We start from the raw sequence: 71,589 nt of genomic DNA, 5'->3' as shown, positions 1-71,589 counted from the left end.
AAATAAAATGATCACCACAGGGGGTGAAATCTTACTCATGAATCTCATTGCTAGTTTCAGATGCTGCTTTGGGAACTTGTGAACAGCTTAGCACACTTCACACAGAGATGATCTCACTGCAGAGTCTTTATCCTTGGACATTAATGTGTCTGACTGAACACTTGCTAAAAGCTGGTAATTCCCAGCATTATACACTTGTACACACACACAAAATCTAGAGGTGCAGATTTAACCTGTGAGACAGAAAAACTGGTTATGACTCTTACCCACTTTTCACTCTAACCTGAGTCCTGTATTGATGCTCCTGAAAAATGAACAGCTACAAATGGTAGGGCTTAATAGATGACAGCCAATGAGAAAATAACAAAAGCATTAGTTCAAAGATCACTTTCCAAAATTTCCCAATTGCTGCAGGAATTTGCCTTGATGGCAAAATGTTTAGCACCTGCTAAACATTCAGATGTTTACTGCAGAAATACGGATCTGCTGTCACCTCTCTCTCTGCACCAGAAGGTATTAAAGTTCTTGAACAGACACACCATTTTTCAAATTGTTTTTCTGACAAGGAAAAGCTGTTCAACATGGTGGAGCAGGTTTTAATGTGTTCTACTGTGTTTATGAAATTACATAGGACGTTCCTTAATGGTTTTACAAATAAGCATTGCTATACTGTCTCACATGAAGCATGAAGAAATAGGGAGAAGACAGACAGTGCTCTGGTAGCTTGGAAACTCAAGCTGCAGCATCAGACTACTTGCTAATTTTAGTAGATGAATTGGCTGGACAAGAGAGCAATCCATGTTCTCCTCCACTCCAGCATCATGTCCTGAGCCAGGAATTCAACTACCGTTCTTATCTTTGACAACTCTAGTATAACAAAAAAAACAGTGGGAAAGAGGTGATCCAGGGGAGTTAATTTTGTTTTGTTTTTCCTGTTCACACATTTCCCCCCCACCTTTTTTTTTTTAATCTTCCATCTTTGCACATGGCTCCTTGGGTATGACGCCAGTGCTCGTTAGAGCTGCCGCAGTGAAGCAGTCCCTGCGGCTCGGCCCCGGCGGGCCTCGGCGGCGCCATTCCCGCCTCAGCGGCCGCACGTGACAGCAGCGGGGCTCGCCCGCGCCGCCCATTGGCCGTCGGGCGCGATACGTCACGTGGCGGCAGCGGCACATGTGGCCGTATTGCGGGCTGTCGGCGTCAGTCGCCATCTTCGCTCGGCGCGCTGTGCTGGCACGGGAGGTAGGAGGGTGGCTGCGCGCTGCCCTGAGGGAAGCGGGGTGCTCTTCTGCGGCAGGACCCTCACCTCCTCCGTCCCCACCGGGGCAGAGCCCGGCCCGGGCGTGCTCAGCCCCGCCCGCAGGCAGCGGCGGCGTGCCGTGTCGGCGAGCCTCGGCGCGGGGCGCCATTTTCTGTTATTTCGCGGTGCGCTCCGAAGCCTGGCGGGAGGCGGCCGCTGATGTGTCTGTCTCCTGAAAGCAGGTCTGGCAGGGCGCAGCATGATGGAAGAAGACTGGAATGCGGAGATAGGCGACGAGGCGTTACTCCCATCCCTTGAGAAGGTATGAGTGGGAGGGGCAGCTATGGCGATGGAATATCTTTGTGTCTTTTCTCTTTCCTTCATCCAACCCGTGTCCCTGCAGCTTGCGTGGCTGCTGGCCGGTGGTGTTCCCTGTTCTCGTGATGTTTGGAAATGCGTTAGGCAGCCATAGGAGTTCACTGTTACTGAAGAGTTTTCTTAGCACTAGCAATTTACTTGGTGGTGTTTTGTTCAGATACTAGTGATTGTTGTCTGCTTAAGTGGGCTTGACATGTCAGCTGTGTGTATTGTGATTTTTGGTAATATTCAGATGTGGCCAGTGTGCCATTTAGCATGAAATACATTTTTCGGAAGATTCAGAAGGTAGCTTTTTTCAAAAAAAAAGTAGCTGTGTTTGTATTTAAATGCTTTGTTAGGCCTAAAGTTGTTGTGTTGTTGTGCATTTTTTCTTTCTGCAGGTTAGCTTGCTTGAGAGACCAAATGATGCCTCATCTGTCTTTACTTCAAGTGTAGACTCATTTGGTATGTGAAGGGTACTTTTGGTTTTGCTGATGTTTGGAAGAGTTGGTCCCTTGAGCATTGTACAAAATTAAAGGAAAATACAATATTGTGATATTTTAATGGGGCCCCTATAGAATAATGGCATCAATTTATATAGAGAACATAATGAATAGACTTTCTGACTGTCAGAGCTTCCTTGTTTACTGCAATTATATAGTAACATGTAGCTGCTAACGAGGCAAAGATAGCTTTGAATTTTAACTTAATTATTTTTTTTTTCATTATAGGTACTGATGAATTTGTGAACTCGCAACATCAGCCAGTGACTAGTTCTGGTAGAAAAAGGAATTTTGCGGCCAAAGGTAAATTCCAGTAGTGGTTGTATTTCTAATGGCTAGTTGTGTATGATACATTAAATTTTGCCATTCACTTTCAATCAACAGGCAGGTTCAGCTCCATGAAAGTACAGCTCCCTCATGCATGACCATGTTTTGGGGAGTCAAACACCAGAGTCAAGTGCCCTCCTCTTCCTCCTTCTTTCCCTGGATTTATATCCTAAGCTTGATGAGATGTGGGATGGGATCAGCTTTCCTGGCTCTGTCCCATCCTGTCTTGTGCTCCCTCATCTCTTCTTGTGGTGTGGTGCTGGTGGGTGAGGAGCAGAAAAGGCCCCAGTTCAGTGTGAACACTGCTCAGCACTAACTAAATCCATCTCTTTATTATCAGTACTGTTTCTAACAAATCTAAGGCACAGGCCAGTGCTAGCTGCTGTGGAGTAAATTGACTATCCCAGTCAAAAACAGCAACAGTTGATTATTTGGAAAAGTACTATACCATTTCTGTATCCTTTTCCTTGAACCCTGTTACAGTGGTTGAATGCTAGGCTTATTTGGTGCAGGACACTAATGTCAAGCAGTTTTGTTGTAGACTCTCTGGCAGGAATTACGAAGTAACTTGCAAGCTGTATTTAAGGTCTGTTGTATTGATACATAGGATGCTGTCATTTGTATGTCAGCCCTTAAGATAAAATTTTTATGTCTATAACAGATGTGGAAAAAACAAACTGACTGATATACTTGTATACACACCAGGCTTTGGTGGTGAAGGAGCCATAGATGCTCTGCTAGGAGAACTTTGTGGTGTCCTGTTCCTGATGATGCTCGTTGTCATTGCTATATGATAAAACAGGTGTTCAGCTGAAAAATAAGGACTCAGGAGTAAATTATGATCTAAGCTGGCTCTTTTGATAACTCCAGAAACTTCAGTCTAAATTGAGGAATACCTTGATTATGCATATGACTTATGTTTTTATATATCTTTATTTCCTTTCTCTTCCTCTCAGAAGAGTGACTAAGGATAAGCATTAGAAATAAAAATACACTACATACTTACTGTCAATTGAATAAGCAATTCTGAGTAATAAAAAAATAGAATTTTGTAGATCTGAGAGACGTGTTTTCTAGTCCTCACTTCATAGCAGGCAACAACTGACATTGCCAGTTAAGAAAAGTATGAGGGGCAAATGCTGTTAGTTGCCCTAGAACCAGAAGTCTTAATTGATCTGTGTCCTTCCTGAAGAGTTGAAGTTAGTGGTTTGATGAGCATATACACATATAAAAACAAATACTTAAGGACGCAACGTTTGATTTACTTCTTGAAATTGTACAGGAGAGCAGTACTGTTTTCTGTCAGACTTCTTGGCAAGATGTACTTCCCATCTTTATTTTTTCATATGTTTAGGCGAAGCACTCAATTGTATATTGAAGTTCTTGTGAAATCATTAAACGGACTGAGAACAGCAGTTAACTAGATATAAGGTGGTTGACGTGCACATCAGAATGAGGCAAACTTGAGTAATTGTGTGCTATGCTGTACTGCAGGTTTTCAAGAAGGAATTGAAGAAGATGCCCCTACACAAAGCAGAGGGTTTAAGGGGGTTGGGCGAGGTAAGTGTAAGTTTTCTGTATTGGCTGGTTTGTATGATGGCAGCATACACTGGTCACTCTTCCTGACTTTTCTCGTTCCCTGAAAATGAGCTGTGAAGAGTGAAAGTGTTGAAATGACTTCTTCATCCAGATAAAAGGTACTTTTATGTGCTGATGCAGAAGTGGGCAAAGTGAGTTACTGTGTGCAATGCTGTATTATTGCAGGTTTTCAGGAGCGAAACGCTGTAGATGGCGCTAGTACACAAAACCGAGGGTTTAAAGGATATTGTGGTGGCTTTGGACAAGGTGAGAGTAAGACTGTTGGTTTGGTCTTTTTTTCATACTGAGTGCTTTGTATGGGCACAGTGTATAGTTGGTGATCTTCCTGGGTTGTTTTGCTCCCTGAGAACTACCATGAAGAATTGAGAACTGCTACTACTAATTTTGTTCTTCAGCTGTGTTGTGGAATATGAATTGTGTCTTTAAAAAATGAGTATTACTGGTTATAATACAGTATAGGTTGGCGTTAATGAAGAAGTTCTTGGGATTGTTGCTCTTCAGATTTGTTGGAGCAAATAGCTGGCTTTAGTTTTTGAATTCCATTATTCTTATGTATATGATGATTTACCAGAGTTGATCAAGTAGCTTCCACCCCACCTTTCCTCCCCCGTGCCAGCCATTCAGGGGAGTGAAGGACATTTGCACATGTTTTAAAATGCCCTAGGAGCACTAGTGACTGGGAGTGGGCAAACTGGGGTCAGGTCCCTCAGTGTGGGTGTGGTATGGCAAATAGCAGGTGGGGAAATGGGCATGGTAGAGCAGTGAGGGTGTGGTGCAGCAGGGACCTGTGGTAAGTTGGTAAGTCAGTTTATGTGGCAGTCAGCACTGGCATCCTCCTGATGATGTGTTGTCTGGTAGATTGGTATTTTGGCTGTGTTTTTTTTTTTTGTTGCCATTTCTCTCACCCCCTTTTACTAGATCCAGTACTTATTTACAAATGGTCAAAAGCTCTTGCTGTTGCTACTTCCTGCAAGGGTTTGCTAACTAGACAGAACTCCCCCAAGAAGGAGGCAAGTGTCCAGACCACTGGCTGCAGGGTGTGTCTAAGCCTAGTGTTAGCACCAGGGGATGGAATAAAACAAAACCCCAATAAACAAAACAAAACAAAACAACAAAAAAAAAACCCCACAAAAACAAACACCCCAAAAAAACCAAAAAAAAAAAACCTGCCTATGGTGTAACCAGATGAGTGATTTGCTCTGTCTGGGGGCATAGCCTAAAGAAGAGGTGGAAGGGTCTAAGAAGTATTAGAGGAAGCGAAAGAGAAATCACCTGGGGGAGTAACACCCTTCCAACTGCAAGAGAAACTCAGAAGGTGTCAGAGGAGCTCTGCCCCTCTTGCTGCCAGGCAGATGGAGGAGACCTAGTAGATGGGGGGAATAAAGAGGTCCCTCCCCAACCCCCATTGCCTTCCCAGGTGCCCTTACAGAATTAGGTGTGACACTCTGGATCCAGAGGGTCAGGCAGATGATACTAAAGGAAAAAATGTGTCTGGAGTGTCTTCCAGTTGTACTTATTCTGTCAAATGGATCACAGCCTGAGGCCTTAAGAGTAAAGGAAGGGTGGTTGTAGTAGGTGACTCCTTTATAAGGGGAGCTGAGTATGTTGACTGGACCCACCCCCACAGGGGAAGTCTGCTGTCTCCCTGGGGCCCAGCTACAGGATATCACCAGGAGACTCCCTGAACTAATTCAGGTGATTGATTACCTACTTACTATTACCCAGATGTCTGATTATTACCCACTGTTCAAGTCTGCAGTGATGAGGTTGACAGCACCAGTGCAATTCAAAAGGTCTTTAAGGCTCTGGTTCAGTTGCTTCATGGGACAGGAGCACAGGTGATGTTTTGCCCTCTTTCGCCAATAGCACAGATGAATGATGAAAAGAACAGGAGACCCCATATTACCAGTAGCTGGCTTAAGGGCTGGTGCCATCAACTAATTTTGGTTTTTCTGATCATGGGGCAATTTTCACAGCAGCAGGCCTGTTTTGAGTCAGGTAGGCTTCATCTGTCTTAACAAAGATTCTAGGCCAGAGTTGGCAGGGCTGATTGATAGGGCTTTAAAATAGGTTTGAAGGGGGAAGGAGATGAAACCAGGCTTTCTAGAGAGGAGGCTGAGGGTGGTAGGCCAGAGTCAGCAGTGAAATCAGTCCAGCTGAAGTGCATGCACACAGATGCTTGTAGCGTGGGTAACAAGAGGAGCTGGAAGCTGTTGTACTGAAGGAAAACTGATGTAGTAGCTGTCACGGTAATGTGGTGGGATGACTTATGCGACTGGAGTGCTGCAATGGATGTCTGCTTGCTCTTCGGAAGGACTGGCAAGGGAGAAGAGGTGGAGGGGTCCCTTTGTATTTGAGAGAGGGTCTCGACACTACAGAGTGTATGATTAATAATAATAAGGTTGCGTGTCTATGGGCAAGGATCAGCAAAGGGCCAGCAAAGCTGACATCCTGGTGGGTGTCTTACAGACCATCTAACCAGGATGAAGAGATGGATGAATTATTGTGTAAGCAGGTGGAGGATGTTTCAAGATCTTTAGGCCCTTGTTCATGTAGCAGAGTTTAACCTACCAAATAATCTGCTGGGAACTCAACACAGTGGAGAAGATGCAGTCTAGGAGCTTCTTGGAATGTATGGAGGACAGCTTTGTGTTACATCTGGGGAACTACAGGCCTGTTAGCCTGCCCTTCGTGCCCAGCAAAATTATGGAACAGATCATCTTGAGTGTGATCACATGGCACATACAGGATGGCCAAGGGATCAGACCCAGCCAACGTGGATTTTGGAGTGGCCATGTCCTGCTTAACTAATGTGATACCCTTTTGTGACCAAGTGACCCATCTAGTGGATGAGGGGAATGCTCTGGATGTTGTCTACCTGGACTTCAGCAAAGCCTTTGACATCACCTCCCAAAGCATATACCTGCTGTCAGCTTATGGCTTGCTGGGTTAAGAACTGACTAGACAGCTGGGCCCAGAGAGTTGTGAATGGTGCTGCATCCAGTTGGTGAGCAGTAACTTGGTAGTGTCCCTCAGGGATCTATATTTGGCCCAGCTCTGTTTAATATCTTTGCTGATGATCTGGACAATGGGATTAATCTACCATTAGCAAATTTGCAGATGATACTAAATTGGGTGTGTGTTTTGATCTGCTGGAGTGCAGGAAGGCTCTGCAGAGGGACCCAGACAGGCTGGATTGATGGGCTGAATCCAGTGATATGCTACACAAGTCCAAGTGCTGGGTACTGCCATCGGGTCACAACAGTGCCCTGCAGCACTACAGGATGAGGCAAAGTGTCTGGACAGCAGACAGGCAGGAATTGAGCTAGGGGTACTGAACAGCCAGCTAAATATCAACCAATGTGGTCAAGAAGGTCGGTGGCATCCTGACTTGGATCAGCAATAGTGTGGCCAGGACAGTGACTGTCCCTTGTACTTGGCACTGGTTAGGCTGTACCTTGAGTACTGTGTCCAGTTCTGGGCCCCTCAGTTTAGGAAGGACCTTGAGATGCTGGAGCAAGTCCAAAGAAGGACAACAGGGCTGATGAAAGGTCTGGAGCACAGGGCCCTGTAGGGAGCAGTGAAGGGAGTTGCATGTGTTTAGTTGGAGAAAAGGAGGCTTAGGGGGAAACCATATCAGTCTCTACAACTGAAAGGAGGTTGTAGGCAGGTGAGGATCAGCCTTTTTTTCCCAGGCAGCTAGTGACTAGAGAAGAGGAAATAGTCTTAAGCTGCACCAGAGGAGGTTTAGGCTGGACATAATGAACATTAGCTTGACTGGGACTTTGAGCAGCATGATCTAGTGGGTGGCAACCCTGCCCGTAAGAAGGGAGGTTGTAACTAGGTGACCTTAGAGGTCTCTTCCAACCCAAACCGTTCTATCATTACTATGCATTTTCGGAAGTGTTCCTTGATATCTGAAGAACAATTGATTTGACTATATTTGGTTCAAATAATGATTTTTTTTTTTTAGTAAGTGTTGCATAGGCATCATGGTAATACTCATTGAGTGCATAAACATCATCCTTAATACATGATAGCAATTAATTTCTGTTAAAAAACAAGTAGCTTTTTTACAAAACCAGCACAGTTTCTATTCTTTCAAAAAAATTAAGACCATTTTCCCACCTTTTGGACTGAATCTTATTATGTTAGGGAAATGTTAGGCTTGTTTGAGTAAGCAAGAAAGCAGCATTTGGGTGCAGGGTATTGATGGCAAGCAGTTTTGCTGTAGACTCTCTGGCAGCAATTATGAAGTAACTTGCAAGCTGTATTTAAGGTCTGTTGTTTTTATGGATACTTAGGATACTGTCTTTTTTGTGTCAGCCTTTAAGATGTAGTTTTTATTTGTTGATGTGGAAAAACTGAACTGACTGACATATTGGTGTACACCAGGCATTGGTGGAGAAGAACCCACAGGTGCTGTACTAGGAGAACTTCATGGTGTCCTGTACCAGCTGATTCTCTTTATTTTCATGGTATGATAGAACAGCTAAATGCTTTCTGGCAAAAAAGTATCTCTTGTCTTCATTTTTTTTTATATATTTAGGAAAATCACTTTGTTATATTGTACTTTTTATAGGAATAAAATGAGTGAGAAAAACACTTACCAGATATAAGGTGGTTGACGTGCACATCAGAATGAGGCAAACTTGAGTAATTGTGTGCTATGCTGTACTGCAGGTTTTCAAGAAGGAATTGAAGAAGATGCCCCTACACAAAGCAGAGGGTTTAAGGGGGTTGGACGAGGTAAGTGTAAGTTTTCTGTATTGGCTGGTTTGTATGATGGCAGCATACACTGGTCACTCTTCCTGACTTTTCTCGTTCCCTGAAAATGAGCTGTGAAGAGTGAAAGTGTTGAAATGACTTCTTCATCCAGATAAAAGGTACTTTTATGTGCTGATGCAGAAGTGGGCAAAGTGAGTTACTGTGTGCAATGCTGTATTATTGCAGGTTTTCAGGAGCGAAACGCTGTAGATGGCGCTAGTACACAAAACCGAGGGTTTAAAGGATATTGTGGTGGCTTTGGACAAGGTGAGAGTAAGACTGTTGGTTTGGTCTTTTTTTCATACTGAGTGCTTTGTATGGGCACAGTGTATAGTTGGTGATCTTCCTGGGTTGTTTTGCTCCCTGAGAACTACCATGAAGAATTGAGAACTGCTACTACTAATTTTGTTCTTCAGCTGTGTTGTGGAATATGAATTGTGTCTTTAAAAAATGAGTATTACTGGTTATAATACAATACAGGTTGGAGTTGCTGGGATTGTTGCTCTTCAGATTTTTTGGAGTAAATAGTACTGGCTTAAATTTTAATATTTCATGATACTAATTTTATATCCTCTGTGTGCTATTGTCTGTTACTTACAGGTGGTAGAGGTAGGCAGATACCTCAGTCTGGAACTCCTGAGTCTAGAGAAAGGGGAATACTCACAGACGGTGCAGGTAAGGCTTTTTAGTGGCAGGGGTGAACTGTACGGGTTTCCTCTTTGGTGATCAGTGACAAAGCAGTTCCTTCTTAATTCTGTCAAATACTGTCATTAATTTTTCTCCCTGTTAAGAACCTACTGCAAATGCTATATATCTTAGTTGTATGCCTGGAAAATACATGTTTGTAACTAATTTGAATTTTAGTTACTGGCTTTTCAAAGCTGTAGTGTTACATAACCTTTCCTCTTGGTCATGCTGAGGCTGGTTCAGTTAATGCACAGTGAAGCAGAGGTGCTTGCCCCAAAAGTGAGAGTAAGCCTTTAAGAACTTAGTATATTTTGAAAGAGTTGATCTAGATTTTTACCCTTCTGCTCTCTGTAAGAGAAAATATTTTATTGTTAGTGCTGACAAGTAAGTTGTATAGCTCTCACAGGCCACTTCTAATTTTAACTTTGTTTTCATTTTGGTGCTTTTTTTTTGTTTTTTGCTAACAATTTTCCTCCCATAGTTCTGCTGTATTCTTCTGCCACTGTTGCTACTGTACCTGCCTATGTATATGTTGTCCTACCTAGAGTATAGTAATATATTATTTACAGGAGTACCGTAATTCAAATTAGGAATGGAATTAAACCAGGGTCATGGTCAGTGGATGGCTGATATTCTCCATGTAAGAACATTTTGTGTGATAATAATGAAAAATTTCATTGTAGAAAAGATGGCTAAATGGCTCTTTGCTTAGAGGGTGAGTTGCAGTGAAGCATTGCAGTTGACCTAGAAAGCTTGTGGATGCCTCATCGCTGGAAGTGTTCAAGGGCACACACATTGTTGGGCTTTGAGCAATGTGTTCTAGTGGAAGATGTCTGTCCTGCGGCATGGGGGTTGGAAATAGATCATCTTCAAGGTTTCTTCCTACTCAAACCCTTCTGTGATCCAGTGATTACTATACGTGTTCAGAAACGATATTTAATGTTTGAAGTAAAATTGATTTGCCTCTGTTTGACTCAGTTCAACTATTTTTAAAATATTTTTAGTTCAAATAGTGATTTTTAGGAATTGAAGTTCTTATAGAGGCAATATGCTAGTGCTTATAGTGGGCATAGCTGCATCCTTAACACAGAATAGTAATTCTTTTTTCATTGCTATAGTGTGAAGTATTAGTGTTTTAAAAACTGTTCTGGATACTGGTATGCAACAGTTGCATCTATCTGTATGGAATCTTACGTGGTAAGAGAGGTCTTCAGAAAGAGTAATTTGTTGAGTGGGAAGCTTGTCCTTCCTTGTATCATAAGAGCATGTATCTGTCTGGGTGATGAAGATTTAATTTAATTACATAAATAATCTAATTTAATTTTTGTGATACCTCTCGAAAGTGGGGTCCTTGAATGAATGTGAGACATGAATGCTTTATGAGTCTGACTTCATATGGAGGTAAATTTTAAGTCTTGTAGTATAAAATTAAGTTGTGATAGAAGGAATGTATGGAATTTTAATGCCTTCCTGAAAAAATGGAGGGAAAGCTACATGACATCTCACTGAACTGAACTTCCATAGCTTCATACTTAAAATAGTTTTAACTTCTCCTTATATTGTTTGTGAGCCTAAGTGGTTGTCTTCTTAAGGTCCAAAGGTGACTTACGTGCCCCCTCCTCCACCTGATGATGAGCAAGCCATATTTGCACGTTATCAGACAGGAATGAATTTTGACAAGTATGATGAAAACATTGTTCAGGTGTCAGGACTGGACCCTCCAGCAGCATTAATGGTTAGTAAACTGTTTATTCTCACAGTTTATATGAAGCATAATTTATGACTATTGTAGTGGGTTCAGTATTTGCAGCTAATGAAAATACTAATTAAAAATATCAAATATTGCGGATAATGTGGTGTTGGAAGGAGGTGCTCCCCATTTGAATGATAAAAATTTGAATTCACAGTAACTAACAAACTAGAAGTGGTCCAGAGAAAGTAATACTGGATATATAGGAAGAATAGCAATTAAATTGTGGAAGAATACCAGTTTAGATATTGAAAGAAAGAGGTCTTTGGCAGCAGTTTGGTAGGCTGGTATAATTTCCTTATTGAAGTCAATTACTGGGGAGTCTTCAAAAATGTAAATGAACACCTGTTTGGGTAGTATTCATTTAGACAGAGGGGTGTTTTAAAGTAATTCTGTTCTCTGTGGTTGCAGTTCATTGTTTAATATATAACTTAGTTCTTTATCTATAATGGGTGGCCAGTGTTTAAAAAGCAAAAAGCTCTTTTTAGGGAAAAGAATGAGGAGAGAAGTGGAGAGGGGTTAGTGGTACCTGTCTTGCAAGAGATCATGCAGAGGTGAAAGTGTTCTCACTGAAGTTAAACTGATTTTTGTCACCTGTTGGTTCTGGCTGGGAATGTTGTTTTAGCTCCCCTTACTGGTTTTAGCACAGAGATCATGTGTAGCTCCTACATTAAATGAAAAAACAGAGTTTCAGGTTTTTTTTCATAGCATGTGAATTTACTTGCTTGAATCCAGGTACAGGACTTCTGAGCCATTCTCTCTTAAAACTAGTAAGACCAGCTGAAAGCATTCACAGCGTTCACTGTCCTGCAGACAATGTTTATTGAATGGCATGAGCAGATTTTAGAGACCTTTGGGGCTTTTACCTTTAGGAGCTTTGGTAACCTCAGTGACTGGTGAAACTACCTCTAAAGTTAACACTCTTTAGTATTTGGTTGTGTCTATCCTACAGTAAGCATTTTGGGTTTTAAACTTATACCTTCGGTGATTGTGTAATAACTTAATAATTTTTTCTGTTACAGAGTTTTGCAGACACCAACATGTGTGATACTTTAACTATGAACATTTCTAAAGCTGGATACTGTAAGCCTACTCCAGTGCAGAAGTACAGCATTCCTATTATACTGGCAGGACGGGATTTAATGGCATGTGCCCAGACAGGATCAGGAAAAACTGTGAGCATTTTGTGCAGTATTTATTCTACAGAAAGTATTCAACTATGAGCTTTCTGGGGAGTGCCTCACTCTTCCACATGTCACATGCTTGACTATTTGTTGTCCAGCATTTTACTTGCACAGCAATGACAGGTATCAGGGACAAATACAAATGACTATGATAGGGTTGTCAAATTTTGGGCTTTATTTCAGTAAGCTACTATCTTGGTACAGCAGGCCAGCCTTCAGAGATACAGCAGTGGATTCAGAAGTATAGGCAGGCAGTCCTAGAAACTGCTGATGATTGCACTCAGCAGTTGAAAATAAGGACTTCTGTGCTGTGTGGAATTTTGTTTTATTTAGTGGGGTTTCTGTGTGTGTTTGGTTTTGTTTGTTTGTTGGCGTTAATTTTTGTGGTTGTGTGGTTTTTTTGTCTTTTTTTTTTTTGTGTGTGTGTGTATGTTTGTTTCTTTATTTTTTATTGTATGTGTATGAGTTTTTTGTGAGTTTTGGTTTTGGGTTTCTTCAAACATACGCCAGCCAGAGTGTAGCTGAGCTGGTTTGTCATACTTGGTTAATGAAATCTGACGTGCACCTGTCTTGATTTTAGGTGATTTGCTTTTAATCATGGAACAGTATTGAGAGTTGATACTAAGCTGAAAGTTGTCTCTAATTTTTTTAAACTAATGTACCCAAAGCTAATGACTGACAGCTGGTGGATATGGATATTTGGTTATGAAGTGTAGCATTTTGCTGTTTAGTGTGGAATTGTAGTTTTGTTTTAAGGTAGATTGCTAGTTCTTTCAAAAGACCTCTTGTTTGCAGAAAGGGAAACATCCAAAGTCTGTGCTCTAAATACTCTGAATGCTTTTGGAACTACTATACAGATGCAGGTTTGTGGGTGTCTAGTCTTATGTGGAAGTAAGTGTGCTGGTGTGGTGCAGCTGTGTTGCAAACTGATCTGCCATTCTGGTAGGTTATGGTCTTGGGTGACTTAATTATCAGGGTATGTCATCAGTGTATGCAACTGTATGGAAAGTTAGCCTCTGCATGATTGTGTTCCTGTGTTACTAGCCTGTTAAGATCCAGAGATACGCTTTCATACTGGGTTAACAAGGAGAAATAAGCTTAAATGTTCTCTTGTGCATTCAGGTAAATTCTTCTGCAGTCTGATGTCCTTGGTCATTGTGTATACAATCATTCAAGCTTTAAGATCAATATACATATTTTAATGGGACTGATGAAAATTTTTACGATTAAACAGCTCAAATACTGCTGTGGTTTTTTTTCCCCCAGGCAGCGTTTCTTGTACCAGTTGTGGCCCAAATGATGAGGGATGGCGTAACTGCCAGTGCATTTAAAGAGCAGCAAGAACCAGAATGTATTATTACTGCCCCAACTAGAGAACTGATAAATCAGATTTTCCTAGAAGCAAGAAAATTTGTGTATGGGTAAGTTTTTGTCTGATATTGATGATAACTTTGCTTGAATCAGCAGTGCTTTAATTTTTTAATAAATACTTGCCTTTTTTTGTGTCAATCAAATTACAAATACTTGAGTTTAGATTATAATGAGTTCAGATTATAGTACTGCTTAGCAGGTTTCTTACTACATGACTAGTGCCTAATCTTTCTGATATTGGGGTGGGTGAATGGAAGGCTTACTCCAGCTTGAAGTAAGTATTCAGCTTATCACTGATGAGAAAAATGAAGTTTCTTAAAAGACTTGCTAAGAAAGTTTTCTGTGGGACCGTCCAGTAGCCACTCTGGCAGTCACTCTGACACTACCAGGTACTTCAACTGTTGGAACCAAAGTCCCTTTGCAGCAGGTGGCTCTAGTGAGCTGCTTGCTGCTCGACTTAACTTCCTACACACACCACTCGGAGAGTCAGATGAGGTTTCCTCACTGATTCGACTCCAGGTTTCCCACAGCAGAATCTCAGACTTCTGTTTCTTTCAAGTAATTTCATTGTTTTGCAGCAACGTGTAACAGCTCAAACAGGGTATCTCTTGAAGGGACCTCTGAACAAGGTCTGCTCCTGCAGAGTCTGAGCATCCGGTGACCTGGCTAGTGATGCAGGTCCATGTGCCCTTTGTTAAGTAAAGGATCAGTACCAGTTCATGGTCTTTTGCCTGGGCTCCAGTGATTTCTTAGCACCCAGAGGTCAGTGTGCAACTTGCACTGCAGCTGCACACTGAGCTACCTGCACTAGATGTATTCAATATGAACAAACTTAATAGCTTGTGTTATGTAATTTATACTTGCTTTCATCTTGGCAAAATGGAGGTGAGTGTTACGGGTTTTAGTTAATTTCCAGTGATGGTTTCTAATTACTCTTACTTCCTGGTGTTTATACTCTTAGACAGACATGTTACACCTCAAAGGAATTCTTTGAGCTTTCAAAACAGAGCAAGAGATCTAAACTTCTCACGAAGTCTTTCAATATTGTGTGAGAGTACATTTGTCCTAGATTTGTCATTAATCTTTTTACCAGGGTACAGAAGAGAACTAAACCTATGTTATATAGTGATTTGTTACTATTTGGAGGTGAAATACAGAACATCATTGCTGCAGAATCTGGTGGGATTAATCATACTTGCCTTTATTCAAACTTACACTTGGAGGCTGGCCGTCTTCAGGAAGAATGAGAATGTTTGCATATCTACTTTACTAGATATGTTCCTAAGAACAGCTTCTTAATCTCTAAGATGTGGATCTGTAGTGTCTAAAGAAGAGCTTGTCTTTTGATCAGATGAGATTTAGGATCTTGGGCTTTTTGATTTAATTTGTAATTAGGAATATGAAATATGTATGTCTACTAATTATAGATAAATACTGAAATTGTGGGATTCGAGAGGGAATTTCTATTTTTGACTAAAGCTTTTGGAAAAGTTGTATTTAATTTCAGTAAAAATTTACCAGATCTATCTGATCACCATTGTTGCATATGAAGCTGAATTAGTATCTTCAGTAAAAGACCATTTGAATTTGGTTGTGGAAATACTCATTGCATGCGTATAAAGATCTTAGCAGAAGGTTACAAAGATGAGCTTGTAAACATGATTCAGAGCTGCATAAGGTAGGTCTTACTTAGAGAAGTAGTTTTCTACAGAAGAATATCTGATGTAGCTACTTGGCAGATCAAACAAAAAAGCTTGGTGAGAAGAGCACTGCATCTTTGGGTGGATTTGCTGTCTAATCCTTGAGTCATGTATGGCCAATGTGATTAGCTGTTTTACAAAGATGCCATGTGTATTTATTATTTTGCCCCTTTTAAGGTCTGTGAAGATTACTTCTGAAGCTCTAGAGGCTTATGTAGTGGTGGTTCTGCTTTTTCTGAGGATGCTGTATAAAAAGTGACAAAGTCTTAACACTCTTGACTATTAGTAGGTCTCAGTTGAAGAGAGGGGAGAATGCAAGCGAGATCAAGTGTTTGTTCCTAGCAAGCCACTTCAGCATCCTCTGTTATGTGGGGAACTTTAAGCTCATTCAGAGTGGGTTTCTCGTTTTAAGCACTGTTTTAGGACTGAGCTGTGTGCTGAAGGAGTTAAACCACTCTTAAACTGATTTGTGGTAGACCTGATTATTTTATATGAACGTTCATGAAACAATATGTTAGCATACTTAAAATTAATCCAAACCTTTTTCTACATACTAGAACTTGTATAAGGCCTGTTGTAATCTATGGAGGTACACAAACAGACTATTCGATTCGTCAGGTAAAGCAAGGCTGTAATATACTGTGTGCCACTCCAGGAAGGCTTCTAGACATCATTGGAAGAGGAAAGGTAACATTTTAATGCTTCATCTGAATTTCCTAAATACTCTTACCTAAAAGACAAAATACTATTTTTCATTCTTTAAAGTTAATAGAACAAGAGATTAGTTTTCAGTGGCTCTTTCAGTGTGCTGCCTTTGTATACAGGCACTGAAATACAAGTGAGGTTTTCTTAGACTGTCTAAATTCCATGAAGTTTTTCAAGGAGTAGTCTGAGTCTAGATCTCTTCAGTTCTTTCAGAGACAGCTGGATGATACCAGTCTAAATCAAAGTGGCTGCAGTGATGATGGCAATAAAATTTTATAGCTTAAGTACATGGAACACTTTCACATAGTTCTTGTGGTGTATTCTGTAGAAGATATTCACTTGATGTCCTGTTTTGCTACTGTGGCTGTTTATCTGTCTGGCACTATATTTTTATATTGATCCAAAATACAAAGAACTCCAGGTTATATAATACTATATTTGAAATTTTTTTGCCCAGTCATTATAAATTAATATTAAAACTTTTATGTGTTAGTGTGGTGACTGAGTGATATTCACTAAATAAACATAGTTTGGAAAAAACTTGTTAGTAAACTGGAGATCAGTTTTCTGCACGTCAGACTTTTAGTCAAAAGTGATAGTCTTGGTCAGCAGGGGTGAAGTTGTAATATTCTTAATATTTTATGACATAATTAGTCTTCAGAAAAATAAAGGTTTTTGGGAATATTTGAGGGTTATGAGAGAACCTTTCTAAAACTCAAGGCATAATTCCAGAATAGGCTGAATTGTTTATGGTCTCTAAGCTCTGTGTTTACATTGCTGAACCAAGTTCTGAAGCACTGTGGTATGTGACTTGGTGCAGAATAAAAGGCTAAGTAGTGGTTGAGATGTAAACCCTTTTTTATTAACTTGAAAGAAATAAGTAAAAGGTGGATTTTGGCAATTAAATATTTTGTAAGTGCATACTGTCAGTGAACAAATATTGTTTTTCTTTGACTGAAATAATTGCAGATTGGTTTGCATAATGTGAAATATTTGGTGCTAGATGAAGCAGACCGCATGCTTGATATGGGTTTTGGTGCAGATATGAAGAAATTGGTATCTTTCCCGGGCATGCCACAAAAAGAGAAACGCCAAACGCTAATGTTTAGTGCCACTTTTCCTGAAGAAGTTCAGAGGTGAGTAGAATAAAAATAGAAATAAATCTGAAGATGTACTTGTATGGTACTAAATATTTGAAGAGTTAAGAACACTCCTTATTTTTAAAAGCTTGAAAATACTGAAAGTAATCATATTAAAATTTGTTGCTTGGTATAAGCAGGTACTCTAAAACATTAACTGTTTAATTTAAGTAGGGTCTCCTAAGCAATTTAGAAAGTTGTCTGAAGGCTTTTTAAATTCTACTGTTGTAGAGGTCCTCATGTTTCCTCTGTTGGTTTCTTACTCCTCCCTCGCCATGTCTGTGCAAGCTCAAAACCAGGGGTGTTGCCAATAACACCGTCTTTGACTAATAAGATACAGCAATTATTGCTCAACTTACCAGCATTATAGTACTCAATTTTTTAGGTAAATAATTGGTATTTATTTTCAGTAGCTTTAAAGCTTCTACAGATGGCTTTATGATACATCTTACATGTTTACTACTCATTACCTTTAAAGTTCCTCTCACTTTAGGGAACAGTCTTCAACAGGTGATAAGTATGATAGCTGAGTAACAGAAGAAAACAAGAATTTTCCAGCAGATGGAATTTTTTTAGTATTTCTTCTGCTTTTTGACCAACATCTAAATACTTGCTGTTAAATCAGAAGAGTCTCTAAAACTCCAGTTGTAGCAGTGCAAATAATTTTGATGACTTCTGTGGTAGGGGTACTGTTAGAAAGAGTTGGTAGTTCAGTGAATCAAATCCTGACAACCTTCTTTGGTCTCAAAAAGTCTGAAAGATCTTTTTTGAGGCAGGGACAAAATACTTCTCAGTAGTTCACTGTCCTGAATGAAAGAGGGGAATGGGCTGCTTTCTCCTATTCAGTCAGGTAATGCTGACCACTGATGTGGAAATGTATCACTTAAAGCAGGACTCGCCTGTTGTGGCTTTGGTTCCTTGTCCAGATTTTTTTCATAGGGTTCTTTTTGTGGAAAAGTAATCTTGTAGTGAGCTAAAAATGACCTTGTTTGCTTAGCTGGTAATCCAGCATTCAGATGATACCATATACAAGTACAGTTTTTGTTCATTCCATGTGTTTACCTGTTTCTGCAAGAATGTGGTCTCACTTCTCAGTGTATCCTGGGAAAAGACCAGATGTGTCTATCTCCCTGTAAGATACTCAGTGTACTCTGATTCACTCAGGTTTTGGGTTTGAAAGAAGAATCTGGGTCCCTTTATCTCTAGGTCTGTTCTCATCATTGTGATTTTGCTCATGCTTTTGCTATGTATTTTTCTTGTGTACTGGAGGATGAACCAAGGGTACTGTAGCTACCAGCAATGAAAAGAGATTCCTTGACCTGTTAAAGATACTTACTGTCTGCTTCTGTTTAGTAATAAAACCCTAACAGACCTACCTTTCCACTGTCAGTCCTGCAGGATTTTCAAGTGCTGGTGGAAGACTTCAGAAACCTGAGTGTTTAGATCATGGTTTGGAAGTGCATAATAATATTAAAGTCCTAGAAACATTTAGATTAGAAAACACCCATGAACTGATTAAGTCTAACCATTAACCCAGGACCAGCAAGTGAACCACTAAGCCAAGTGCCCCACGTGTCGCATATGCATGTCTCTTAAGTACCTTTTGGGCTGGTGATGCCACTGCTTTCCAGGCCAGCCTGCTCCAGTGCTTGAGAACTCTTTTCAGTGAAGATTTTTTTCCTAATAGCTGGTTTAAGCCTCCCTGGGTGCAACTTTGAGTCAGTTTTCTTTTGCCCCTGTTGTTCTTGTAACCTTTTGAAATTGAAAATACCTAAAGTTGACATTTTAGATTGTGAAAACCCTTCTTTTCTGGAGCCAGTTTATTCCTGGATTTAATGCTTTTCTGGTGCTGAAGTCAGGAATGCTAATGATTTCCCCGTAGTGTGCTACCAGAACATCTTTAAACAGTATACTATTTTGATAGTGTTTGACACAAAGATGCTTTCTTTGGACCTCTTGGGTTCAGATCATCCTGCACTTTTGTGAAGTGACTATAATCCAGTTTAGTTTTAACATAACATTTAGTTTTATACCTGAACTCGTTTCTGCTGATAGTTGAAGCTCTTTCTGTACATGTGAGTTGAGACAACCATGCATTTTTATAGTTGACTGGAGAACTTTAATTTAGCATTTAAGGCTTTATATCTTCCACTAAAAGGCTGTGGTTTAATCCCAGCTAGAAACTACATACTATACAGTTGCTTACCCTAGAAGGCTACTCCAGGGTCTCCCTAAAGCCTGCTCTTCCCCAGGCTGAACAACCTCACCTCTTGCAGTCTGTCTTCATAGGAGAGAGGTGCTCCATTTCTGTTATCAACTAGTGGCCTCCATGAACTCATTCCAACAGGTCCACATCTTTCTTACACTGGGGAATCCCAGAGCTGAACACAGGTGGGGTCTGACAATATCAGAGCAGAGGGGCAGAATTGCCTCCCTGGCCCTGCCAGCTGCATTGCTTTGGATGCAGCCTGGGACACTGTTGGCTTCCTAGTCTGCAAGTGTGTCTTGCTGGGTCATGTCTAGCCCCTCATCCACCAGCACCCCCAAGTCTTTCGCTCCAGATCTAGTCTGGATCTATTCTCTGTCCAGCCTGTACATTTCCTGTCCTATCAGCCTGTGTAAAAAGTTTCAGTCTTTTTTTGTAAACCCCCTTTAGGTGCTGGAAGGCTGCAATAAGATTATTCCAGGCTTAATAATCCCCACTCCTTAACTCTCTCAGCTTGTCTTCAGAGGAGAGGGGCTCCAGCCCTCTGATCATCATTGTGGCCTCTCTGAATCTTCTCTGATATGTCTGTCTTCTGCTACAGATGCCACAGCTGGATATAGTACTCCAGCTGAGGTCTTACAAAGGCAGAGTTAGAATCCCTTGACCTGCTGGTCATGCTTCAGGCAGCCCAAGTTGTGGTTTGTGTGCTGGACCCAAACTATGCAGTCTCTTCTGGATTTTTAATAAAAAAATGTATATATATATCAAGACTACTTAAATTGTTCCTTACAAAATGGAAGATAAAAATACTTTTTGTAAGCGTTGCTTAAACATATATTAAAATACGTGTTTTTAAAGCAAGAATAATTACATAACATTTTTCATGATGCTCAATTTTCTTTCTTTTTCAGGCTAGCTTGTGAATTTTTAAAACCTGATTTTTTATTTGTTGTTGTCGGACATGCGGGTGGAGCATGCAGTGATGTTCAGCAAAATATTCTTCAAGTTTCTCAGTATTTCAAGAGGGATAAACTGATAGAAATTCTACACAGCACAGGTAACTTTACTTAATGCCAGTTGTTCACCAGAGAAGTCAAACTTGCCTGGCTTTAAACTTGTGTTTAAAAGTTCATGGCTGTATGATTTTATTGCATGTTGCATGCTTTACAAGACTGGTGATGAAGCTTGAAGCAGAACTTGGGGAGCTGCAGGTTTTTAGGCATATTTTTGTAGGGGTATTTCATAGAGTCAAAGGATAGTTTGGGTTGGAAGGGATTTGTAAATGCCATTGAATCTAGTCTAATGCCCAGTATTTGTCAATTATTAATTTCTATTAAGTACTATCAGACAGCCTTCCTAGATGGCTTTCTACTTTAGTATATGGTCAGTTACAATACTTCAGCAACTGGAGGTATTATCTCAGGATTACAGGTGTATTAAAATTACTGTGTGAATGTATGGGCCTGTGTTTTATTAAGTGTCTTGGATTTTTCCGTATTTGTTCTATATGTCTTAAGTTTTAATGCTGAAGGCAGAATGTGAGTTTGAAATTAAAAAATGGTCTGTGAAATCTTGCTATTCAGTGCTCAGGATAATGTACTGCTTTGAGCTGCATGCTGTAGAAAGGAAATGCATACCTGTCACAGGGAACAATGTTAATTTTCTGCTTTTATTGAGGAGAAAACAATGTATGTGTCTTCACTCAGTTTCTGTATTGATACAGAAATTGATGGATTGAATTTAATTAGCTCAGAATAGGCAAGAAATTAAATAAATACTTTAAAGACTTTATTCAAAATGTGTGCCTGCATTAGGTGTTACTATAGATCAGCACTACTCTAAATAGTGAAAATGGTGTCATGTTTCAAACTGCCATGGCTCTAAACTTCTGTCCAACGTAGGTAATGAACGAACCCTGGTCTTTGTGGACACAAAGAAAAAAGCAGACTTCATTGCATGCTTTCTTTGTCAAGAAAACATACCAGCCACTAGTATCCATGGGTAAGTATTTTTAAAATGAAAGTCACCTGTATGTATTAGGAACTGTTACTGAGAACTCATGTTTGGCCATATCTGCGTAGTTTAGCTTGCCATGTGTTTGACAGATACCAGAATATCAATGTTGAAGAAGGGCTAAAATGGTCTTAGCATGCAGATGCAGAAAGTTTGTATATATCCTGTGGCTGTTGGATTTGTAGGTGTGTGAAGGCCACATACCTTTTGAGATCTGGCCTTTCATTTCTGGCAAGCCTGAATTGCTAGCACACAACCATCTCGTGTGGGAGGAGGTTCTTAATTCCATTTCTGTGGAATTACTATATTGTGAATTGAAGTATAGGTAGAATAACTGGTTCAATGGAAGCTGTCAAACTGTCATGAATGTTAACTGGTTTCTGATTCATTTTACCTTTATGAGTTGAAGTTAGGATACCTAGTCTTCTCTGGAGTAGTGGTCATACCAGGCTTCACTAAGTATCCCATGTTAAGATCATAAAGAGCACTATTTAGCTTTCTAATTTGTTTTCTTATTTGGACAATAAAGAACATGAGAGAAATTCTGATTCACTGTAGTTTGGTACCGGATAATCTGTAAATACTCTTAAAATATGGAAACATCAGAGCATAACTAGTTTTCTTGTAATGATAATAAACAGAAGAAAAATTCTGTACCGTTGGCTGGCCACAGGTTTTTTTAGTATATCTGAAAAATGGCCTTTGTGGGGGCCTGTGTAGACTTTGTCTTTGCTACTCTGGCTCCCTGCTACAAAGCTGTAGGAAAAACACTTGTAATCAATTAAGCAAATGGATTTTCTTAGAGAGGCAGTGAGTTTGATGCATAATTATCTCCAGTTCTTTTTACAAACCTCAATTGCTCTAGAGACTTAAGTTTAGACAGTTGCTCTGTCTTGCTGCTCCTCAGTTAAAAATTCAGAAAACCTAAACTGGTCAGCGTATGAATTACTTGGGTCTTTCTTTGTTTTGCATCCATTGTCCCCCCTCGCCCAAGAGCTTCTTTCCATGAAATATGGCACTTAAATTATATCTTAAATAGTACTGTAAATTTTAGAGACAGCCATTCTAACCCTTGCTTTCTTTATAGAGATAGAGAACAAAGAGAGAGAGAAATAGCACTTCGGGATTTTCGTTCTGGAAAATGTCCAGTTCTTGTGGCAACCTCAGTGGCAGCAAGAGGTCTGGACATTGAAAACGTTCAGCACGTTATTAATTTTGATCTTCCTTCCACCATTGAAGAGTATGTACATCGAATTGGGCGAACTGGTCGTTGTGGAAATATAGGAAAAGCTGTTGGCTTCTTTGATAACAATTCAGATGGTCATCTTGCGCAACCTTTAATTAAAGTGCTTTCAGATGTAAGTTTCAGATCTTAGTGTTGAACTTTTTCTGTTCTTTAAGATTTCACTTGAATGTACTGAGCAACTGTGACATATTTGGTACGGTTACGGAGCTCTTAATCCAAATTGGTAAAGCAATCAAAGTCTCTGAATTGATTTTCCTAATTGCATAGGCTCAGCAGAAAGTTCCTGTTTGGCTGATGGAAGTTGCTTTTGAGACTGAAGGAGGACGGCTCCCAGTTAATACCCAACAAAAGGTAGGTCTGGAAATAAACTGAAAGTCTTGGCTATTAGAACTATGTCTCAGTTTAAAACTGTGTTTAGTGGTATATATCCAGACTAACGCCACTGAAACTGTTTTGACTGTAATTGTGTCCCTTTTCTTAGTTGTGCATCTTCAGAGAATTCAGTATTACTGAAACTGATTTCAGACACGTTGCTTGATTTGGTCTCTTACTAGCTGCTGTAGTGTTAGGATTCCTCTGGAAGAAAACATTCATGCAAACATAAACAAAAGCAGTAGTTCAGAAATTTCTGTGCTACCCATGTAGAGTGGGAGTAAATAATTCCTGATTATACAGTCATGCTTATGAAGTAACAGACAGCTGATGCTGACTATACAGCTACTGCTTAGTAGGTTATGAATCATCTTACTAGGTTATGAAGCAGCTCAGTTGACTGAAAATTTCAGCTAATTATAGTTAGGTAAATGCTGTGGTCTGATCTGTGTCGGAATTCTTAATGTCTGTGATGGGGAGAAGCCTTCTAGTCTCTTACTGTTGGTAATTCTAGATTCTGTGCTTACTTCTATTTGAAAGCCTTTCCTTCATGTCTTGATTCCATAAGAACTTCATCCCAGATCAGTTGCTTTCAAATTTTACAAATGTCCTTCCTTTGAGACCAGAGAAGAAATAACTGCTCTCAGTGCTTACTCAATGTCTGAAGATTCACTTCAAGCTCTGACCTTTCTTTCATTAATTGTCTTTCCCCATACCATAGTTATTGAAAGCTTTGGGTGGTTTGGGTATTTTTTACCTAGCTGGTTAGTCCCCTTACTAGATCTGAATCATTTTTCTGGGGGTGAGGGACTTCATGAGATGTCAGTTACACAAATGTTCCTTCCTTCTTAAACTCACAGCCTCACATTACAGTCATTTTGTATGTTTGCACAAACCTTTTCTTGCAGAGTAATTCTTGACTCAGTGGATTTTACTTGTATGTTCTAATTCAAGGACACTTTATTTTTGCTTTTATACTGGATTGCTTTCAGAGGTGGATCTCACTACATTGCTTCCAAATCATTCCTCCAGCCTTTGTGTAGTGTCTCCTAGCATTCCATGAAAGCCATCATTTCTAGATCCAAGTCCATCCATGTTCTTCACAACCTCTGAGTAACCAAATTTGCCTATGACTCTTTGTCCAGAATAGAATAGATTTTCCTGTGAAATCTGTCTGCTTGCATTGGGAATACTGCCCTTAATATCACATACATACTGTGCATCAGCTCCTTGAGTTGAAGAATATGAGGTTTTAATTATTATGAGGCTACCTCAAATCAGTCTGATAGAACACAGGGAACTTGTGTGTTCTTCCTTTGTAATCAGCCCAATTTTTCATGAGTCCGCTTGATAATCAAATGATGAATTTGAAAGAGGAATCTGTTGGAGGATTTTACGTGATTCTTTTGAGGCAGTCTTAGAGATTACTGAGCTTTATCCTTTTTCCAAAGGAAAAGGATTTTACTGGGAATGTAATGCAGACAATCAGTCTTTAGTATGAAGTGGAGAAGAAAGTTTTTTTCCTACAATTGTATGAACTGATTTGTGTTGGGTAAGAAAACAAGTTGGGATTTGAACTGTGGGAAGTGTTACTCTGATAAAATCTGAGGTTGACTTAATTGTAGTAATTCCACACTAGGGTAAAAAAAAAACTTTGTGTATAGGAGATTAATGATGAAAACTTCCTGAGTGTTCAGATTACATTGAGATAGATTAATGCAGAAAGCTAAAATTGTATTGTGGTGATTTACCGTTAAATGATTGAAAGTGTTAATAATTCTAAACTAGGACCTGTTGTGTTTCCTAGAAATACGGAGGCAACATGAATAGAAGAAAAGTAGAGCTGGACTGTTCAGCAAGAGAAATTGAATCATGGGATTAAACTGTTCAGCAAGAGAAATTGAGTTATGGGATTAAACTAGTTTGTACTGTGTTTTGCTGTAAGTTAAATGTTGTATGAGAAGATAATTTTGTGAAGACCCAGTTCGGGAACAAGCTTTTATGTATGGCCTCACCTAAACTTTGTTCCTTTTTTTGGTAACATGTCAGTTAAAAAGTTTCAATCTTGTGTTACGATGATTTAAGTATCTGTTAAAGAGCTCTGAAGCAGTTAATAAAAGTTTGAGAAGTGCACATGAATTGTTGCGTCTTTAGCAGCTATATGTCATTGCAGTTTCATGAACTGGAACTAAAGGTCAGTGGCTACACTCACAGTTTAGTGAAAATAAATGTTTTTTACAGAGCCATCTTTAGAGAAGTTGGAGCCCCTGTGTTGCATCTAGTAGAATGTTTTTAGCTTTGACTGATGTAAATACACTTCTGCTATCTCTTGTGGAAAAGTTTGCTTTAGAACAAGATTGGTGCCTTATAGCCAAGAATTTTCCCAAGCTTGCAGAAGCTGTATGAGGTAAGGAGTCTGTAAAGAGTTCTCTTTACTCTAGATTTCTGTGAAGTTCCTTTTTCATTAAATTTTTTTTTTCTTAGCAATACAGTATGCTACAAAGATGCATATCACTGGGTCCCCAAGGAAAAGAGCAAGGTCATTGTTTTGCACAGCTGAACAAGCTTACAGGCTTCTCATGGCTTGCTATTTAGCACACAGTGCTTGATCACTGTCTTGTATAGTCTTCCCACTAAATCCAGGGAGATAATACTTCTAACATCTGTTTATAGGATAGGAGCCTTAGTACCCAAGTTAGTGGGCATCAGAACTGACTGGGCAATACTAGGGAATTTCTCATTGTGGAAAAGTGGGCTGTCATTCTTTGTGTGAATATGTTTGCAAAACAATTTACTTAAATATTTACTTAGAGAAATACTGTTAATTTTGTAGACTAATTTTACTGCTATATATTATTCAAAAAGAGTAAAGTCTTAATTGTGTACTTGAAAGTGGGCAGAATGGACAGTATACTTAAATTGCAACTTATAAATAGCGGATGTATTTAAGCATTTTGTTAATAATTCAGAGTAAAATACTCTGGGCAGTATGGCTCCTTTCCCTGAGAAGCTCTCATAGAAAAAATTGAGCCAACAAACAAGTCCCTAGAATAGTACTGAAATAAATCAAAGATGAAAAGTCATCTTTACTACTTTTTATGAGAGGGTGAGAGGTGGAAGGACCAAGTCTGCTGGGAGGGAGAAATAAAAACTTGGAAGAGCAATATTTGCAGAAAGGTACGATATTCAATTTTGGTTTAAGTTTTGTGATTCTTTAAATAAGTATTTAATCTGCAGGAAAATATTTCAGTGTAATTTTCAGCTGGCGGAAAACACTGCTAGGAGAAGTTGGGGAATGAGTGCACTGTCAGCTGCCCGTTTATTTTATTTTTGCATTCAAGTAGTATTACATGGAGAACATACTGAAAAACTTACTGGAAAATTCCATGTCAATGCCTTCTTCATTCAAGAGAATCTGGTTGTCCTGGTGGCATGTCTGATTAAGTTCTTTTGAGGAACTGATTTTAACCCAAGAACTGTGTAACCACATATCTGAGATTCCATTTAGGTGATTCTACTACCTGTAGTTAGTGCTAAACTGGGGTCACTGAATTTTTTCCCCATTGTCTACCTCCAGGTTTATGTAAATATGTTATTTGTATTGGGACTTCAATATCAGGTTGAAGCTTCTTGACAGACCAGTGTTGAGAAATTACATCAAACCTTTCGTTGAACAAAAAACATGAATTATTTTCAAGCTAAATTCAATTTTTATGTGATATATAAAACAATGCCAGTTTGAGCAATAAATGTCCAGTTCTTTTCACTAAAGGAAAACAAATTTATGTGTTGGTTTTGCATGGCCTGGTTTTTGGTGGTGGTGGAGCCACAGAGATGGCTTCTGTGAGAAGCTGCTGCAAGTTTCCACCATACCCAGCAGAGCTAGTCCCTGATGGCTCTGAAGATGGATGTGCTGCTGGTAAAGGCTGAGCCAGTTATAGGTGATGGTAAAGCCTCTTGGAATTAAGAAGAAAATCTAAACAAAGTGGGTGCACAGCACTTCTTTGCGGTCAGCAAAGAAGAGGAGGTGAGAACATGTGATGGAAACACCAATGACAGTGGAGAAGGAAGGGCAGGAGATGCTCCAGGTGCTGGAGCTGCGATTGCTCTTAAGAATGTGGTGAGACCATGGTGAAGCAGCTGTGCCCCTGCAGCCTGTGGTGATCCACAGGGGAATGCAGAGCTCCATCCACAGCCCATGGAGGAGGGACCCGTGCCAGAGCAGGTGGATGCCTGGAGGAGGCTGTGATTCAGTGGGAGACTTGATATAGAATGAGGGCTCTGCTTCCAGGCTGGAGCAGCCTGTCCTTGAAGGACTGCACCCTGTGGAAGAGTGACCCATGCCACAGCAGTTTTGGGAGGACTGTCTGTCCATGGGAGGAACTTGTGGTGCAGCAATTTTAGCATGATTGCTCTTGAGAGAATGGACCCACACTGGAGAAGTTCACAGAGAACTGTCTCCCATAGGAGGGACCCCACAGTGTACTAGAGGAAGGACAACTCTCCCACAGCAGCAGAAGAAAATCTTGGGTGATGAACTGACCAAAATCCCCACACCCTGTCCCCTGCACTGTCAGTGGGAGGGAGGGGTTGGGTGAAGAAAAGGTGTTTTAAGGGCCTACTTTATTTCTCATTATCCTCTTCTGATTTTGTTAGTAGTAAATTCACTTTGTACCTCTAAGTCAAGCATGTTATGCCCTTGGTGTGTATTCTTCTTTGATTTAAGACAAAGTGTAAAGCTTCAATGTTAGGTAATAAATTTTTTTTTCTGTTAGCCAAGTCTAGTAATTTTAATGTGCTGTCCAGCAGTTCCAGGAATTCCCTGGTGACTCAAGAGGTGGGTATTTGCCATCTGTCACATCATCTTCAGTGGCACCATAAATGGACAAATCTTTGCCAAATATGCATGTGCCGCGCTCCCGCCCCGGTTCCCTTTTCCTCTGCCCCGGCTAGCTCTTGTGGGGCGAGGGCGGGCGATGGAGGCACCCTCGGAGGCACCCTCCGCCGCTCCCAGCTGGGGTTTGGAGAGTGCCTTTGTGGGTTCCGGGCAGCGCTAGCAAGCCTCGCGGTGGTAAATGAAGAGCGGATCCAGCTGGGGGCTAAGTCCACTTTATTCGGGCCAACGGGCCAAACGTACAGGAACAGTGCCAGCCAACTGGAACCCCGAACGGGGTCTGACACTGGATTATAAACCTTTGGGGAGGGGTAAACCTTTAGGGAGGGATATCGGTGAACCAATGAGGAAAGGGGAAGGGAGTGGCTCCGGGATGGGGTGATCTGACCTGGTCCAATGGGGGGAGGATATGGGAGGGGCCCCAGGCCCTCGTCCAACCACTCGGTGCCCTGAGGAGAAGCTTCTAGATGGAGGGGAAGGAACACCGAGTGACGGGCAAGGCACCTGGGAGGAGACAGGGGAATGACTTTGCACTTTCCAGGATGATGGACAAATACTGGAAAGGCGGGAAGGGGGGACCAGGCGGGAAAACAGGGAACAAACCAAGTGATAATGGGGGTGCACAGGGACAAACCAATGGGTAGTACGGAAATATTAAAACATATAAATTGCACAACTCCATAGTAGTCAGCTAATTTCAGTGTTATATAAACTTGTCATTTTTCCTGCAGCACAATACTATCAAGCAGGATTTCCTTGCACTGTTTCTTTTCCCTCCTTCTTTAAAATGGTTTTCAATACCCAATCCTTAAATATCTGCCAACTTTAAAGAATGCTGTGCTTCACTCATCCTCCACTGTTCAAAATGATATATGTGTGGTCATAGGAGATGGGATAGTTGTTGACAAAGGCTGTGTCCTGGAAATATGAATATGGTTTATACTGAAAGTTGAGTCAACTTCGACCTCTTAGTGCCTTTCCTACCACTAGCAGCAGGGAGATAAAAATAGGCAGATGACTTGTCAGTAATTCTTTGTCTTCATCAGCTCTGCCCCTCTACTCCCGCTGCTTAAAAGTACTGAATTTTGTGGGATTCTTAGTCTAAATATGCCAACTAAATTAAGTTTCATTGAAGACCTATGTTTCCTTAAGAGGTTCTGTAATTATAAGGTTTTATGCAGCATACACAAATGTGCTAAGCAAAGAAACATTCTATACCAGAACAAATGAATTTCTGAGCTTGCAATAGAAACTTTTTTGTAGTAGTTGATCAGCTCATTTAGAGATCACTTCTAGAAATTAATATACTTGCTTTATTAATATTTGCTGTCTAGAGTGGTGAATATATAATCCACCCTCTCTGAACCACTTAGAGAATTTTTGTGCATGTAGACTGAGAGTACTATATATACAATTTAAGAATACAAAGCAGTGGTTTATTAGAAGGTGTATATAACTGGTAGCATGTTAATCTTGACTAAATACTAGTGTATCCTTCATAAGACATCTGAGGAGTTATAAGGAAAAACCTGACCTTATACTACAGCAACAAAAAAGCCCAGCCTCTCCACTTGAAGACTTGGTCTCCTGACTCCTTGAAAGGTACAATTGTGGGTAGGCAGGTAGGAAAGACAGAAGCACAAATCATTCTATGAATCTTCATAGGAATTTCAGAGACTTGGAATCAAGTCCTGTCTAAAATATTTCCTAAAGTGTTTTTCCTATTCCAGAAATGTGGTGTTCTAGTGAGTGCCTTCAATGTCTAAATTCAGGTTGGTCGTGCTTTGTACTGTAAGTCCTCTCCAAGCTGTGGATATTTCATTTTATAAAAAGCAGTTGTACTTCCATACTGTGTTCTTCAGTCACCAAGATTTACCTCAGATTTGCAAGTTAGAGATTTGTTAGTGAAGTGTTTTGCCCCTAACTGTTTTCCACCCTGAACAGGTTCACAAAGAACTTAGTGTTAGCTACGTGTAATAAAACTCCTGACACAGTTTCCCACAGCATTCTCATGGAAAATTTGACACCCCAGGCTTGGACAGGTGCACTGTTGAGTGGGTAAAAACTTTCAGGATGTCCAGGCCTCGAGAATGGTGGTGAGCGGAGTAATTTTCCAGCTGGTGGCCAGTCACAGGTGGGGTGCCCCTGGGCTCAGTCAGTACTGGGGGCATTTTTGTTTCATTTTTGTTCATTTTGTTCATATTGTTCATATTAATGATCTGGATGAGTGGATTGAGTGTACCCTCAGTCAGTTCATAGATGAAACCAAACTGTATGAGAGTGTTGGTCTGCTGGAGGGCAGGAAGGCTCTGCAGAGGATCTGGACAGGCTGCATTGATGGGCTGAGGCCAATGGTGTGAGGTTCAACAAGGCCAAGTGCCAGGTCCTGCCCTTGGGTCACAACAGCCCCAGGCAGTGCCACAGGCTGGGGCAGAGTGGCTGGAAAGGACCTGGGGGTGCTGGTGACAGCAGCTGAACATGAGCCAGGGGGTGCCCAGGAGGCCAAGAAGGCCAGTGGCATCCTGGCCTGGATCAGCAATGGTGTGGCAGCAGGACCAGGACAGGGATTGTCCCCCTGTGCTGGGCACTGGTGAGGCCACACCTCGAGTGCTGTGTCCAGCTCTGGCCCTCACTGCAGGAAAGACACTGAGGAGCTGGAGTGAGCCCAGAGAACGGCAATGGAGCTGGGAAAGGGTCTGGAGCACAAGTGAGGAGCCACTGAGGAAGATGGGGGTGTTTATTCTGGAGAAAAGGAGGCTTGGGGTGACCTAAAAAGAGGTTGTATCAAGATGGGCATCAGTCTCTTCTCTGAGGCAGCCACTCACAGGATGAGAGGAAGTGGCCTTCATACCAGGGGGCATTTAGGTTTTGTGTATCAGTGAGAAGTTCTTCACAGAAAGGGTGATTAGGCATTGGAATGGGCTGCCTAGGGAGAGAATGGAGTCACCATGTGCAGAAGATTTCAAAAAACACCTGGAGTTGGCCCTTAGTACTGTGCTTTAGTTGACAGAGTGGTGTTTGATCAAAGGTTGGACTCAATGTTGAACGTCTTTACCAATGTTAATGATTCTGTGGTTCCATGAGAAGTGGAAAAGCCCTTAGGTTGCATCAGGGGAGGTTTATATTGGGTATTAGGAAAAATTTAAGAAACAAGTTGTTAAGAATTGGATCTGGGTCCACAATGCAATCCCTGGCATTGTTCAAAAAATGAGTCAATATGGCATTCTGTGTTATGATTTAGTAGGCAGGGGTAGGTGTAAGAGAAGAATATCTGTATGATAAGCTGTTCTCATCTACATATTCTCTTTTTCTTTCCTGTGCTTTGTTAAAGTGTATGTGAGAAACTTGCTTCATTGCAGGTGGTTACTACAATCTAGTGCAGCTCTGCCTTCACAGTGACTCCCTGCCAACAGTAATTTAATGCTGATTAAAGTTGTCATAACGAGTCTGTTCACTATGGTCTTAGGGTGGAAAATTACAAGAAATGGCATTTTGTCATCCAGCTGCTAAAGTCACATGGGATTTTCAATAATTCCTTTAGCCTGTTTGTACAAATGGGTTTAATTATGTTTAGCTGCTTTTGCAATTGTAGTAAAAAGCTTGTGAATCTTAAATTACCATAGGATGAAAACATGTAAAAAAAATCTGTAATAAACCACAAAAGACATTACTCTGGGAATAAAGCATCCCTTATTTGCCAGCATTTTACTGGATTGCAATTACAGCTGTTGTGATGTTGCAATGCTGTGAAGGAAGTATTGCATAGTGCTCTATTCTGAAATTGATAATGGCTTTGTGACCTTCTTAGCAAAACACCTGATGCTTTTCTTGAGGAATAAATCTTCTCTAGAGTACAGATGAAAAAGATGCTCACATAATTGCACTTAGGAATTAAAACCTTTCTGTGTGTATTCAATGTTGGTAGTTGCACACTGTACAACACATTAATTGGTACATTTCTTATGCCTTTTCTTAGGTTTGAGCAATTTGGAGAGTCTGACTCTAATTTGGCATAGTTTTATATGTGCCCGTTGTAGGGCTGCTGACTTTAGGTACACGATGGATTGTGGTGGTCCTTTCTCTCTCTCCCTATGCCTTTATCAAAAAATCTAGTGCTGTGTGCTTATATAGTAGGTCAGGGACTAGCACCAATTTCCATGCCAAATGTGCAATTTACTAATAAAACTTTCCAATTGATATTGTACTCTTTGACTTGCAGTTCCTTTTGACCAGTGAGCATTTACAAATTTTAGGTGCTTCCTTCCCCTTAACAGTGGGTTGTCACACCCATTATTGTTGCTTATTCAGTGATATGTTACATAAGCTTGGATTATGCATTTAAACTAAGGCTTTAGTCATAAACCAGTAATTTAAGATCATGGTTTTGAGAATACTGCTGTTGTTGAATTTTTATATTACACTAAAGTGAAATTTAAGGATGGCATAGCTAATTTTTTTACCTGTTGAATGCAGCTTTGCATGGAGGCTGATGCTAGTAGATTTCTAATGACAAGCTACTCACTGAAAAATGGAATTATGCATATTTGGAAATTGAGATCAAAATCAGACTGGTTTTACTTGATTTTTCTTCCCCATGAGTTAAATCAGTGGGGAATAGAAGGACACTCATGTTTTTTATTTGTGTTTTGCAATGCCATAAGTCAATGAAAGTCTGTTGTCATGCCCTCCTCTTTACATTGAGAGGAATGAAGTAATTGACATAGAGTCATTGGCACAGGTAGAAATCAGCCTAATGAGTTTCTTGGTTAAAACCAACTCTGCAACTTCCTGAGATAAAATTCAGTATTTTACTGCTTTTGCTAAGACTGCACTATTCAATGCTGCAAGGTCAATTTGCAACTGTTCAATGAAAATGTACCTAATTTTTCCACAGAACTACAAAATGCTCTATTCTATGCCAGTGTTAACTAATACAGGCTCACTGTAATTGTACAGCAGTCAGTAATTTTATAAGGTGTGGTAATATGTAATACAGAAGATAAATGTTTTTCAAAACTGAACTACTACGGGTAACAAATCAATTTGCAATGAGGATCAGATTTTTAGCAGTTCTGCAGTCTCCTGTCTCGCCCTGCCAACAGAGACAGTGGGAATGCCTCTCTTTAAGAAGGAGCAGCATCTGCAATCAACCAATCTCTGGAGCAATTACCCCTGAATCACCAGCACAAAAAATAGGGAAGCATCAGCAATGAAAACAGTCGAGTCTTTCTGTGGAAGGCACTTCCTTCCTCATGCTTCAGGAAGAGTAGCTTCACTTTGCACCCACCCATGAGACTGAAATGTTAGTTCTTCTAGAGCATTCGTGTGCATAGTGGATGAAAGTGTCTGTAAATGTGGATATGGAACATGTTTTTTGGCAGAATTTCTATTATACTCTAAGGGTTTCCCATCTTCTGTGCCATATCACTTTTGGTAAATGATATTACCTTTGTAAGATGTTTTTATCTTTACTATTAACTTGCTACAAATGGTAGTAGCTGAAACAGTTACTGATGCTATCGTTAGTGACCTTTGCCTCCTGGAATCTTCTGAGTGCTACTGTCCAGTCCACAACCAAACATTTAAGACTGTGGAAGCCTTAATGTAAGTATGTACATAGCCCTGAGGCTGGCAGAGGGATGACCCAGGGTTTTTGAAAGTTAAACAAATGCTTAACTAGTCTCTTAAGTCTGGTGCAGCTTTTAATGATTTTGAAAGATTGAGCTGCCAACTTACAGTGTGTCAGTGAAATCCATGTATTAATGTGTGACAACAGGCAACTAATCAGACCAAGTCCAGGATAGAGTTTCAGTAATTAAACATAATTAAGGGTCTGCTCCTGCCCTTTCTTATGTTCTAATTAAAGAAAAAAAATCTGATATACCAAAGAGCACTTGGGTTACAGTTTACGTCTGCTTCTTTTGAACCACATTCTGTTTCATCTATTACCTCATAGTAAAATAAATGCAAGTTTTCAGAATATCATTATGCATACTAATGTATACTTCTAAATAGCAAGGGGGATTTAAAAACAATAAAGCAGTTTACAATGCAGGCTTACATGGAGTTTATGGGTGATGGTGAGATGGCAACATCATTCAAAAAGGAAAGCAAATGGGCTAACTGGCTGAATCTGATGATTAGCTAAAGCGGGTGAAGGCTAATGAGTGATCTGGAAGCTGGAGTGGGTGTAGACCTTGCATGTTAAAATAGCCTGAAAGAACCTGAGCTGCACAAGTCATGGAAGTTGAAACTAGTCAATCTACAGCTTCTGTTGTGTGTGACACTAGTGCAGGATAAAAACTTGCTGTCTGTAATGTGTCTCTTCCTGAATTAGGGCCAAGGTCTCTTGATGTACTGATGGCGTAAAATTCATTATCTGTCCTTGAAGAGTGTCTGCGTAGCAACGACTGTCAGTGCTTAGTTAGGAGGTACATTAACTAGGGACTTTGGATTTCCATTTACTAACTTCACAGCGTCTTAATTGTAAAGTTCCTTCTGATTTACAGTCCCGTTGCTGCAGTCAGTTATGTTGCTGACGGCTACAGTCTTCTTCCAAGCCATTAAGTGGAATACATTTGTTACTTTTAAAAGGGATCGCCATCTGATTTATTCCCCATGCCCTAATGATGCATGAGGTACTTTAGCGTGACTGCTCCTCAGCGGTGGCTGGTACCCAACACCCTTGTTTCGCTGCGCGTGTTTGCGCTATCTGAAGACCCTCTGGCTTGGTTCACCGGCACCAAAACGCCGCAGCGCACACCGGCGCCCGGCCGGCCGAAGGAGCGGCGAGGCTGCCGCGGGCGCGCCTCGCGGCGGGTGCGGCGGCGGGGCTGCGTCCCGCTCCGCCCCGGGCCCGGGCTGGGGGCCGGGCGGGGCCGGGCGGGGCCGGGCGGGGCCGGGCAGGCTGCGGAGGGGCCAGGCGGGGCCGGGCGGGGCCGGGCGGGCTGCGGAGGGGCCGGCGGTGGCTCCGGGGGCGGGCGCCTGTCGGGGCTCCGCGCAGGGCAGAGCATCTGGCCGCGGGCGGCCGGCGCCCTGCGGGCAGCTGGAGCGGAGTCCGGCACCGCTAGACCTGCGGCGGGGGTGGGGGGTTCTGGTCTTCAGAATTACAGGAAAAAGCGTAACTTGTGCTCAGCCGTGCAACTTCCTTTTTTTGTCCTTCCCTTCGCGGTCGCGGGGAGGCAGAGGCTCCTGTTGAAACAAGCGCCCGTTCTGCGGCTGAGGTAAGTGAAAAAGACATTTTCAGCAGAGGCGTCTCTGCTTATTTTCATTTATATAAAGTCTGGAAGAGTCCCACGCTTTAGTTCATATAACTTCCCCGGACTGTTACTGGTGTGGATCTCTAGCAGCAAAACTTGCTTGCGTTCGCATCTCTCCAGGCGGTCGTCCCAGGCTTGGGGCAGGACGTGCTTCTGTGTCTCTTCAGGCCAAAAAAGATCCTTTTGGTTTCTTTCAAGTCTGTGAGATAGTAAGAATTGAAACTTTCTGTTTAACTCATTGCATTTGTCTCATTTTGTAAAGAATGCAATACAGATGCTTGGCAGTCGTTTGCCTTCTGTGTGTAATGGTTAAGAATCAGTTCTCAAAATGTTTCCAATCCAGTCATCAAAGGAAGGAAAAGCTCTTACTTAATTGCTCTCTGCTCAATTTGTATTCACTCTGATTTTCTCGAAGTGATGAATCAGACGTAAATGTACTGGCCCCAGGTTTCTTCAATGTTTTCAATTTCTGCCTTCTGAGAAAAAGTATTTTTCCAATGTGTTTGTGTACTGCCCATCATGAATATCATCTTCACGCACTCATGCTTAAACTGGGGAAGTGTCACTTACCTTCTCACCTGCAATGGATTGCATTACTTGCCTTTTGGGAGTAGAGGATCTGGAGCACAAGTCCTGTGAGGAGCAGCTGAGGGAGCTGGGGGTGTTTATTCTGGAGAAAAGGGGGCTCAGGGGAGACCTTATCATTCTCCACCACTGCCTGAAAGGAGGTGGTGGGATGAGGGTCAGTCTCTTTCAAGTTATAAGCAACGGACAAGGAAATTGCTGCAAGTTGTACCAGGAAAGGTTTAAATTGGATAGTAGGAAAACTTTCTTGTCAGAACAAGTTGTCAAGTACTGGAACAGGCTGCCTGGGAAAGTGGTGGAGTCATTGTCCCTGGGGGTATGTGAAAGGCTAGTAGATGTGGCACTTGGGAACATGGGTTAGTGCTGGACTTGGTAGTGCTGCTGTAGTGGTTGCACGTGATGGTTTTCTGGAACCAAAATGATTCTATGACTGTCTAAAATAGTTGAAATCCAAATTCTGGAGTCTGTGAATTAAGAAACTGATTGGGCAAGAGAATGTCTTCATGATTGAAGGAAGTTTCATGTATTGGGTGGAAGAATAGAGTGAGTGGTCAGGTCAGATTTTTCTATCAGAGGCTAATGCATAACAAAACAGGTCTCAAAAGGGATAAAAGGGAAGAAGGAAGCTTTGGGCTTATATCACAGAGGTTGCAGTATTGAAGATTAAAGATCATGATTTTTCTGGAATAATTTAAACTTAAGGAATTTTTTCATAATTTGGTGCTTGTAGGGGGTATTTTAAAATTTAAAAACACCATACTAAGAGAAATTAAAACATAAATGTGTTTAGTAGTCTTTTGAGCCTGATTTCTCACTACCATGCCATGTTTTTCCTTGCAGTTTTGACTAAGATACAAAATTATTGTTAATAAATTTTACAGCATAGATAGTAAGGAAAAGTAGGATATATAACCATTAGGAGCTGATCTAAAGCAGCAGGGTTATGGTGCAATGAGTCTGTTTTTTAATGTTTTCTAAAATACATGATTAAATCTATTTTTCAGACATTTAATATATTATATGTACAGGTATGTTTTAGGGTCATGGTCATCTTTTTTGAGTATGAAGAAAGTATGGAAGTGAAGTTTTGTGCTTTTTTTGTTCTCTTGCCTTCTCATGTGTGTGGAGCATGGTATTACCTGCACTGTGTTCTGTGTACTTCTGCTTGCAGTACTGCTGCAGTACAGGGATTATAACTATATTCTGCACTTTGAGGCTGTAGCTGATTCCATAACAGTCCAGAAACATATTTTCTTCTTCCAAAATATGTTTTATTAACATTATTTGAGTAGATGCGTGTTTTACATCTAGTTCCATTCTTAGTTCAAAAGACAAGACTGTCAAGGGTAAACTAATGCTCTGAAGTAGTAGAGAGAGTCTTCCTTCTGATCTTCTGACAGGTGTGTATTCTGTACAATACAGATTTAAGCCACCTAAATCTGACAAATGTAAAAGATTTTGATCTGGCTACCCTCTTTTCAGTGAGAGCTTTATGTTTCTTTAGAGCTCAGTGCATGGATCCTCCTACTCTGCCCATCCATTTTGCTCACCAAGACAGCTTGTTCTCCTATTTTCTCCTATTAGTATCAAGCTCATGTAGTTAAAAATTTTATTTAAATTCCAATGTAACAGTATTTTATAATATATGTATGAATATTCAGTATGCTGTTTTATAAGAAAACAAAGGCTTTCTCAAAACATGTTTTGCATCTGTAACTCCAGGATATAGTAAGCAAGATAACTATTATCAGCAGTTATTAGCAGAACTGACTTTTCCTGGTCACTATGTCCTTCAGAATTTTGGAACAAAAATATCTTATGCTTTTGTGCCTACATTGGCTGTTTAGAGACTGAAAGAGAAAAAATGGCTTTCCTGCTTTTCAGTTTCCAGTTGGTTTGAAGTTTTTAAATTAACAAGTTGTTTTACATGATGATGATTTTTTATCTTTTTTTTTTTGATGTTACTGTGTTTTTAGAACAAGTTTATGTCGTCAACAGTTAATACAGCATTTTGAGAGCCTCACCATGTGGCTCCTTCAGATATCTCTGAAAGCTTAATATCTGAATAGATATACATTGTTGGAATTTATTAACTTTAAGTGGTGTTTGTAGATTATGATACCATTAAGTTTTCTGGTAGGCCATCATAATTTAAAACACATATAGGTTTATTTTCCAGAAGAAAGTGCACCTAACACTTGTTTCAATCAAGTTCTATTTCAAGGTAAATGTATGAATCTTATTCATCCTGCTCTGAGGTTTAACTGACTATTTTTAGCTCAGTAGATACTGTGGATTATGAAATCAGTGTGGATCTTTCATCACAGAGTCTGCCATTTTTCCCATGGATGGGCTTGTAAATGCATAAGTCTGAGTTAAAGAGTTGAAAAAGCCCATTAGCTGTCCCTCAAATTTACTGCTTCTTCCATTATGTTTTCATGTTATTGTCTTCTTTGAACGATGTAGGAAAGCCTCCTTTTTCCTCTTTGGATGCTCACTGGTACTCACCTTTGGTGCAGTCCTGACCGATCATGAATTCGATGCACCCTGTTACCAAAAAAGGATGCTGAAGTATATATGTGAATCATATTCTCTTTTTCTTTCCCTCTAGGATTTGTGTAAGTGCTGATGGGTTTGAATCTTGGAATTGTGAAAACTCATGATTATTGCTTTTCCAGGTTCATTTGGCAGACCATTGCAGTTGGGTGGCCCAGTGGGCTAGAGCGGAGGCTTAGGCTCCTGTCTTTCAGCGTTTGCTGGTTGTGGATAGGGCAAGGTCTGTCTCTCCCTATGGCAGCCATCATAGGAGAGCTGTAGCAATGGATGGTAAAGACTAAATAAAAGGAGTGTCTATTCAGCTTCTTCCTTCATAGTTGTTAGAAGAGCGTGAGACTTAGTAGGAAAGAATTTCCTGTTGTCACATTCCAGCAAAGATGTTAACAATTCTTGAAGATGACTGGAACAAAGAATGGTACTGAGTGGTGCCACATCCAGTTGGCAGCTGGTTGCTAATGAGGTTCCCTAGAGCTCACTGTGGGGCTTATTCAGGATCCTTATTGCTGATCTTCACAAGGGGATCCAAGGGCACTGTCAGTCACTTTGCAGGTGAAACCAAGTTGGGCAGGAGTTGATCTGCTGGAGGGCAGGAAGGCTCTGCAGAGGATCTGGACAGGCTGCATCAATGGGCTGAGGCCAGTGCTGTGAGGTTCAACAAGGCCAAGTGCCAGGTCCTGCCCTTGGGTCACAACAGCCCCAGGCAGTGCCACAGGCTGGGACAGAGTGGCTGGAAAGGACCTGGGGGTGCTGGTGAGAGCAGCTGGACATGAGCCAGGGGGTGCCCAGGTGGCCAAGAAGGCCAATGGCATCCTGGCCTGGATCAGCAATGGTGTGGCAGCAGGACCAGGGCAGGGATTGTCCCCCTGTGCTGGGCACTGTGCACCTTGTGTCCACAGATATGTTGCAAGGAAGAGAAAGGTTAGGCCCTCTTCAAAAGAAAATGGGAGACATAGATAACCTGGGCAAAGAGAAGGCTGAGGTTCTCAACAACCTCTGTGCCTCAGTCTTCAACAGCAAAGTTCGAGCATGTCAATCAAGTCAAGAAAGGCAAATGCAGAGAAGAATGAAGACCCTAAACCCACTGTAGGAGAGGATCAAGTCTGAGACCATCTAAGAAACCTGAATATGCACAAATCCATGGGATGCAATAAGTTTCATCTGTGGGTCCTGAGGGAGATGGCAGAAGAAGTTGCTAAACCATTATACATAATTTTTGAAAAATTGTGGCTGTCAAATGAAGTCCCTGATGACTGAAAAAAGGGAACTAAAACCCCCATTTTAAGAAAGGGGCATGCAGAAGCCCTGTGGAACTACAGACCAGTCAGTCTCTCCTCTGTGCCAGGAAAGGTCATGGAGCAGAGTCTCCTGAAACTATGCTAAGGCACATGGAAAACAAGGAGGTGATTGGTGACAGCCAACATGGCTTTACTAAGGGCAAACCATATGTGGCAAATTTGGTGGTCTTCTATGATGGGGTGCTGCAGCTTTGGTGGACAAGGGCAGAGCAACTCCAGTTGTCTACCTGGAGTCAAGCAAAGAATTTGATACTGTCCCACTTGCCTTCCTTTTCTCTATGTTGGAGAGATATGGATTTAGTGGATGGACCACTATGGATAAAGAACTGGCTGGATGGCCACAGACAAAGAGTTATGGTCAATAGCTCCTTGTCCACATGGAGACCAGTGACGAGTGGTGTCCCTCAGAGATCAGTCCTGGGGCCAATACTGTTCCACACCTTTGTCAGTGATGTGGACAGTGGGACCGAGGGCAGTCTCAGCGAGTGTGCTGATGATACTGAGCTGGGTGGGGCAGTTGATACAGGGGTGGGAAGGGACATCCACAGGGGCCTGTACAGGCTTGAGAGGTGGGGCCATGCAAACCTCAGGGAGTTCAGCAAGGCCAAGTGCAAGGTCCTACACATGCATTGGGGCAGTCCCAGACACACTCACAGGGCAGAGAAGTGATTGAGAGCAGCCCTGTGGGGAAGGACTTGGGGGTGAGGCTGATGAAACACTCACCATGAGCCTGCAGTGAGAGCTCCCAGCCCAGAAAGCCAAGGGAGTCCTGGGCTGCATCCAAAGCAGCTTTGGCCAGTGCACTGAGTGAGGGATTCCATCCCTCTGCTCTGTTCTGCTGAGACCCCACTGGAGCACTCCATCCAGCCCTGGGGTCCCAGCACGATGACAAGGAGTTGTTAAAACAAGTCTGGAGGAGGGCCAGGAGGTTGGTAAGAGGCTGGAGTTCCCTGCTGTGAGGCTAGGCTGAGCAAGTTTGGGCTCTTCAGCCTGGCGAAGAGAGGATTGTGAGGAGACCTCACAGACACCTTCCAGTATCTGAAGGGGCCCACAGGGAAGCTGGAGAGGGATTCTCTGGCAGGAACTGGAGAGACAGGGCAAGGAGGAATGGGTACACACTGAAAGAGGGAAATTTAGATTAGATATTAGGAGGAAATTCTTTACTGTGGGGGTGGTGGGTTGCTCAGGGATGTTGTGGATGCCCCATCCCTGGAAGTGTTTGAGGCCAATTTGGATAAGGCCTTGAGCAACCTGGTCAACTGGGAGGTGTCCCTGGATGTGGAAAAGAGGGTTAGGATTAGATGGTCTTTAAGATCCCTTCCAACCCTTAACATTCTGTGATTCAATGACTCCATGACATGCCGTCTTTACATTTATAGATGTGGCATGTTCTTTATTCTCGGTATAACATTTACACTGTATACAGAGACATGTAGTTCATATAGTTAAAAGCAATCCTAGAATAGGATCTGAATGGAAAAAGGTTTCATGCCCTGAAATGGGGAAGAAGGGCAATTAATAAATGGTCTTAAATACAATATGGGGAAAAGTCTTGCTTTGATGATTTTTTTAATCGCTCGAAGAAGATGGCTTTTATAGGCATCTTTAAGTGAAACACTTTATGCACATATGGTGTAATTTTTGCTCAGGCACGTCCTTTGATCACTTTTACATATACAACCTCTTCAGTAAGTAGCCAAAGAGCTATTTTATCACATATCATATATCAGTGTCCTGACAAGCACATAAGATTTGAGCATCATTGTGACGTGCTAAGTCACTACCTTGGCTTCTGACAAGTAGTAACTACCAGCTGCCATGCCAAATAAACAGCTGCTAATTGATACTGGACAAAGTATAAGCAAGAGGATTGAACCAAACGAACAGCTCACATCTGGGAAAAGTCATGGAGGTCTCTCTCCCCAGTTATCTCCTCTGTTTCATCAACTCATATACCTTACATTTATTTACATTTGCTAATGTAGTACAAAAACTTCTTTTTCCTAGTCTTCTGCTACTTTGGCAAGTGGAAGTGACTTATTTTATGGCTGAGTACTAGAGAAGAACTAGAAGAGAGGGAAAAGGTACAGAATGGATACAGGATGAGGAGCACCCACTGAGTGTGGACAGAATCTTAGACTATTTAAGCTTTCTGGTGTGCATGTGAAACTAGAAGTTTTCAAAGGCTTCTAACTTGACATTGCAGCTGGCTTGGTCATGCCTGTTCTTGCAGTTCTGTACTCCACTGTGATGGGATATGTCATGATATGTGGTATTTTCAGCTTAAGCATTATTCAAAAATATTTTCATGATTTGCCAATGCTTCTGAGTTTCATTTCCTTCCTAAAAAATGTATGGCATTGCTGGAGCTAGTTAAAGGAATGTGATAAAAAAATTGTTTCCTTTATTCTTGGAAAGAGCTGAACTATTTTGACTGAAATGAGGCCTCTTCTCTCTCATAACCCCTCAAAAATAGCAAATCTGCACGTAGTATATCAGCAGAAGCTTTATCTCTTATGGGGAATAAACAAGGAGTTAGAGACACACATGTGCCTGCAGGGCTGTGATCTTCTTGTCTCAGTGGAGATGTGGTGGGATGGTTCCTGGGCTGAAGTGCTGGAATGGAAGGATACAGGTTCTTAAGGAAGGACAGGCAGATGAGGAGACGGTGTCACCTTCTCTGTCCGTGACCATCTGGGGTGCACAGTGCTCTGCCTCACATGGGTGAGGAGCTGACAGACAGGACATGGGTCAGGGTTAAAGGGAGGGCAGGGACAGAGGATAGGGGACATTGCAGTGGAGGTCTGCTACAGGCCACCTGACCAGGAGGGCTGAGCAGATGAGACTCTCTACAGACAGATATGAGCAGCATTGTGCTCATAAACCCTGGTGTTCATATGAGTCTTCAACCTTGCCAGTATCTGTTGGAGGGGCAACAAAGCTGAGCATAGGCAATCCAAGAGATTTTTGGAATGTGATAGTGGTGACTTCTTTCTCTAAGTGACAGTGGAGTCAATGAGGAGAAGTGCTGTGATGGACTGTGTTGTCACCAGCAAGGAAGGGTTAGTGGAAAGGTGAAGCTCAGGGGTAATCTTGGCTGCCATGACTGTGAAATGCTGGAATTTGATGTCCTTAGGGCAGCAAGGACAATAGGCTCATTATCCTGGAGTGGAGCAGACTTCAGCCTCTTCAAGAACCTGCTTGGTAGAATACCATAGGATAAAGATCTGGAGGGAAGAGAGGCCAAGAGAGCTGGATCATCATTCTAAGATCATCTTCCTCAAGCTCAGGATTGATGCATTCCAACAAAGAAGTTGGTCAGAAACACTGGGAGGGCTGCTTGGATGAGCTCAAACACATAAAGTAGGTGTGTACAGGGTGGAAGCAGGGACAGGTAGCCTGGGAGGAATACAAAGAGCAGTCAGGGATCTGGTTAAGAAAGCTAAAATTCCTGATAGAATTAAATCTGGTCAGAGACATCAAGGGCAATGAGAAAAGTTTCTGGTGTTGTGCTGGTACAGAAAACTTGGAACAACTGCTTTTTTTTTTTATTGCAATCAATAGTGTAATTAATTTTTACTTCTTTGAGAACAAGAACATACACCCTACATGAATAAGTAGTAATATATTCTCTTTATTTACTGGCTTTGTTTCTTGCTAGTACACATCTTGAAACTGTTGTATTTTAGGAGTACGTCGCTGGGCAAACTCCTCCTCATTTTTGTTTGTATCCCACGTCCTTTTCATTTTTTTTCCTGTTTTTTACTATCATAGCCTTAAAATATATAAAATTCTTCCCAAGACAAACTTAAAATAATATTTAAGTTGATTTCTGACAGGAAACCAAGCTTAATGCATTGTTTTTACCATGTTTTCCTCTTTTAGATTACTGTAAAGTTTAATTTTTCTGGAAATCTAAGTTTTTGTGGGAAGAACAATAATATAGGGCATAGCCCCTACTGCCTCTATGACACTTAGATCTCTGTCCAGTGACCTGGTGCACTCCTGCTTCCTGCATTATCTGAACCTGTGAGAGGATGAGATCCTTTACACAGCTACTGCTGTGCCTGTTTTAGGGAGATAGTACTTGCCTCCCACCTGGGGCCCTCCTGAGACACAGGTTTGATGGAGAGCTGAAATTCCAGACAAATCTGAAAACCTAATGTGAAAATGGATCCAGCTAGCTGCAAAATACTAATGCCCAGCTGTTGTTTATGAGCATAGTAATTAGACCTACTTGTCCAGGAAGTAGGAATACTGAGCTCTAGGCCCTCATGTGGTGAAGGGGGCACCTCTATTTTTTACAGGCAAATCTTCCACTTACTAGCCAAAGGAGTAGTGTGGGTTGCCATTCATGCTGGAGTTGGGTCACTTTACAGGTGGGTTCTTACAGATAAGTTGATGAAGTGTGGGCTGGATGAGCAGTGAGGTGAATTGAAAACTGGCTTAAAAAATGGACCCACAGGGTGGTGATCAGTGGTGAAGTCCATCTGGAGGCCAGTCACTGGTGATGTACCCCAGTGGGCAATACTGGATCCAGTCTTGTTCAACATGCTCATTAATGTTGTGTGTTAGAATGCTCTGACAGAGCCTCCCTTCAGTGAGTTTGCTGATGACAGCAAAACTGGAAGGAGTGACTAATTAGCTGGAAAGTTCAGCTACTGTCCACAGTGACCTTGCTGGAGAAATGGGCTGGCAGGGACTACATGAAGTTCCGTAAGGAGAAGTGCCAAATCCTTTATCTGGGAAGGTTCAACCCCAGACAGCAGTACAGGGGCCTGGCCAGGTGGAGGGCAGCTTTGCAGAAAATGCTCTGGCGGTCCCTGACACCCAGTAGAGCATGAGCCAGCAATGTGCCCTTGTGACAAAGAATGCTGATTTCCTGAACTGTGTTAGGACTGAAACCAACAGGTCAAGTGAGGTGATCCCGTCCCTCTGTTCAGCACTGCTGAGCCCATGCTTTAGTCCAGTTCTGGACTCCCGATAGCAAGAGAGACATGGACATACCAGAGAGAGTTTGGGGAACAGCTGCAATGACCATTAATGCATTGGAGCATCTGCCATATGGAAGCTGGAACTATTCAGCTTGGAGAAGAGAAAGCTCAGAGGATGCCGCGCTTCCTCGTCCCCAGGTGCCCTTGGATCTTCAACTCTAGCCCCGGCTAGCTCAACCCTGGGGCGAGTAACGGGCAGAGAGGCGCCTCCCGCTGCTCCCTTAACAGGGGTTTGGGAGGCGTCCTGTGGGTCCGGATTTAGTCGCTGGCGAGGCCTCGGCAAGGATGGAAAAGCCGGAACCAGCTTGGGGTAAAAACCTTCTTTATTAATGGGCCAACGTGGCCAAACGTGGAGAAGTAACACCAACAAGCTGGAACCCTGAGTGGGGTTTGGAACAGACTTTTATGGGGTATAGGAGGGGAATGGGAGTGGTGGATCATGAGGGAGGAACTAATGGGAAGCTGGGAAGGGAGTGGCTCCAAGGTGGGGTGATTCTGCCCGGTCCAATGGGGAAGGGGCATGGGAGTGGCCCCAGGCCCTCGTCCAATCACTCGGTGCCCTGAGGAGAAGTTTCTGGATAGGGGGGAAGGAACACCGAGTGACGGACAAGGCACCTGGGAGGGGACAGGGGAGTGACACAGCACTCTTAGGCTGGATTGACAGGGGCTGGCAAGGCGGGAAAGGAGGACCAGGCGGGAAAACAGAACAGAAGGATGTACCAACTCAACAATAGGGGGGAAACAGGGACAAACCATTGGGGAAATACAAATATATAAAACCGTACATAAAATATATAAAAAACGCACCACCACAAGAGGAGGTCTCATCAGTACCTGAAGAGAGGGTGCAAAGAGCCAGAATCCTCCTGGACCAGAGGCAGTGGGCACAAGCTGAAACACAGGAGGTTCCTTCTGAACATCAAGAAATACTTTTTTTGCTGTGAGAGTGAGTGAGTACTGGAGCAGGTTATGCAGGGAATTTGTGAACCCTCCATCAAGGGAGATCTTCAAAAGCTGTCTGGACATAGTCCTGGGGAGGTGGCCCTAGGAGGCCCTGTGTAAGTTTGGATCAGATAGTCTGTAGGGGTCCCTTCCAGACAAACATTCTGTGATTCTTTAAGTGCTAAAAGCAGCACTTGAGGCAAGGAGAGTGTTGGATTTTTGTAATCTTTTCATATGGAACTCTAGATTCTTGAAGGAACCTTGTCCTTTTGGAAGAAATCCATCTACTACTTTGCTTTCCTCCTCCTTAACCTGTCTGAAGTTCACAGTAGTTCAGTAGTTCTTTTCTTCAAAAAGAAAGGCAAAGAGAGGTGCCTTCCTTTATCTTGGCAGACTGCACTCAGGTCTGCTGCCAGGGGCAAACTGGGAAAAATCCAATATGAATTCACCCTCTTTTGGATCAAAGGTGACCTGGACTGTTGTCCCCTTCCTGAACAATTTCTTTACTAGGTGGTGATGAACAAGATAGGCAGATCATTCCTTCTCCTGCAAGAGCCTTCATTTTCAGAAGAATTCACTAGATAAATCTGCTTAGAAAATACTAGGCAGGCTGAATGTCAAGTGAATGGAGATATATTGCTTACCAGTTACTTACATGATCCTTGGAAGATTAAACACATGCGTGGATTGGATTGCCCTCAGCAGTGTTTTAGGCACACTTATCTTTCTATTTTCTATCAGAAATGTATGCAGTTTGTCTTAGTAAAACTGCATCAAATTTCTCCGTTGTTCAGGAAAGCAACCCTTCAACAAAGCAATACTTAATTTGAATACAAGTGAGGAAAGCTGAATAACATTATTAACTCTGACACAAATGCTAACAAAGTATTAAAAGGGCATCTTTAATATTAAAAATTAAAAATGTAATTTTAATTTTTATTTTATGACAGCATTTTCTGGCCATACTTATTGAGAAGGAAATGTTCAGAAATTTGATTTGGATGTTTGTCCTGTCCTGCAGCTCTGTGGCAGGTATGTTTCTGGATTATTAGCATGTGTCTTGCCATAAGAAAAGGTAATATTCTCCAAATGAAATTTTGAAGAGTTCTGAAATATATTGCAGCTTATTGTAAATTTTAGCCTTACTGGTTTAACATATTTTTGGATATCATAAGTAGTAATGATAAACGCATGTAAATTACATGCATATTTTTTACAGATACAAGTGTTTTAGAAAAACAGGCTTAAAGTACAAGACTTTATTTTCTTCATTTAGGGCCATTAAAAAAGTATCTGAGTGGAAACTTCCTCATTATTTCTGTGAAGTTGTTGAAATATCACTTTAATGTTAAACCTATTGTAATACAATAATTAATGTGAACTGCATTTTAAACAGGAATGTCTGATTTGAATAACTAACTGGGCATTTTATTTGAATTCTGTATGAAAAAATTAATTAAATTATCTGTAGACAACAAAACAACTTACCACTTTTCCACTGGTATTTTAAGAGGAATATGGCTATGTGATGTCTTTGATTTTATTTTTAGATGAAAACTCTATCAGAGGTGCTGACATTTTCCCTTCATCTCCTGAAATTGAAAGAGGATCCTCCCTGGAACTATCCTGTGTTCTTAGAAAGAGCTACATGCCACAGAGAAATGCAAGCCACATCATCTGGAAATTGAATGATGAATTGATTGCTCCAGAAAACTATAACATTGTGAATGAGACTGTATGTAATATAACCATCCATAATTTCACTTACAGCACAGCTTATGTGAAATGTTTCATGAAGTACTTGGACAAGGAACTACCTTTAGTTCACACAGAAGTTAAATCTGGCTGTAAGTAGAAAGGCAGAAAAAAAATATTTTTTTAACAATTTACTATAATAATTTTACTTTTAAAACAGCTAGTTTTGGTTGTGTTATTTTAAAACACATGTATTTAAGTATATATATACACATACATATATATGCACTCATATGGGGTTTTTTTCCTGAAAAAAAACCATGAAATTACCAACATTCCTTACTGATACAAGTCTGTAACATTTTTGACCCTGACTATTGTCCAGCTGAAGTTTTCTGTTGAGTTCCAAAAGTAGTGGGTCTGTTCCTCTGTTCCTTCTTTCTAATCTAGGCAACTTCAGCTTTTTCCAGAGAGGATTTCCTTTCTAATCCTCTCTTCTAAAGAAATTGTAATTACACTTTCTTATGCAGAACACTAAAATATGTATATGAATTCTCTAATTTATTGAACAGATTAAGTCCAGAGTATATGAACATATGCCTGGGGGTCCCATTCTAATAAAGAAGCAATAAAAGCAAAACATCTGTGGAAAAAAATCCAGCAAAAGGTCTTGCATGTCTGCAAAGCTTAATGTGCTGTAAGCTTGTTGATAAAAGAAAGATCTTTTGACAGTTCTATTAGATGGGACAGAAAAATACTGTTTTGAAAAGAGGGCTTTGTGAACCAGTTGATTTCACTGGACACAGTTCTCTTCTACTCCAGTTTCTTCTAACAGTGAAGAAATTGAGCAGTAACAAAAAAGTCGTACAAAGTGTTACATTTTTATGGATGACTTCAGACTATAGAGATTGCAGAAGATTGCTTCCTTTGTGCTATCTTGCTTGTAAGATAAAGAGAAATTAGTAATTAGTAATCTCTTTGGGTCACACAGATCTGTTTCCCAGGAACTTGTCCTCTGCACTCTTTAGGCTGTGCATGTTTTTCAGATTTGGGTTTTTCATAGAGTAAACAATTAGATATTCTGGGAGAGAACCAAAAAGATAAAAGAGTTCTGTCTGTCAGAGAATGTAGTTTGGTGGTTTTTTTTTTTGTTGGTTTTTTTTTTTTTTTGTTTTTTTTTTTTTTTTGTTTTTTTTTTTGTTTTTTTTTTTGGGAGGGGTGCTTTTGCTGTTTTTTTGTTTTCCTCTTACTTTCTGGACTCACCTTAAACTACAGGTGTGTTGCAGAGGGGAGATAGGGTGTGCGTACGCTTAGATGTTCAAGACAGTGTATGCAATGGTTTGATATATGATAGTTAGAGTTACTGCCTTTAGGCACACTTAGTAAAGTATTTCTGAGAAATAGTTAGAGAAAATCATGCTGTCTCCTCAGGGTAAGAAAGAGGGGTTTTGACTTTTGTTTTGTGAGGAGTTCTGAGGGCAGTGAGGGATGATAAAATGAAGCGCTATGAGGACACTGAATAAGGTTTGCTTTAATTGCTTTTTGACCAACAAAATCAGGTGTACATAAAGTTACTTATTTTTACTGGATTTTTTTTTAACCTTTGTCACTGTAGTTCGTCCAGACATGCCAGAAAATATTTCCTGCATTTATTTCTATGATGTTAACCTTACTTGTACCTGGAATGCAGGAAGAGAAACAAGTTTTACAACAAACTATACTCTTTACCGAAAACTGTAAGTACTAGATATACTGGGCACTGGGGTGTGGCAACCAGATCTCTTCCTCTCTCATCCTGACTTCTGTTTAAAGAAAACTTGAAATTGTCATGGAAATTGGAGTCTTGGCATTTCTCAATAATTTTAATTGATTAATTCAGGGTTGGTAATTGTTGAAAATACTTGTAGTCTGATATCTTTTTAGTGTGCTATATAAAGGAAATAAGCATTCTTAACCAATATTCAGTAGATAAATATTTATATCAGAGCTGATATTCACTTGTTCTTTCAAGTAACACTACTAATAAGATTGAAAGTTTAGTGACCATATGCACAAATGGTGAATGAAGGCATTTTATGGGAGAGTTTCCCAGAAACTTTCTATGTAATGAACTAACCTCACTTTGGGGGCGTAAAAAATATTGCTTCCTCATCTACTTTTAAAAATTCCCATCAAAATTCATTAAGCCACTGCTTTACTGCAGTATTCTGCTTGACTCCAGTAGCTTTTAACCTAATAACCCTTGGAGTCATAAAGTTTCAGTCAAAAAATCCAGAGTTGTCCTTTTATATTGTTTGGGGATTTCTATTTACAAATACAAATTATGTGGTCTCATGCTTTCCAGTGTAGAAGCACAGATACTTTCAGATAATTTCAGTTAGATTTTAAATGTTGGTCAGGAGCTTGCTTTTTCATAAATGGCTGTGAAAATGGTGAAACCAGTGTTGTCCCAAGGCAGATCTCAGATAGGATTTTGAAGGTGATAGTACAGATTTGTTCCAATACACTTGTCAACCTGTCCTTTATAGTGCTGCTTCTAGTAGTGCCAAGACCCCAGGTAACATTGTTTCATGAAGAGACTTCTAAAATCCCTAAAGTTATTCTTAAGAATGGGAAGGAATTCAGATTCTGGAGGGTACTTTTTCATATTGTACTAGTGTAGAGTGTCTTTGTCTCTTTGTAATTTAAATTGTAGGGTAGGAAAACCTTTTTAATTTTATTTCCATTTTAGCTTTGACATTTTAAGCCTCCATCTTTTTAATGTGGAACTTTCTAACTACTTCAGGTGTTTCTATATTTTATAACTTAGCTGCATTTAAAACACCCATTGAATCACTTCAGTATTATTCATTCCTGTATAAACACAGACTTTTTATTAACCACAAAGTGAATTTGATTGCAGAACTGTTTTCAGGCAAATATAAACACAAGTTTTAATCCAGGTATCTCCCTAGCTGAGTTTAGCATGTGACTACAAAAGCACTGGTACAAGGGGACAGGGACATTAGGAAAGGGTATTTGTTTGCGCAAACATGTAGTCTAAAAATGTTCACTGGTAAAAAAGTCTTGCAACCTTAAAGATATATAAATAATGGCCTAACAATTTGTTTGAATGATTCTAAGAAAGTACTCTAGTTTTTAACTGCTTTTATTTTTCTCTTTTTTAGCATGACTTCTCCAGATGCAGTCAGATCTTGCTGGAATACAACAGAGTCGTGTTCATTTCTTTATCCTTACAATGATTATAGTAATGATTTTTGTTTTCAAGTGGAAGCTAAAAATGTTTTGGGTGCATCCTCAACAGAGTGTGTCCCTATATCTTTGCAAAAAATAGGTAATTAAAAAAGAATCAGTAAAGATTTAATTAATGACCTTTCCACATAAAATTCTTCCAACTGGTTGGTGTTACAGCAGTAATTTTCAGCAGTTTCCTTTCTCACCTCTTGTGAGGTGGTAAGAAATGACAGGGTGTTGTTTTCATGCTGTGCAGCATCTAACTGCAACAATATTTCTTTAAGCTAATGTCTGATATATCCATTATAAATGACCAAGTTATTAATTATTGAGAAGTGAAGGCCATATATTCAAACTTTTTGTCAACCAACTTAATTGGTATTTGGACTCTACTTTAACATTTCTGAGTGATACCTGGCTGCAATGGATAGTGATATTATGATTTCTCAAGGGCCACCCATCATATGCTCTCCTATTCTACTTTCTGGTTAGGAATGTTAAAAAAACCCACCTGTTTCAAGTGCAGTAATAATTGCACACAGGAACAATAATAATATTTTGTCTACCTCTTCTCTCTCTATCCTGTGCTTCTCTGTTCATTTTGGTGGTGTATTAAGCAGTAACCCTTATAACTAAATACTTTCTGCTGAGCACTCATCATCAGTCACATCCTTTATTCTTGTATTCAGATCTACTGTACTCATCATTACTTTCCACACTCTCTATGCCAGATATATCTTTTCTCATTGCTAGTCCATTATTTTCCCATCATCTCCTTTATGCTTCTCTTCCCCTCAGATAATTTTCAGCTGAATTCTTTCCTCATCTGCAGTTCAGTCTTGTCTTTGGCATACCAGCTCTGCTTCATTTGTTTTCTCTGCTGTTGTCTCTGGGTAATATTTTTCAGTGCTGATACAAATGAAAGACATCTGCACATCTATTTGAGAGCAGATTTTTGAGTAGAATCACAGAATCATAGAAAGGCTTGAGTGGGCAGGTACACCTTCCACTAGACCAGGTTGTTCAAAATCCCATGTAATTAAATCAGTTATGTATGAACTTTCTCTTACAGATAATTTCCCTTATGTATAATTATGTCTATAATATAAACCATCACATGAATACTCTGATAGGATGTGTGTTACTGGGATAAGGATTTAACTTATTGGAACACATACAAAGAAATTCTGAACTTTTATAGAAGCATTTTCCTCTCTTAATGCTTTTGTTTCTTTATTCTAGAGAAATTTGCCCCTCCTGAAATACTTTCAGTTAAAAGAATCCCTGGTATAAAGCAGTTACTTACGGTAACCTGGAAAATGCCTGAGAAGATTATCCCTTTAAAACATATAATTTGCCAGGTTCAATACAGAAACTTGTATTCAAACTTTACTGTAAGTTATGTAATTTTTCTTTTGCATGGCAGTTTCTTTGTGACTAACTTCTTAATATTATAAGAATTTAAGTAGAAAAAAGGCAACAAGTTGTCTGAAATAATCATAATAACCTTGTTATTTTAGTGGAATGTTATCAGGGGTGCATGATCTTAAGAACATGGTTTGTTTTTCTAGGGTTAATTGTCCTTTCCCTTTTGGTCATTTTCTGTTTTGGTACATATCATGCTTTTCAGTATTACTCTGTGGAAGGATGGAGGATGACCCTTGGGGTCATGCACATGACACATGCAGTCAGTAACAATATTTTGTTTTTCCCTTGCATTCTGGTGTTGAAAACAGCCCTCACTCAGAACCACAGTATTTAAATCTGATTAATATGGAACCATGTTAAATTTATTTTAAAGTGAATGAAAATATAAATTTTGCAAGATGAAAAATAAGGGAAGTTCTTTTCATAGTTTGTCTTTCTGACACTTAAATGGAATTGTTTTTAAAACCCCCAGTATTTGTATATTTCAGATGATCTATTCCTATGGTCTTCAATATGGAAGTGATTGTATTTGTAGTTTTACTGTTTCTTCCTCCAAATTAAAGAACTGACAAATAATCTATTTCTTAGATTGTTTCCTTAAGTTTATTGAACTGAGATGTCTGCCTTGATATTACTATTTTACGCACCACATGTATAATTTTGGGAGAGAAAAATTCATCAAAGTAATAATCAGAGCTTTAGAAACATTTCTAATATTAAAGATGTTTCCTACTAGCATCCTTCTCAGAATTTCAAACATCATTACTGTAAATATGACATACTAGTTCTTGGATTCAGGATTCAGGATGATGGGATGGGCAGAATGGCCCAGGTCCAGTTGGGGTATTAGAAATGGAACTAATGATTGTTTAAAAGACCTATTTGAGGTGTTTATCTCTTTGGAGCCAAGTCACTGATGTTCTTGTGACACATTCTATGAGGCCCTTATGTTTTCAACATTTGGAAAGGAACTCAGAGTCCTTGGAGAGCTACAGCTTTATTGTGTATTGTGTCTAGTTTCCAGCACCTACATTAGAAATCACCTGCCTGGGCTTTTTTGCTATCAAATACAGCCTATGTCCATTTGCTTCCTGGGTTCACACCTGCATTTTCACACATACATTTCAGGAGAAACAGGAGCTATCCATGACTAGTAAAGATATAGGAGCTGTTTCTCTGTCAGGACATATACGGAAAAAAACCCAAACAAACAAACAAACAAAATAAAAACCAAACAAAAAAACCCCCAAAACCTTAACTAAAAAATGTTTGCACAAATGACAAGTATCTTTTTGGCCTTTAAAGTCATCTGACCAAACCAGTCTAAATAGTTTGGTGTGAACTGTTTTTACTGAGTGAAAACCATGTGACATATTTTTGTACTTGCATATACTAAATTTCTAAGTTTCTGATTATAATGCCATATCATTGACAGCCTTTTGGCAAGTAACTAAAAGCTAGTACGAGGTGTCTCCAATTCTATGTCAGGTTCTGCCAGAGGTTGATAATAGTTTTGGAGCCTTTTCAATTTTAGATTTGTTGCAGAGTCTGTCACATACAGTGGTTTGGAGACCCCTGAATTCACTCTCGTAGAAGCAGGTGGGTTTTGGCAGTGAGTTTCTTGAGATCAGAACAGACTAAAACTTTCAGTTACATTAGGCAGTGCACTTCCCATTATGATGTTTGTATGAGTGGGTGCCTGCATTTGTTGTAGTTGTTACAGTACAGTCTGCATTGTTATAGACTGATTCACTTTTCATTTGAAGGTTCAACTGATGGAAGCCAAGAATTTCTTCACAGTGTTTTAGCCCTGTTGTGGGTGTTGAAGTGAGTGAGGTTCCTTTTAAGACAAAGAAATGACTCACATTGTCATTACTTTTCTGAATAGATACCAAATAATTTATTTATTATACTCCCATCTTCCTTCATCACTAACAGGCTTCATCTCATTTTTTACGTCTTGGTACCAGAATTTTTTCTTTTCATTTACCTTTTCATTTCAATCCTATGCTGATAATGTTTGGGACAGCCCACAACAACACTACTGTATGGCTAACATCTAGAAGGCCTTGTAACTCAGAAAAGATGAGCCAGACAGGAAAAAAGCACCCAGCTGACTCACAAACTGTGAGGAATCACTGGGGGAATTATTGCTTTCCCCAGGATGCTGTTGTGGGACATAATTGTAGTAATGGCTTTACCGATAACTGCTTGCTTCCCACCAGTGGGAACTGCATTCCTCCAGCAGCTTCTGTGCGCAGCTGCTCTAGAATCACATGTGAGCTGCACGCTGTTCAAACCACAGGTCAGTCAGTAGAGACATAGTTCGGAATCAAGTTTTTCAAACCCTGGAGTTTTACAGGAGGAACAAAGGTGCTACACAGAAAAATGAAGTATAAAACAAGCAATCTTGAGTTTTGGAGGAGTGAGGTGGTTTACACAAAAATTGCATCTTCTAAAGTCATATATCTACAATTCATATATCAATTTCATATCAAATAATTTTTGTTCATGTACCTATTTCCAGGAATTTGTCAATGTCTCACTGAATTCTAAGAAGAATATAGGATCATATAATCTCACAGGTCTGTGGGACTCCACAGACTATTCTGTTGCCATTCGGTGTGTCAATAATGAGTCAACATTTTGGAGTGGATGGAGTGGAGAAAAAAATGAAAGCACAGAAGAAAAAGGTAAGCTGCCTACCTATAAAAGTGTTTTCTGTTTTACTTTGAGGCATTAGAATTTAGTAGGGAAAAACCTGTGTTATGGTGTATTATCCTTTATTGAACTTAGAATCCTGTTGCTTAAACAGAACATATGTATTTTGTTTAAAGATAGAAGAGAAAAACTGAAAGACAACAGCAAGTATTGGAGGAGATTTCAAAAGTGATTCAAACAATATAGGACTAAGGAAGAAAACAGATGGGTAGATACTGAAGAGAGGGAAAATTATAAGAGTATAGATGAAGATTTAACACTGCAAAGTAAGATAGTAGCAGAAAAGAAGTACAGCATGTGTGCTCAATGAAATAAATTATAAGTAGAGAAATCAAAATGCCAGTTTTAAAACAAGAGTAGAAAGTCTCTTCTAGGAGACTCTAGAACTTAACAAATAAAAGTGAGCAGCAGAGAACTTTTGTAAAGAAAGAAGTACCTAATTAGGGAAAAAGAGGCATAGCACTACAGAAGATAAAACTTACTTTTAGTAAGTTTCTCTTAGACTCTATGTTTGAAAACTTTATTTTTTTTCACCATAGTAGAGAACCTTTTGATTGTTTTTATCATATTAAACTATCTTTTTAAAATAGCAACAGATTGCAAGTGGGATTTTTTTATCTTTAAACAGCTTCTGGAAAAGTGGATTTGTGGAGAGTAATTGAGTCTTCACGCTCATCTAGAAATAGATCTGTACATCTTATGTGGAAGGTATATACATTTTTTGTGAATTGGTAATCATATTGATATCCTGTAGCTGATGTTATATTATTTCAGTTTTGTAGGACATATAACTGCCTGAGGCATTTGCTGTTATCAGAGGAAAAATGCTCACTGAACTAGGTTAGGATTGAAAAGGCTTTTGTTTACTGAATGGTAGATGAATAGAGTTTTGTAATCTGTGTGGAAAGGAAGCATTTAATTGTGTTCAGATTACTGGAAAATCTCATTAAAAGTCCTTAAACTGCATTTAAATAATCCAGTTTACAAAACTGTGTTTAAATTCACTTCAATCTTCTAGTAAAGTGTCCAAAGCCTCCTTACATTTCCAATCTCAGCATTTGACTTTTGAAATCCATCAAGGAAATTGTCATGGCTGTCTGTCCTGAAGAAAATACCTTACTTTTCTAAATACAGTATAATAGTTTCATAATTTGATCTTTAATAGAGCATATATTTTTGCTTGTGCAGATAGGACTGCTTAACACTTACTACTGTATGTTTTTTAATAGACATTAAAAAGCTTTCCGCCTTCTGGGAGAATTCTAGGGTACAAAATACGGTATTTTCCAGAAAAAAAGGCTGCACATAAAAGGACACACAACTCTAGTGAACAGAAAATGACTTTATTTTTAAATGAAGAGGCACATATAATATCTGTCACTGCCTATAACTCTGCTGGAGAGTCTCCTGAAGCTATTTTGAGGATTCCATCCACTGATGAAAAATGTAAGATTTCTCAATGTCATATTTTTCTCATTAATGAAAAAATGATTTTTTATAAATCTGTTTAAGTTCTGATGTAGTGGAAGCAAAATTATGCTAAGGACTTCTGTCATATGTATCTACGTATATCTTGTCATATTTTGCCATCATGTATCGTATGTCTGTTAGACAATTATTGTTGGGGGTTTCGTTTTGAGATACAGTTGTTAAGGTATTATTACTTTGTGATGTCTTATTGAATTTCTATTGTATTATTTTCTGATGGTTTTTTTCTTGTTTTAGATTTTTTCCTAACTTTGGACCTCCCAAATAAATTTATGGAATACTACCCAATTCTTTTGCATTCCTTTGTTAGCTCAGAAGATTGGTTACCACAGGGCACTAATGCAGAGTATCCAACAATATCATTCAAAGATATGATAAATAGAAATCTCTAAGTTGTGTTAGTGGAAGCAGGGAGAGAAGCCTTGTGTTTATTCTGATTTCATATGCATTCCCAGAAGTACCCATTCCAACCACTGCCAGGGTTAGCAAGTTGGTCTGCTCTAGCACATGAGTTGCTTTCTGGCTCTTACATTTAATTCTGATACTGCTTTGAGCCTTGTGTTGCAACATCCTGCTGCCAGCCATGATCTGACAGAGAGGTTGTGTTTGACACACTTGAATTAGTTTTAACAAGAGCTGTTCATGATGTAAGTCAAGTGTCCTCCTGGAACTGCTCAATCAAATTCTGCCTAATCAGAAAACTAGATATGTAGATTTAATGTAATTTTGTCCTTGAGGTTATTGACTACTTCCCTATCCACTTTTGCATCACACTTCAAAGGTTTTTCTGATTTTTCCATGCTGTGATGTGCTCCCCCCACCCCAGATGCATCTCTTTTTATCCTGTGCTTCATCAGGTCCTTTTTTTGCTTCTGTTTTTCTGTTTTTTGTTTCACTCAGACCGTCATTACCTCTATTCTGCAGGCTGATGCAGAATTCACCTTTGCTTCAGTGTCATTCTTGACCGTGCTGACTTGGTATCCCATTCTATTGCCTTTGTCATCTCAATCAAAGTTACTTATGAGCTACCTGCAAAATGGGTAGTAATTTGGTTTATAGAGTTTTCCACACTACAAGATTTGGATTCTGAAAGAGAGGCTAGTTCTTGAATTCTGTATGTGTTTTTCAAGCATTTTTGAAGACAAAATTGCTGATATTTTCTGTTAAATTTTTAGCCTCTCAGATGATTGAAAAAGTGGTGACCTCTACAACAAATGAAGAAGTGGTGGTGCAATGGATAACCTCTGAACCAGAAACAACCAAATATGTGGTTGAGTGGTATGAGGAACTGGACATGGACCCTTTTGGTAGATCATGGCAACATGTATCAAATTCTACAAAGTGGAAAAATAACAAAAGTATGTTTATCAGTTACAGCTGTAACAATGTACAGATGTACATGTATTTATAGGTAGATTGGAAAGAATAAACAAGGATGAACTCATCCACCTTCCCTCAGACTGTTCTTAAACATAGTAGTATTACTACATGCTTTGTTGAAATCTCTGCTGCTAATTTAATAGCATTTTTTTAGTCTTAGAAATTTTCATGCAACATGCAAGGCAGTGCTTGCTCTCATATAAGATTCAGCTACAAAATTTGTGTTAAAGAAGTTCTGTGGCTTGATCTTACACCAGTAGGGAGGCCTGTGACTGATGTGGCTCTTCTATCAGAGAAATCTGGAACTAAAAAAAAAAGATTGAATATGGGAAAAGCTCATGCTCCTTCATGTGTTTTAGAGAGAGGACATCATAGTCCTCCATAAGTTGCAGGGGGACAGCCTGCTTCACCATGATTTTCACTACAGGTTACAAAGGAATCTTTACATTCCCTGTTCCAGTATAGGTTCCCACCTATGGGAGACAGTCCTTATTTAACTTCTTTGACCTGGGTCCTTCCCACTGGCTGCAGTAACTCACAACTGCTCAAGTATGGCTCCCCTGTGAGGTGACATTCTCCTTCAGGTATCCACCTGCTCCAGTGTGGAGTCCTCCACAGGCTGCAGGCTCTAGTGAGAATGATGCCACATGGTCTGGAACCTCCCTTTGCTCAGTGGGGTCACCTGTCCTGCCTGTGTCTCCTCACAGGCACCCCCAGGCCCCTCACCACCATGGCAGTAGGAGAAGCTGAAAAGGTTTTGGCTCTGTGTGAGCCCTGCTCAGCCACAACAAAAACATCTCTGTACTGTCAGACCTGTGCTCAGCACTAATCCAAAGCACAGCCCCATGCCAGCCACTGGGAAGAAAATTAACTCTACCCTAGCTGAAACTAGTGGGGGTAATGGATATATAATGGCCATTGCATAAGGTGTAAGGGACTGAAAGAGCAGCAGAAAGCTGATACAATGCAGGAATCTGTTGATAGCCATTATTCTCACTGAGCAAGCTGCAGAGCTTGAGATGCATGATCTAGAAATCCCTTTACACTGGTTTCATTCCAGGGGTTGTAAAGCTACAGATATGTCCTCCCAGAGCTGATGTGAGTTGTTGTAAGTATTGGGTGCGCCTGGTTGATTACTTGGCTTCTGGACTGTTCAGAGTTCAAAACTTAATTTCCAGAAGCTGGAACTCTGTCTTGAAACATAAAAGTCTACTGGACAGATTTCACTTGCGACAACTGTGCCCTTGAGTTTGGCTGGTCAGAAGATCTGCAGTTGGCATGACTAGAACAACAGTGTAGAAATTCTAGAATAATAGAACATTCTGTGTTGTAAGTGGCCCAGAAGAATCACTGAAGTCTGACTCCTAGCCCCTGCCAGGAGACCCCCAAAATCACAGTATGTATCTGAGAGCATTGTCCAAACCCTTCTTGAACTTCACCAGGCTTGGTGCTGTGACCATTTCCCTGGGGAGCCTGTTCCAGTGTCCAGCTACCCTCTGGGTGAAGACCCTTTTCCTAATATCCAACTTAAGCCTCCCTGACATGGTTACTTGCCATTCCCTTAGGTCCTGAGTGTTAAGAGTGGGGAACCCCACTGCTTTTTAATCTGATGCATGAGAAAAAGTTGTCTCCTGCAAAGCAGTAAACATAAAGATATGTGAAATTAAAAATGCTACCTTCAAGTGTACTTTTATACCGGTTATTTGAAAATAGAGACTTCCTCTGAAACCATAGAGGGTTTCAAGATGAGTAAATGGATTCATATAGGGAAGTTGTATTATGCTGAAGTATAATTACCCATTCAAACTTTTCCTAATGAAAAATAAACCATGTGCTCTTACAAATACTAATGTGAAAAAAAATGTGTTAAAGCCAGTAATGAGCATTCAATCAATAATTGCATATTGTGCTTACTAGAGAGGTGAAGCAAGTAGTAACGCTATATTCGGAATTCCTTTGTGATGCAGTCTATTTTCATTGTATTAATAGCACATGGAGATTGTATGTAAATATGGTTTTCTTTCCTTTATAGAAAATTTTAAACCATTTGTATGCTATAACATCTTGGTGTATCCTCTTTATGGAAGTAATGTAGGAGCTCCATCTTACACACAAATCTATGCTCAAGAAAAAAGTAGGTATTTTAAAGTAATCATGTTGTGAAGTGTGTATTGTTGTCTGTTTCTCAGGATGTATTATCTTTGACTGATTTGGTACTATCATTATTTGAAAAAGAGATGGAGGTGGTGAAAATCCCCAGGTTTCAGGGTTCCTAATTTCTGTTCTGTTCAGCGACAAAATTTGTCTATAAGAAAGTATTAATCTTGTGATACAGGTATATTGCTGCTTGCACCCACTAACTTTTTGTGAAGCTTACATATTGTATACAAAGCATTTGGAAAGACTATAGCTACATGAAACATGAAAGTATTTTTTAAACTAGCTATCGCTTTAATGTTTAAAAGCTCATTTAAATGATATATAATTATACTTGATTTTAAAGCTTGACTAGATTTGTCAGCCGTAATATATGAGGAAATTCCACTCATAAAATAAAATGGCTGATTTGAAACGCCTACTTTTTGTTAGATTTTATAATGTAATAAAATATTTGCAGTCTTGCACATACAAAATGTTAAGAAGACATGATGTTTGTAATTGGAAAGACACTTTGGATGAAGTGTTTTGCAGGGGAAGGGGTAAAGTTTCTTTATTTGTAGAAATTTATTGTGAATTCACTGATTTATACAACCAGCTATAAGCATGTATTTTACCAGTAATTTTAAGATACCATGTGAAAATATTGATTGGTGTGTGTGTCTATGCAAATGTGCATGCAAACACAGTACAATGCACCACTAAATAACATAACTTACTTGGGGGGGGCAATGGAGTATTTTATGTTTGTGTAATAATTACTCATACAATGTGCTGGTGCTGTGTTTAAGTGCTTTCCTGTTTATAGGTAGCTGTGATAACACTCAAGGTTGTTAGAGAATGGGAAGGAAATTTTAAAACTGCAACACAGAGCCCTCTTTCTTCAAAAAGTCACCACAAAGTTATGAGCAATGTATGTGAGGTGGTATTGTGTAAGCAGAAAGGCTTTGTTTAGTGTGATGGGCAAGGCTGAGGATGCTGCAGGGGCAGGAGATGCCACAGACCTGCAAAGGCAGTGGCCTTGCACCCGAGTCAACCCCAGGAGTGCACAAAGGATAATTTTCCTCTTGACCTCTCCCTGGTGTTGTAACAATAAAGCCTTTTAGTGGTCTCTAAGTATTTGAATATAGTAACACCTAAAACTATGCAAATGCCAGAATAGGTGAGGGGAAGTTTTATCAGAAAAATTCCTACATTAAAGAGAGTGAGAAAAGTTAAGGAGTGTATCAGAGCACTAAGGTTGATATTTTTTCATGCATATGTTTCCCCTAATGTTACTGATATGTGTAAAATAACAGAGGCAGATAACACTGTGGTACATTGTCTATTTTACTAGTTTTGCTATTTCATAATGCTTCTCTGTAGAGCCGTCAGAAGGACCTGTGGCTGATACAGGCGTTCTGGGGAAAAATGAAGTTACAATTAAGTGGAATGAGATTTCAAAGGCTAAAAGAAATGGATTTATCACTAACTATACAATATTTTATAAATCTGAAGATGGAAAAGAATTGCGTAAGTACACATTAAACATTAAACACATTAAACAACAATACTTCCAACAGGGTTATGAAATTTTCAATCTCTCTTCTATCTTGACCCACCTTTAAAGTAAATTAAAAAAGTTATGACAGGAAGCTAAAATATACTGGAGAATCACAGATTCTGTGTAAAGTCATGTGATCATGAGGGTTCAGTGACTTTATAAGTTTCATGCATGTCCTTGGAAGGATCCACCTTCAGCTTGTGGAAAAGTATGGTGGAAACGGTCTCTTAGTATTTTTGCTGTCAATTTTATATTAAAAGCAAATTTGGAAATAACAGTAAAATAAGCTGCCAAGGAATAGTTTCTATGGACATCATTTTAGATCAGTTTCTTCAGATGTGTTTGATTTTCTGTGCTTGCCATTGCTTTTCTGGTCTGGAGGCTGATAGCATAAATTTAAGCATACTCCTAATCTCTTCCTCAGGAATAGTGTCCATACAATCTGGCAGTGTAATGCTATCTGTCTAAAACTTCTTTAGTTTAAATCTCAGCAGAAGCTTTCATGAAAAGTGTTTGGGTGACCTAAACTTTTCTTCCTATATAGTTTATGAAGAAAGCTGTTGGATCACTCAGTACTTCAGAATTAGTTTTTTCCCCCCTTCTTTAGACATTAAATTACTCAGAAACCAACATAATAGGGAAAGCTCTGTGCAGATTACTAAATCTCACAGAAATAATTAGCTTTCTCTTTCACATTTAAAATTTACCAGGAATTGCCCTGGTCTGAACTGGATAGCCATAAGAAACAAGCATCACAAGATTTGTAAGTCTGAAAACTTTGCAAAAGAGATTGTGTTAGGTGCATTGTTATCAGGAACCTATTATGTTGGTTTCTGAGTAATTTAATGCTGACTGCTTTGTGCAGGATCATCTGTGAGACATGGAGCCTCATGTTACAGAGCTGTATTTCTCCATATTACTTGTAATGTAAAGCAGGCTGTGTCCCTTTTAGGACTTCAGATTATTTTATTTAGAAAATTATTTGTAAATAACAACGCAAGAGAGTTAAATGGCAAAATGTGTTATACTGATGCTTTTTGAGGCTTCTCTGATGTCATGTGTTCTTGATAATAGTAGGATGTGGGGGTGTGTGCCAAGGTGACCACTGATGGCCTTCTAGCACTAGAGCTTCACTTTTCCTCCCTTGACTTGCGAGAAACTCAGTTTATTTTAACTTGGGACGTATTGCAGCAGAACTATTTCCTGGGTGTTTCTTGATAGAACTGACTGAGGAAATAAGCTGACTTTGACTTTATGCACCAGAAAATGTTTTAGTGACTGTAATTTCTTATATGAAGATACATTTGGTGCTATTAGTAGACATAAGATTCATACCCTGCTTAAAAAAATGTAAAGGGCAAGCACATTACATTAACTCCAATACTGGAGAATGTATTGGAAACACTGAGTTCTATCCATAAAAGAAGTTTGAAACTTGGAAAAAAATTCCTTTTGATTTTGACTTTCATTTGACTTTACTGGGGTGATATCCCAGTGCTGATAGATGACATTATTTTTGATGATCAGTGTTTAACTGTGTATAGCAGAAATATAGTTGAATTTCACAAGCTACAGAAATGATTTGAAGTTCTGAATTTCTGAGCCAGCTATTTTGAGGAAAAAAAGTTCTCAAAGCAGTGTTTTCAGTGATAATCTGCAGGAGAACATAGTTAATCTATCTTTTATATTAGCAAAAATATTTGTATTTGTTTTTAAAAGTAAATATGTAATGGTTCAGGTTTTTGCCTCAAACTTTTAAGTAGTATTGATAAATATTGTTCAGCAATTTAGGTTTTGTCTTTTAAAGGACTGGTAAGGTTGCTTTGTATTTCAAGTTACCTTTAAAATAGTTTGTATCTGTTATTGTAGAAGTTGCTAAATAATTGTACAGTTCCCTGATATAACATTACTTTTGTGTGTTTACATATATTTTCTCCTAAAAAGATGAAACAGTAAACTCTGATGTTCTACAATACAGACTGAAGTCCTTACAGGCTAATACACAATATACTGTTCAGATCATGGCAAGCAACAAAGCTGGTGGAACCATTGGAGAGCCAAAAACCTTCAAGACTTTAAAATTGGGTAAGTAATAATCCAGGTTATTCTATTTTAAAAAATGGGCTTGGAAGTTAGAAATATGGGACATTGTTGTCTAGGCATTTGTTAACTTCTGTTTGTTTTTTAAGTAGTGTTGAACCAAACAAGGAAGAATTTGCAACAGTAGTTGAATTTAACTTAATTTCAGTGACAAGCTCACAGACTAAAAAAACCCTCAGAATTAGAAGTCAACCCCAAAATCTTTATTTCCTTGTCAATAAAGCAGTGTAGTACTATTTGTGAAAGCAGCAGTATGTATGCTATCAGCTATGTGATGAGATGCCTAACAGTTCATTAAAAAGTAGGCTTTTCCATCTGCGAGATTTACAATAACCACACATTTTGTTGCACCTGTTCTGGTATATAAGCTTAACTGGTAAACAAGTGTAGAGGTTGTGGCCAGTGAGTCTGTAGGGAAATACCTTTTCCTATTTTGTACTACTTGTTTTAGCCAGATTTGACAAAGTATAATGACAACAGATCAGAAGCTCAGACATTTAGACATTTCCTCATTTCAACTGCAGGAAGAATGTTCTCAGTATATTCCTAAATGCCTCCAGCACTCTGGTACTTGAAAATTCGCTCAGAAATCTGAGCAGTGTTTCAGTCAGATTAACTGTATTTTTTTTGTGTGTGTGTGGTTTAAAATCTTATCTTCTGTGCTCAATTTGCTATTTATCTTTTTGTAACTGATATAATTGTCATGGACCAGCAGATTTAGGTGAGCTTAAAATAATAGGTGACCAAAAGGTGCTAGACCCTTCCTCCTCGATTGCTGTCAAAGGTTGGCATGGTATGACCCTAAGCAGCCTGATCTAGGTTTAAAGTTGCATGAAGTGATCTACAGAGATCCCCTCCAATCAAAGTTACTTTGTGATTCCGTTAAATAAAGGAAATTTTAAAATGTGATAAGTCTGTTTCTATAACATCCTGAAGAGTCTCATCATGACCTGGTTTTCTGGCTCAGTAACTGTGGCTTGTTGGATTCCAAATACCCATCTTTTGACTTGTCATAGAATGGGTATCCTACAGTATTCTGAGTAATTTTGGCTAGTTTTGACTAATTAGAATTGTGCTAAATAAGCAAATTGGATATTAAAAATTATCTGTTTTAAAGGAATACTTGAAGAAATGACAATGTGGACTAATTGGTGTTTTGGGTTTTCTTTCTTTGTTTTTGTCTAAAGATAAAGAAGATATCTTTTTTATTGCTATACCTGTTGAGATAAGCATTTTGTGTCTGATAGGCCTTTGGATAACGTGTGTTTTGAAAAAACACGTGTGAGTATATTTTCTACTGTCTAAAACTGAATGCAACCATTTAAAATTATGGAAAAATGTATAATGGGATTTTTTATTTATTTTATAAATGCCTTTGTTGTGTTCAAAACCAATGTCTAAATAGAAAACAAGCAATTGAAGTAACAAATAAGTAATTATACAGGTTATACTTTCACTGCAGTTTATGTGCTATAGTCCAAAAATAAGTACTAATTTTAGAAAGTTTAGTAAATTGAAACAAAATAAATGAGAGAAACAGATTTACATATCACCTACACCAGTTTTTGTAAAATGCTATGTACATGCCATTTGCAGTTCCATGATCATTTAAGTGAGGGAAGCAAACTTAAAGTCAGTTTCTGAAAAATTAATAATTCCAGGAAATAAAGCTTTCTAGACACTTTTAATATGCTAGAATGGTACTAGGACATATTCCACACAGCCTCTATTGCTTATCTTACCTATGAATATGACTTTTATTAGTTTGTGATACCTCCCTTGAGCTGCAAAGGAGTAAGAAAAAACCTAGAAATTGCATTCTGTGAAAACATTTGGATCTTGATCATTGAGTATGGATATGTATTGATTATGAATTGTATTGATTATGGATCATATGACTATGAATCACATGATTCATAATCTTTTCATCTCACGGCTGTCCCCTGACAGATTTGAATTTTTTTTTCTTAGCATGGGGATCCAGTAACATTCCAAAGGTGACTGTAAGGCTTTTTTTAAAGTTATAAAATATTTTCACAAGAAAAGTGACTGAGTTGTTTGGCTGATAAGAAGGTTAAAAGTCTGGACTATTTTCTAGTTAAAGGGGCACTCTAAGCTATTGGAATAAAAACTGCTGTTATGTGGAGAAACATTAGGTAGTAAGTACAACTGAATCAATAATTTCCGTCCCTTTCACATCTTAATTTGTGTTGAGTATACTGAATTTTTACAATAGTAAAAACTATTTTTTGATTCTGAAGGATACTTAGAGATGGAGTAGAATGTTTATATTCTTGTTTAGATAAAATTGTCATTTGAAAAGTCAAGCTAAGGACTGGTTTTCATTCCCTTGCCTCTCTGCCCAGTGTCAGTGAGTGATTAAATGAGTGAGCATCCTTTGTCTGCTGTTAATTTAGGATCTCAGTATAACTCTAATGTGGTCTAGTGCTAGGGTCGCTTTCCTTGAACAAAGGTAACCTGAGGTGGATTTTCACAGAAGAAACATCCTGAAAAATGATTGCAACAGTATACTGACAGTCTTATTTTGGCATGCTCTTATTTAATATAATATTTAATTGAGTAATATAATATAATAACACATAATATATGATAAAATATAAAATGGCTTTTCTGCAATGTCTCTGGAACCCAAGAGATCTTGTTGAGATCTTTTGTAATAAAAATCAGTGTACAGGAAAGCAGTTTTATTGAAAAATATTGTGTTAATGTAGAAGATACTTCCTTTCTGAAAGTTTGATACTTCAGCAGTATTTGGAATTTCTGGTGATTTGTTGATTCTTGAGAACCTATTTCTTTCATAATTTGGCTAAAATTCCTTTCTCAATTATAGGTTTAAAAAGGTTTGCTGGCCTGATATACCAAATCCTGAAGAAAGCCTTGCAGTGGAATGGCCACTTGCTTCATCTGTGGTAATAGCTGGAATTTTATGCATTAAAAAAGGGATCAAATGGAGAGAAATCATTTTCTGGCAGTCATTTTAGTAATCAAACCCATCAACCCCCCTCCCCCCTCCCTTTGGAGCCTTTGTTGAGTTCCATTCTTCTTCTTAAGTGCTACAAAATGCTCTTTGTAGTATTCTAAAATAATAGAGAAGATGCATCTTCATAAAGTTTATTAATCTAATTCATATAGGACATTGGGAATTAATGTTTTAAAGTGACAAAGTGGTAGGTGGACATGGTTCATTTGAGTAAATTAAATTTGCACAGGCTATTGAGGTTTCCACACCTGCATGCCTCCTCTCTTCTCCACAAAAAAAGTATTACAGCATATAGTAATATTTGGTATATTCTTGTATTGCCAGTTCTGTCTTTTTTTTTTTTTAATATTTATTCCTTATTAAAGTTTTGATGTTTATTTGAATGGAGTGAAGTTTACCAGGTTACACAAAAGTGCAATTTGTGGATAATGGGATTTATACCTTTTACTCAAAAAGGTCTGGTTAGATGAGAAAAGATGGACACAATCCAAACCTGATTCTGAGCCTTCGCTGAAATCCATAATTTCATTAAGTATAGAAAACCTAATATGAAAGTGTTTAATGGAAATGGACAGAATAACATTGCCTTTTTTAGTACTCATTCACATGTAACTGCATCCCATCTGAAAAGCACGTGAATTCTTTACTAGTTCAAGTCTGAAATTGCTAGTTAAACAGAGCTCAAATAGCAATAATTTATTAAAAAATGAACAGATACATTATCTATCCCTTTATAACATTCCAATTTATCTCTTTGTATTGACAGAATAATTCATTTTTGAAGAGAATGTCATCTCAGATGAAAACTGTAGACTTTGAAGACATAAATGTTTTGGAATATTGTTTTCCTGAAGAAAGTCAGGAAGGATCACTACTAATAAATTATGAAAACTGTGTTTCTGAATGTACTATTATTAATACAAAAGGCACAACTAACAGAGATGAAACGATACTGCATAACAAAGAGAACAAAACTGCTAAAAATTTCCCACCATCTATGCCTTATATAATTACTGATCAATTTACCAGAAATCAAATGCATTTAGCTTTGACACCAGTGAAAGAAGTTCAGCCCATAGAAGTGGTGGCAAATGATATATGTGGATCTCAGCAGAATCCAGTTAAAAATGAAGAAAACGATGATGAGGAAGTTTTAAAGCTGGAAGATTTCAGTGAAAAAACACTGTTCAATCCATATCTTAAAAATTCAGTTAAAACAAGGGAATTTCTTGTTTCTGAGAGCTCGCCAGAACACAGTATGGATGAATGCAAAAGCCAGTCAAGCGTCTTATCTCCTATTAAACCAAATGCTCCAGAACAATCCTACATAACAGTGGACATGTTCAGGCTGGCCAAAGGTCAGTAGCATGAGAGAGTTCCATTGTAAAATCCCTCTGAGATATCCCTTGGCACTGCTGCTCACAGGCATTCACATGTTCTAAGGTGGCTGATCTCAGTTAATTCAGATGGGAACATCCTCTTCCTTCAAATAGTTGTGAAGTAATTTTTTACACTCTGTGTGTACACATCAGAGTTCACTTTCAGTGTGGATGTTTTAGGTTTTTGTTGTTTTGTTGGGGTTTGTTTTGTTTTGTTTGGTTTGGTTTGGTTTTTTTTACCAAACATGCCGGTAATGAGACAAAAAGAAATAGCTTTTGTTATTTCTTCTTAGCTCTCCTATCTCAACCTGCTAGAACAAACTGATATTTGCTGCAGGAGCATCCAGCGGTGCAAGCAGCTCATCTCTCTCCCAACACAACCAATTCCCAAGGCTCACCTCTGATGGGGAAACATGGGCAGACTTGAACAGAGTCAGAATCTGCCGAATCCTTCCCTCAGTTACATGGAGCAGAACTACTGTCCTGTTCTTATTTCCCTTAATTGTTTATCATCTAGTTTTATATATCATGTTCCTCTTGTTTTACTACTTTCTAGATTTCAGGAGTTGTCTCTTTGTATCCTGACTCTTGAAAAAATAGTTTGGCATACAGTTTCTTGTCTTTAATGAGAGTATATTTGCTATGTTATCTGCATTTTGGAAAATGTGTTATGCTTGCTATGTTGTTTCCTTTCCTTTCTCATGGTTTTAATAGTCCTCAGCATTTTGTGCTGTTTGTTTTTGTTTCTTTTCTTTTTTCCTAAAAACAAATAGGAGAAACAAAGACTTAAAACTGCTTATTGAGGAATAACTTCTTACCTTCTTGTTCTGTGCTTCTAATTTGTTTCAGTTTAAAACTGTGTTTCTCAGTTGAGATTTTGATATTTTGAGCTGAAAAAAAAATCTACTAAATATGTCATATTGTGTTAGAATAAACACTGTGTTAAGAAGTAATTTTTCAGGGAAGTAATGAAAAAACACTAAGTATATAAAATCTTCCCAGATCTCTGGTAATTGATTTAGGATTAGGTATTTCTACATGAAGGATACAACTTTTATAATTTGTTTTATGGTTTTGTTAAGTCATAAATCTAATTATAGTTTCCATTTTACAAATCAGCAATTAAGTAGTAAAACACTCAATCACACTAATTTTTTAACAAGAAAGAGGCCATTATTGTATAACTGTTAGTGAAATACTCTGCTGAAAAGCAATTTTAAAAAGATAGAGTCAAATGAATTGTATTAGAAGGGGGTGTTCAGTTTGACACATATGGGGTATATGGCAATTTTAAGACTTTTTACAGTGTTTAGAGGCTTGATGTCATCAGTCTTGTTTACACAGGATTATAGTTTGCACAGTTACAGATTTCTTCCAGGGTAAAAAAAGATACAGGAGTTATGGGGATAGAAAAATGAGAGACAAATGTGAATAGGATTAGAAAGTGTTCCCTTTCTGTGCAGAAAGAGGAGTAGAAGAATTGAAAATATATTGTAAGCATGAATGAGGAGGCTGAGCCTTTCCTTGGATGCAGTGGCTATTACTTGCATTGCTTTGGTGAAAACAGTGTAACATTTTGCATTTAGGATCTTTTTCTATAGTTTGGAAGCTGCTTTAACTTAAACAATGTTCCTCTAGTTGCCAAGAAAGGATGGGAAAACAATTTCTGCAAATGTTCCTTAGCCAGCAACACTGATTTCCACCTCTCATGTTTGTTGGATCACTTTCTCAATCACAGTGCTCCAAGATGAAATGCATATATGTTTGCTCTTTTAAGCCCTTGCTCACTTAGGTAAGTCCTACTCTGAAATTAGGACAAAGGTTTGGTTATGTCAGTGCTTTTTTCCTGCTTTTTCAGTTGGTTCTAGACTTCTCACTCACAGCAATGTTGCCTTCCCTGGGCTCAGAACTCACTTATTCCATCACAGTAATATTTTTCTTAAATCTCAGTGTTTGTTTTAATATCACAATATATAAAAATAAACACATGCAGAGATATTTTGGGCCTTTCTAGGAATTGTTTAGCAGCCATATGAAGGCTAAATATTCTGAGTTGTGTGTTTGAGACAGGTAAAAAGTGAAAATAATGCAACCTTTAAGGGATCATTAGAAAGGGGAGGTTCATGCTGTGTGGCTTGGCTAGGTTATCCTTGTAGCAATTCTTAGGTTCTGGAGGATAAGTATATCCTTATTTTTTATCACACTTTATTTCCTTCCCTATTGATAGGCTACTTTCCTCTCCTCATTTTTCTACTTCCCTTTCCCATTATTTTCTCAGAAAAAGCAAAATGCTGGAAGTGGGCTCAGTACATTCCAGAAAGTAAGGCTGCCTTTTGCATGTGTTTTGGAATGAAAGCTTCTTGTACTTGGTTTATTTTACAGTAAAAGTTGTACTCTTTCTTACCTTTTGCAATTTGTCTTTCAAACTACACTGTGAACCATTAAAAAATTAAAACTGAACAAACGTGTAATTTTTTTTTATTTACACTGAATGCACCATTTAGACATTTTAGATTTTCTTATACATATAGAATAGGTCTAACTTTGGACTGCTGTGAACTGTTTATAGGTAGAGTGAGCTTTAGTCATAGTATTTTTCTACAGCCACAATTTGAGTTGGTAACTTCCTTTGAATATTCAACAACAAAAGTATTATTCCACTTGGGTTTTTATTCAGGCAAGAAAAATAAGTTTCCAAGTCAGTTTGTTAATGAAGCAGGTACTTATTAGACAGCACTAATTCCTGGGGGCAGACAGCAGTTTGAAAAAATCAAGAGGAGCTCAGCCCAGCCACAGCTGAAGACTAATTGGCATTTCTTGGGATGCACCACCACAATCCACCCCATGACTAAAGCCAGCTTCTCTGGGCATGCTACCCCAGACAGCACTACAGCCTTGGGTCAGAGTGGCTGGAAAGCTATCCCATGGAAAAGGGCCTGGGGGTGCTGGTGACAGCAGCTGGACATGAGCCAGGGTGTGCCCAGGAGGCCAAGAAGGCCAATGGCATCCTGGCCTGGATCAGCAATGGTGTGGCAGCAGGACCAGGGCAGGGATTGTCCCCCTGTGCTGGGCACTGGTGAGGCCACACCTCGAGTGCTGTGTCCAGCTCTGGCCCTCACTGCAGGAAAGACACTGAGGAGCTGGAGAGAGCCCAGAGAAGGGCAATGGAGCTGGGGAAGGGTCTGGAGCACAAGTTCTGTGAGGAGCAGCTGAGGGAGATGGGGGTGTTTAGCCTGGAGAAAAGGAGGCTTCAGGGGTGACCTTATCACTCTCCACAACTGCCTGAAAGGAGCCTGTGGCCAGGTGGGGGTTGGCCTCTTCCCCTAAGAAGGAAATGGTAGATAAGAGGAAATGGCTTCAAGTTTTGATAGGAAGGGTTTAGAGTGGCTGTTAGGAAAAACTTCTCCACCAAAAGGCTTGTCTTGCACTGGGCTAAGCTGCCCAGGGAAGTGTTGAAGTTACCAACCTAGGAGTATTTAAAAGTTATGCGTGTGTGGCTCTTGGGGACATAATTTAATAGTAAACTTAGGTTCATAATGGGTTAATAGTTGGACTTCATGATTTTACAGGTACCTCCCAACCTAAAGAAGTCTATGACTATAGAGGGCATATTCAAAACATAATCCACTTCATTGATGTTACTTTTTCCCACAGGGCAGAAAGGAGCTGAGAACTTAATGAGATCTGAAATCTAATCAGAGTTTTTGTAGGTGCAGCCACACATACCATTCCTAAACACAAAGATTACATTAGAATTACCTCTGTGCTGTTCTAA

At 39.5% G+C, this 71,589-nt stretch overlaps 2 protein-coding genes across 2 annotated transcripts; both read left to right on the top strand.

The window, feature by feature from the left end:
• Window positions 1-1,071: 1,071 nt before the first annotated feature.
• On the top strand, window positions 1,072-25,296 carry DDX4 (DEAD-box helicase 4). Its single transcript, XM_077790213.1, has 17 exons — window positions 1,072-1,239; window positions 1,480-1,559; window positions 1,996-2,059; window positions 2,326-2,400; window positions 3,919-3,984; window positions 4,189-4,275; window positions 9,391-9,465; window positions 11,070-11,212; window positions 12,250-12,402; window positions 13,678-13,832; window positions 16,040-16,169; window positions 17,157-17,323; window positions 20,444-20,589; window positions 21,434-21,533; window positions 22,633-22,903; window positions 23,059-23,142; window positions 24,971-25,296. Exons 2-17 carry the CDS (start codon window positions 1,497-1,499, stop codon window positions 25,043-25,045), a joined length of 1,854 nt encoding a protein of 617 aa, XP_077646339.1. The 5' UTR covers window positions 1,072-1,239; window positions 1,480-1,496; the 3' UTR covers window positions 25,046-25,296.
• Window positions 25,297-35,051: 9,755 nt separating this feature from the next.
• On the top strand, window positions 35,052-68,767 carry IL31RA (interleukin 31 receptor A). Its single transcript, XM_077790457.1, has 17 exons — window positions 35,052-35,280; window positions 46,639-46,720; window positions 47,239-47,535; window positions 48,999-49,119; window positions 50,551-50,717; window positions 51,860-52,011; window positions 54,573-54,738; window positions 55,395-55,474; window positions 55,996-56,212; window positions 57,430-57,612; window positions 59,667-59,768; window positions 61,157-61,303; window positions 63,279-63,419; window positions 64,622-64,715; window positions 66,286-66,364; window positions 67,202-67,793; window positions 68,108-68,767. The coding sequence occupies exons 2-17, from the start codon at window positions 46,669-46,671 to the stop codon at window positions 68,137-68,139; spliced, it is 2,622 nt and encodes an 873-aa protein (XP_077646583.1). The 5' UTR covers window positions 35,052-35,280; window positions 46,639-46,668; the 3' UTR covers window positions 68,140-68,767.
• The last annotated feature ends 2,822 nt before the right edge of the window (window positions 68,768-71,589 follow it).

The sequence above is a fragment of the Lonchura striata genome, chromosome Z (genome assembly GCF_046129695.1).
Source record: "Lonchura striata isolate bLonStr1 chromosome Z, bLonStr1.mat, whole genome shotgun sequence".
In the NCBI taxonomy this organism is placed as follows: domain Eukaryota; kingdom Metazoa; phylum Chordata; class Aves; order Passeriformes; family Estrildidae; genus Lonchura; species Lonchura striata.
The sequence above is the reverse complement of the archived record's forward strand: the minus strand, read 5'-3'. Positions and strand labels throughout refer to the sequence as shown.

Bases quoted from the DNA above. Each gene is read 5' to 3' on its own strand.
- DDX4 (XM_077790213.1), top strand. From the start codon at position 1,497: ATGATGGAAGAAGACTGGAATGCGGAGATAGGCGACGAGGCGTTACTC. The intron at 2,401-3,918 runs GTAAATTCCAGT...GCTGTACTGCAG, and splicing joins AAGGAATTTTGCGGCCAAAG to GTTTTCAAGAAGGAATTGAA. The intron at 9,466-11,069 runs GTAAGGCTTTTT...TGTCTTCTTAAG, and splicing joins AATACTCACAGACGGTGCAG to GTCCAAAGGTGACTTACGTG.
- IL31RA (XM_077790457.1), top strand. From the start codon at position 46,669: ATGTTCAGAAATTTGATTTGGATGTTTGTCCTGTCCTGCAGCTCTGTG. The intron at 47,536-48,998 runs GTAAGTAGAAAG...TTGTCACTGTAG, and splicing joins CACAGAAGTTAAATCTGGCT to TTCGTCCAGACATGCCAGAA. The intron at 59,769-61,156 runs GTAGGTATTTTA...GCTTCTCTGTAG, and splicing joins AATCTATGCTCAAGAAAAAA to AGCCGTCAGAAGGACCTGTG.